This window comes from Adiantum capillus-veneris, chromosome 21 (assembly GCF_014529385.1).
Source record: "Adiantum capillus-veneris isolate H3 chromosome 21, ASM1452938v2, whole genome shotgun sequence".
NCBI classification, from domain to species: Eukaryota; Viridiplantae; Streptophyta; class Polypodiopsida; order Polypodiales; family Pteridaceae; genus Adiantum; species Adiantum capillus-veneris.
The window spans coordinates 69,662,893-69,725,475 of NC_140951.1; the positions used below are offsets into that span (position 1 = coordinate 69,662,893).

General features: G+C 43.8%; 1 protein-coding gene across 1 annotated transcript; it reads left to right on the plus strand.

Moving 5' to 3' along the window:
* Positions 1-28,324: 28,324 nt before the first annotated feature.
* LOC147431121 (maltase-glucoamylase, intestinal protein) lies at positions 28,325-60,099 on the plus strand. The gene is made up of 4 exons (XM_086493775.1): positions 28,325-28,454; positions 28,516-28,738; positions 59,680-59,723; positions 59,802-60,099. Exons 1-4 carry the CDS (start codon positions 28,446-28,448, stop codon positions 59,997-59,999), a joined length of 474 nt encoding a protein of 157 aa, XP_086349901.1. The 5' UTR covers positions 28,325-28,445; the 3' UTR covers positions 60,000-60,099.
* Positions 60,100-62,583: the final 2,484 nt, after the last annotated feature.

The following is a 62,583-nucleotide window of genomic DNA, read 5'->3' on the forward strand; positions in this document are numbered from 1 at the left end:
CCAGCTGACAATGTGATGCCAGATTCCCGAGATGAAGCAAGAAAGATTTTGCGAAACTTGGGGATGGATTACAATTCTATCCACGCTTGTCCTAATGACTGCATTCTTTTAAGAGGGGAATACATAGACATGGAGAAGTGTCCGAAATGTGATTCCGAAAGATATCGAGTAGATCTCCACGGGACAAAAATTCCACAAAAGGTTTTGCGACATTTCCCTCTGCTTCCTCGCATCAAGCATTTCTTCGAATGTAAGTCCATGGCCGCCCTAGCATCATGGCATGAGGAGAATAAATCTTCGGATGGTGTGCTACGAATTCCTGCAGATTGCGTAGCGTGGAAACATATAGATGGAACATGGTCGGATTTTACCAGGGAAGCTCAAAATTTGCGCTTAGGCCTGGCTATGGATGGCGTAAATCCATTTGGTCAAAGATCAACATCTTACAGTGTATGGCCCGTTGTCATCGTCAACTACAACATTCCCCTGTGGTTGACTACGAAGAAGGGGCACCTATGGCTAAGCTTGATTATGCCAGGTCGATATAAAGTGGGGAATATGGATATGTATCTTTGTTCACTATTGGAAGAGCTACAACAATTGTGGATTGGCATAGAGGTGGTGGATATGAGCCGACACACAGGACGACGAAATGCTTTGATCAGAGGCATTCTAATGTGGACCATGCATGACTATCCCGGGCTAACAGAATGCTCAGGTGATCTATTGACACTCCTCACTCAGAGGAGCTACAAAATGAAACAGAGGATATGTGTTTAAACGGAGAGCTCTATATAGATATAGGAAGTTATGCTGAGTTATGCGAGGATGAGAGAGAGATCTCTTAAAGCCACAAATATTGTATTTGAACAATTTTGCTCCGTGTTGTAAAAGCTCTGGCTCTCTAAGTACCTTCCATGGTGTATAACGCTCTTTTCTACTCGCGCTCACATCTTTTGATTGAAAATTCTGAGTTTTCGACTTGCCTCTTCTATCACTCGATTCATTGCGTCATTATGTCATTGTATTTAATGGTCTTTGCGTCATTGTCTACTCTATTCATTCAATATTGAGTTTAAATATTCGTGTGTTTAATGCAGGTATGGATGATGAGGAGTTTCTTTCTTCTTTGTCACCGCAGCAGAGACAGTGGTACGTGGAGCGTCATCGCTCCGGCGCATCATCGCGCGTTCCTACTCCATCCGCATCTCCCTCTCTTTCGGAGCATTCGGTGCGCTCCGAAGCTTCGGCGTCGACGAGACGAGCTTCACACTCGTCTAGACACCGGCGCTCTAGTGGTGGCGGTGGCGGTTGTTGTGGGGATTCCGCCACCGATGCCTCCACACCGCCTCGTGTTCGACGAGGCTCTTTACCCTCCCCTTCTTTGCCCGCCCCCACACCAGCCACAGCATCGCCATCTACGCCAGGTCTTGCACGGCTGACTGTTCCTAGAAGCTACACACCTCTACCTACTCCGCCAGGAGCCACCCCTCTCGACACTCCTCGCTTCGGGGCCCAGACGCTGGTGGAGACACCTGACGTCCGTACCCCCATCGACACGCCGCTAGAGACCCCTGCCGGGACACCCAGGTTCACGCGTCACTGGCCAGAGGGCTTGTCTTACTCCATCGACTTCAGCGGCGGCATCATCATGGATGATGACGGCAAGAAGGTGATCTCGCGCATGCGTGGTCTTTGCTCTCAGCTGTTTAGACACTACATACTAAACAAATGGAGTGAAGTACTAAGTGATTTAAAAAACAGAGTCATCAGCATACTTCATGATGAGTTTCCCGTTCCAACACGGGATCAGCGCTTCAATGAAGACCTGATGAAGATTCGAATGCACGAATACTGCAAACACAAGCGTTCCGAAGTGCAAAAAGCAATCAGGAATGGGTGGAACAGGCCAGATTGGCTGGCCAAAGAAGATTGGAAGAATGCGAAGAAAGCAGCGCGCGAGAATCCCGACAAGTGGAAGCAACAAAAGGATGCAGCGAGAGCGCGAGTAGAGGCAGGGAGCTCGCACCACTTGGGGAGCGGTGGATGGGCATCATTTGAGGCCGATTTTGTAAGTGTTTTCACATTGCTCTTTATGTTCGATAGTTTAGGGTTCATGAGTTTTTTAATTCTAACATAATGAAATCTTTGTATGTTTTGACAGTGGTCGATGACAGGACGTGATCCCACACCGTACGAGCGCGAGTACGCAGGCAGGAAGGGCTTAAACGCCCTGATGGACATTCTCAGTTCTCGCGGTGGCATGGTTAGTATTAGGGTTTACTCTTTTTTATTTTTTGTATTGTTTTATAGATGTCGTTATATGTTTATACTTACTGAAAGCTGTCTTATTGTCTTTTTTTGCAGAATCCGACAGATACGCCGCTTGGACGCGATGAGACGTCTGACTAGACGACGTCAGTTTAGCCGTAGCTAGATAGCATTAGTTTAGGGTTTCTCATAGCTTACGTCTTTTTGAACCATGTATATTATTACATTTGTCACCGCAGTTCCTTTTGCCAATCAATTCTTTATGCCTATGATGTTGTACAATTGTCATTATTACATTTGCCAATCAATTCATTTTGCCTATGATGTGTACAATTGTCAATTTTGCAAACAATGCGTCTTGTGGGTGACTATTTTGGGTGGGTCTATTATCTACCCTTGCACTTTTTTAAAAAAGTGAATCAAGTACAATATGGTTGATGGGTGGCAGGGCATTCAATGCCCTGCCACCAAAAAAAAATCTCTCGGGCGTCGCTATAACCGTCGCTATTTATGGCTCTGTAGCGTCGCTATGAGCGTCGCTATAGTCTTCAGTGTAAACGTCGCTATAACCGTCGCTATGAGCGTCGCTATATAGCGACTCTGATAGCGACGCATATAGCGACGCTCTCGTAGCGACGCTCGTAGCGACGGTTTTAGCGACGCCAGGGGTTATAAAAACCCAGTGTATTTCCGTCGCTAACAGCGTCACAAGAGCACACAACCTCTTGTAGTGATAAGATGGGAGTGGTTTGCTTTTATCATGTTCGCAGGGTTATGTGGTGGACAAAAATGACTACGCATATATATGATCCTGCATAAATAGTCAATATGGAAGTTCCATATCGTTTTTTGCATTCCATCAAAGAAGCTCACCAATGAGGATTCCATCAAAGAAGCTCACCAATGCAAGTTCCATATCGTGTAAGCACATTTACTTTCTCTTCCTTCGCTAATTTGGACTTCAGGTGAATCATAACATGTTTTTTCCATCAAAGAAGCTCACCAATGAGGATTTGATTGTGTTGGAATTAGGGTTGCAGAGAAACACACACAGCTCGGAGAAGACAAAGGAAGCTCAAGGCACACAATAGAGAGTGTGTTACTTTGTGTGCAATGGAAAGATAGATAGCCCTAGAGTGATGGGCGTATATACAATGCACGGGGGAAAAAACCTCCTAAAGAGGAAAAAAATACCTCGGCGGTCCTAGTGTGTTCACACACATCACTACCACATGTATATGGTAACAAATCCCCCTTAGAGTGATGCGGTGAACGAGAGCTGGCACATGAGTAAAGGGAAGTGCCATGCCCTGAGGACATGATCAGTCCACAAAGGGGAGTAAGCCCAAAGCTTTGCGGAAAGCTTCGAGCTTCTCACGAGACAATGCCTTTGTGAAAAGATCTGCAAGGTTGTCCTATGTTGGCACATAAGCGAAGCTGATCTCTCCTGCTGAGAGCCTCTCCCTGACATTTTGGTAATGCACCTCAATGTGCTTTGTGCGAGCATGAAAAACTGGGTTTCTCGCAACTGCCAATGCACTCTGACTGTCAGCGTAGATAGTGTTGGCAGTTTCCTGTCCAACACCCAAATCAGCCATAAAGCGTCTGAGCCATACACGCTCAACCATAGATCTACGAAGAATGCCCTGTACTCATCCTCACAACTCAAAGTGGCCATAGTAGGTTGCTTCTTGCTCAACCATGATATACATGAACTACCAAGCATGAAACAAAAACCACTTGTGGACACTCGCGTGTCTAAACAACCACCCAATATGAGTCCAAAGAGCATGTAAATTTGGCGGTAATGATCCCCCCTTGGGATAAAACAAGCCAAGATGTAAAGTGTCACTAAGGTAGCGAAAAATCCTCTTGACAACCTGTCAATGCTTAGACCTTGGCTATGCATAAATTCGCTGACCTGTGAGACTGCAAACTGAATATCTGGCCTGGTGTTGCATACATAAATGAGGCAGCTAACAACAATTTGGTAAAGAGTGACATCAGCAAGATCGCCAGCATCATGTAGACTCAACTTCAAACCTATTTCCATGGGAGTGGCAACAGGTTTGCAATCCTCAAGTCCAAACTTACATAGCAATGTCTCTATGTAACTTTTCTGACACAAGGCAATACCACCTCACACTGCTTAAACTGTATGCCCAAATAATGATGCAACAACCCTAAATCTTTCATCTTGAAAGTAGCATTCAAATCAGCCTTAAATTCAGCAATATGTCTCTCATTTGGTCCAGTGATTAGCAAATCATCTACATAAAGAACCACAATGAGAAGTACATCACCCTCACACTTTACATACAATGTGCTTTCTGTTGGACTGTTACGAAAGCCTTGTTTGACCAAAGTGTCAGCTTTCTCATACCAAGCACGAGGAGATTGCTTCAACCCATACAAAGCCTTGTTACATTTGCACACTTTTTCCTCTTGTCCTTTCTTGACAAAACCTCGAGGCTGCGTTACATAAACTTCCTCAAATATGTCACCATTCAAGAAAGCATTAACAATGTCTGATTGATGTACATCCCAACCAAAATGAGCTGCCAATGCACATAGAAAACACACAGTAGTCATACGACAAGTGGGAGCAAAGGTCTCTTCATAATCTATGCCTTTTTATTGTGCATAACCCTTTGCAACAAGTTGAGCCTTATGGCGATCGATCTCACCATCCGGCTTGCGTTTCAACTTGTAAACCCACTTTGTACGAATGGCCTTTTTGCCAGGAGGCAAATCACATAAAGTCCATGTGTCATTTTCTATAAGTGCATCATATTTTGATTGCATGGCAGCCATCCAATTTTTTGAATTTTGTGCTTCATCAAAAGACAGAGGCTCCTCAACATCATGTAAGCTAGACACAACCAAAGCATAACAATCTGATGCATAAGATGCATGGCGAGAGCCTGAACGAGTACAACTAGACAAAGGTGCATCCAATTTGCTGTCAGGCAAAGTGTGCACTAGCCATTTTGGCATACCTCTAGCTTGCTCATTTTCAACCCTTTCCTCATCAAGTACATCATGTACATCTGCATCAGTAATAGGCTGATCTGTAACATTTTCAAAACCCCCCATAGGTTGTACATTTGCCTCATTGGAACTTACATTCGTATTTGCACCACTGGAAAGAGGCAACAAAATGTCATAAATGTCCTGTGAGCTTACATTACTGTCTCTAGTACATGACAGCAAGGGCTAAATAGAATCTTCCACAAACACTACATCACGTGAAACCAGAATACGTTTTGTTTGCAGATGATACAACCTGCAACCTTTGCTTTCATCACTATAACCAACAAAAATTACATTTGACAGCCCTATCATCCAACTTTTTGCGCTGTGTTTGTGGCACCAAAGCATATGCCAAACAGCCAAAAACACACATGGGCTCAATAGAAGGCTTTCTATCATGCCATGCTTCATATGGAGTAATAGACTGCAAAGCTTATGTAGGACACCTGTTTAGTACATAAGTGGCACACATGATGGCCTCAAGCCAAAAAGAATGCGGCAAATCTTGACTTTTGACCATACATCGTGCCATTGTTGTAAGTGACCTGTTTTTCCTCTGAGCAACACCATTTGCCGTGGTGTATAAGGCAATGTACATTGGTGTTTTATCCCATGACTAGCCAAAAATGCATTGAATTCATGAGACATATACTCCCCCCTCGATCGGAACGGAGGGTGTCCATAGTACATTTCGAGACATTTTTAGCCATAGGCAAAAATTGTTTGAAGCACATAAAAACTTCAGATTTTGCTTTAAGCGCAAATACCCATGCATGCCTGGAGTAATCATCAATGAAAGTCACGAAGTAAAGGTAATTGCCCAAGGACGGAGTTTGCATGGGCCCACAAACATCACTACGCACAAGGTGCAACCTGCATGTGGCCCGAACTTAACCATCCTTTGGAAACTTAGAACGCTACATCTTACCCAAAATAGAGCCTTCACAAACATGTTTGATAGGTGCTTCAAGGGGTGGCAAAGAAGCAACCATATCAGATTTTTGCAAACGCAGCAAACAGGGAAAAATTCAGATGACTAAAACGTGCATGCCAAAGTTTTGCATCTGAAATAGCCCTCGAATCTGCAACTGCATTTGCAAAATTTTGTCCACACTTGTCATACAAAGTGAGCTTATACAGCCGGCGACACAAAAGCCCAGATGCAACAATTTCATCACCAAAACTGAGATCATGAACTGTACATTTGTCATCCACAAATTTGACTACAAGTCCAAGTCTAGCAAGTGTAGATATAGACAAAAGATTCTTCTTGATCCCAGGTACATAGAGTGCATCAACAAGTGTGAAAGAATTTCCATTAGCAACAGTAAGCACAATCTTTCCAACTTCCTGAACCGGATAAGAGGCATTGTTGGCACAAGTGACTGAATTCCCATGAGGGACAGACTCAAGAGAGGTGAACAATTCACAATGTGAGGTAATGTGCTTTGTAGCACCACTATCAAAATACCACACATGTGAATCTGCAGCAGCTGACATGCATGCATCATGAACAACAGGATTGTAAGTGCAATTTGCACTCAAAGCCTATTCTGCATCAAGATCAGCATTACATTCTCCTTTTACAGAAGACTCAACGTGGTGGCTGCATTTGTAGTGTAACCAGCATTTGCAGTGGAACCACCGTCTTTCTTCTTAGCCTCTTTGGCCTTCAACTTAGGACACTGCTTGATCAAGTGATCATTAGCTTTACAATAATGGCAAAGCATCTTCTTTTTGACCTTATCACCAGAATTGCGAGATGATGTGTTGCCAGCAGAAGCATTGGGAACAGAAGTTTTGCCACTCGCAGCAGAACCATAAGAAGTGGCTGCATTGCTGTTACAACCCTTTGTTTGAGAAGCAATAAAAGCCTGTTCAACTGCACACTGTCTAGTCCTACTTTTTCTAGAAAGTGACTCTTGCAACAGCAATGTGCATAATGCATCAAACTTGACAACTACTAGATTTCCTTGGGTCATAAGTCTCCAAGTACTAGCAAACGTCTGGTAAGAATCTGGTAAGACATCAAGAACAGTCTCCACAAGGGAACTGTCTGGAATGATTTCACCTGCAGAAATAAGTTGCTCATTGATATCCTTGACACTAGCAAGGAAAGTGTCCATATCATCTTCCTCATGCATAATCTTCGACTCCAGCTCTTTACGCAACAAAGCAATTTTAGCCTCATTGCGACTTGCATAAAGACCAGCCAAAATATCACAAGCCTGTTTTGCAGATTTTCCTGAACGGATGTGAGGAACAATGGTGCGCTTCACAGACAATGCAATCAATGCATGAGCCCGTTTCTCATTTACATCCTAACGAGCTTGTTCTATCGTAGGCAAAACAACTCTAATAGCAGCAAGACCTGCAACATCCTCAGAACCAGGACGTACATCAATGCCCTGCACAATATTCTAGATGCCCTTTGACACAAGAACGTGTTGCATCATATAAGCCCACATAGGGTAATTGTCCCCGTCCAACCTGTCCTCAACAACAAACATCTTGAAGACATCTGTGTTGTTGTCAGCCATGATAAATGTTGCACCTGATGTGAAAACTGCCTGAAAATAGGAGAAACTGGGCGGGAACAACACGTGCTATATAGCACAAACCGTAGAGGACTCTAAGGCACCTGTTATGTAGAAAATGACACTGACAAAAATTTTACACAAAATGACAAAATTGCCCGTGGAGACCTGCCTGTAGTGGAAACGGAGGCCGAAATGAGCCCGAATAAAAAATCAGAGCAGAGTAAGCTCTTCGAGCTTGCCCAAAATATTTGTTGACCTGCAAACGCTTGGCAAACCTCACTTTCAGTAAAGATGTGGAAAGTGAGTGAGATTGAGAGAAAGGTGGAAACACCAACAAATATAGAGAGATAGGGGTTTACATAGACATGGAGAGAAATAGTGATAGCCATGTGACATATAAAGATGGAGATAGATCACTATGCTACACTCAAATATGTGTTGTCTGGCTTCTCCTCCTTCCCCGCACATGCATTAGCACGAGGCACACCATCACACAATTGTCCTAGTTTATAATATTTTTGTGTTGTTGTTTCGCAATCCGCTATTTTATGGTTTTATTTACATGAATTTACAAACATATAGATGGATGATGTCTTTGTATGTTGTCCAAAGAGGGGCGGGGGCACTGCTAAGAATAGTTTAGTTGCTATCATACATACATACATACATATATATATATATATATATATATATATATATATATATATATATATATATATATATATAATTTCTATGTCATTGCCCTCAATAGATTTCATTCTAATTTTTTGCATATATGGAGCATATATGGCATGGGTTTCATGACCAAATGCTTCGTGGGAATCTCATCACACACATTTACAGGATCTAACTTGTTTTTTGACTTTAAATTGAGGGAAGGTAGAGTCACAACCTTGTCTTTCTTTTCAATCTCCTTAAAATGTATATCCTTCTCTATCACTCTCACTCTCTCTGCTCCCTACCACCCTCACTATCCACAATGGATGCTGACTCTCATGGCTCCAAGTGTCACTCATTAAGTCCACCTTTGAAGGTGCTGAGGTGATCGTGGAGGTTGAGGACACATCTTTCACTCGCCAAATATGAGGACTTAGGTGATGACCAGTACCTAATGCTAGCCAAAAAACATGCTCCAAATTACACAAACTTCTCCATCTTTATACTCCACCTTGTTGTTCGCCTTTGCCACTTCCTTTAAAATGTCTCCATCTTTATACTCCACCTTGTTGCTCACCATGGCACAATAGCCTCTTCCACCTTCCTTACTTTCCCTTCCCTATAGGTGATCCTTCACCACCACAAAAATCATGGCAGACGAGTTCGCCATGAGTGGCTTTTGTGGACATCAAGTTTCCAACCTTTACGATGCTCTCAAGTGAATATTTTGATGATCATGTGAATATTGTCCTTTGCAATGGGAGAGGGCTTAATCAAGAGGAATTCTTCGTGGTGATGTTTCTTTCTACCCTTGATAACCTCACGGACAAGTGGCATAGCTAGTATGAACACAATCATTTTAAGTATTGGATTAAATTCAAGGATGCATGTTTTGCAGCTTTTTGTCTAGGAAGCTATTGGGAAAAGGAATTGAACCATTTGCAATGCTTATGTCTAGTCCTAGGAGAGAAACCTTTACAAAGCTTAGGACTGGGGCCAAGACCTTGGTGGCTAAGTTTCTTTGCCACTAGGGAGTTCATATGAGATCAAAGATAAATGCGATGTACTATGTGTGGGGCTGATACGTGACCTGATGCTCGAGGATCGTGACACAATGGAGAGCCCAGACTATAGCTAGAAGAGGAAATAATGTAGGTCAAATCCATGGCTAAAAATGTGAGGGAAGCAAGTTTGGATGTGAGTAAAATCTGAGCACTTTAGTAGTGTGTGGCACTTAGACTCTTGAAGAGATATTTGTAGTTTCAAAGCCTCCAACTCTCTCTTTAAGGACAATATCGGATTTGATGCATCACTCATTACTAGAATAAGTACAGTGTTACCATGGAGGTCACCAACAGGCATTGTTTATGCAAGTAGGTGTGCCTATGAAGTCATGAGGAAATCATCTAGAGTTGCTCTATCTTTAGTAACTCTGTCAACTTCTATTGTGATGTCTTCAATAAGGCCTTCTCAACCTACTTTCTCAACAGGTCATATTTGACCTCTTAGGATGATAAAATCTCTCTCTCTCTCTCTCTCTCTCTCTCTCTCTCTCTCTCTCTCTCTCTCTCTCTCTCTCTCTCTCTCTCGTTGAGGGTTGTCTTACTATTGCACAACGAGGCTAATAAGGGAAAGACAATGAAAATACAAGTGGTTGGTGTTGGTAGGTGTGCTTAGTGAGTTCAAGGTTTTCACTTTTGAAAATGTGTATCATATCACGAGTTAACCAGAGAGCCTTATTTATAGTCACAAATGCATAGTTTTATATATACATTAGAGGGGATGGCGCCCACAATTCAAATATAACATGTATATTGGAGCATTACTATTGATCTCTTGAACGCATGTGATATAGGGAGCTCCAAATGAGTGTCTTCCATGGGTTAATGTGTAAGAGAAGAAGGGCGCTGCAATGTATTGGAAAAGTGCCTTCGAACCCAATGCTTGGTAACTTCCTAAACACCACCCTATCATTAGTAACCTTGAGCACTTCCTAAACTTCCTAAAGATATTATTATATCACGTGAGTTAACTAGAGAAGATTATCAATAGAAAAAAAATGTGTACTTTTATGTATACATTAAAGGGGGTGGGTCTGGGGAAGGATTGGTGAGTGCAAGAGAGGAAGGAGAGAACGGGGAAGGACAAGGAGCATCACATAATCTTGGGTGGATCTTGGAGAAGTAACACTTCTCCCTCCTTATTCTTTCCATATAATAATGCTAATGGGCAGGCACCCAACTGAAAGTGGCCACGAGCCACTGGCCTGGAACCTAACAATCTCCCACTTACATGGCCCAAGTGCCTAAAGAATGTAGGGGCTATTATGTACAACTATACAAAACGTGAAGCATGACCATAGCTTTACCCTACACCCATCATCTCTATGCAATGTGCGAACCGCTCTAAGGTGATACTTGACCTCTATGTGTTTTGACTTGGAGTGAAACACGGGATTCTTTGCTAACACAATCGCACTTTGACTGACGCAATGTAGCGCTGGAGTTTGGTGTAACCAAGGTCTCCCACTAGATGAGATAACCACACATCTTCTTTATTAGAACTGAAAACTGCAACATACTCTGCCTCAGTGGTGGAAGACAAAGTGCAATTTCGAAGACATGTTCTCCAAGAGACTCCCGCTCCAGGGAATAAGAAAACATAGCCAAATGTGGATCACCGAGTGTCCACACAACTCGTGTAATCCGAATCAATGTATCCAACTATAGATGCATCACTGTTCCCAAAGCGTAAGCAGTTCCTGACTGAACCCTTGATGTATCTCGAGATGTGCTTCACTGCTTCTCAATGCTTTCTACCTAGATATTCCATATACCTGCTGACCAGTCCCACTGCATATGCAATGTCTGGTCGTGTGCTAACCATGGCAAACATGAGACTACAAACTGCCAAAGAATACGACACCTTTACTATCTCTACCTTTTCAACATCCGATTTGGGACACAATCATGCTTGCTAAGTTTTTTATATGCAGTCATTGGGGTACTCAATGCTCTCCCCCCTTGCATATTAAAATGTTGCAAGACCTTGTGAATATACTTTTATTGTGAGAGTTCAAGTATACCACATTTATGATCCTTCTTGATACACATACCAAGAAATGATGTGCATCACCCAAATATTTCATAGCAAAATGCTTCCTTGAGAAGTGCAATCTCATCTTTTGAATTTCCGGCTATGAGCATATCATCCACGTACAAAATCAGAATGATGAGGGAACCATCGTTCAACCTCCTTGTGTACAAGCAGTGATCCTCTTGGCTCCGTACGTAACCCTATGATTGAATGTACTTATCAAACTTGATGTACCATTGCCTTGAGACTTGCTTTAATCCATACAAAGCTTTCTTGAGTCTACACACCAGTTTTGCCTGTGTTGGCTTCTCAGGCTTTATTGAAAAACCTTCTAGGCGTTTCATGTAGACATCCTCTTCAAGATCCCCATGAATAAATGTTGTCTTCACATCCATTTGGACCAATTCCATGTCTTCAATGGCTACTAGACCAAGCACAAGATGTAGTGTAGTCATGTTGACCACAGGAGAAAATATTTCATTGAAATATATGCCTTTCATTTGCTTGAACCCTTTAGCAACCAACCTAGCCTTATACTTAGGCTCGGGATCATCGGTGGTATACTTCTTCTTGTACACCCATTTGCATGGCAATGCCTTTTTACCCGCAAGTAACTCTGTCAATTCGCAAATTTCATTTGCTAAGATTGAGTTATACTCAAATTTCATAGCTTCTTTCCACTTCACGTTATCGTCCATTTGAATGGCCTCTTTGTAGCAAGTGGGCTCACCTCAGTCAGTGACTAGCAAGCAGTCCAATCCTGGCTCAAAATGCTCAGGTGCACGAGATGTACGAGTAGACCTCCAAAGTGCCTGTCTGCTAGATTCCTCTCTCTATGGAGCAACATGTGTGTGTGCTAGTGGAAGGTGAATCACTAGCATGCCCAACATTTTGTGTAACTGGTGGTGAGGTAACATCTTCAAACTGTACTTTGCGATACTCAATGTATTTCATTGGTTGTCTATGCATCTTAGACTCGTTGAATATCACCTGTGAGCTATAGCCTTTTTAGATTTTGGGTGCTAGAGATGATATACCATCTCTCCGTCCACACCATATCCAATGAAGATGCACTTGTGTGATTTGGGGTCCAACTTTTGTCTAAGCTCTTTTGGCACATGTGAGAATGCCTCACACCCAAACACACCTAATCTGTCATAATTGGGATGTTGTCCCATCCACATCTCCTGCGGAACATTTTACTTTAGTGGTGTACTAGGTGACTGATTGATGAAGTGGGCAGCCATCATAACAGCTTCTCCCCAAAATTCTTGAGGTAAGTTGGTCGTAGAAAACATAGAAATGACCCGTTCCTGAATGGTTCAATTCATCCTCTCAGCCACGCCATTCTAGCTGGGTGTGTAAGTCATGGTAAACTATCTTCTAATGCCTTGTTTACTGCAAAAATCCTTGAGCTCTGAGGAGATGTACTTACCTCCATTGTCACTTTACAAAGCTTTAAGCTTTCTACCCGATTGGTTCTCTACTAGGGCTAGGAGCTTCTGAAAGACACTAAAGACGTCGCTCTTCTGCTTCAAGAGATGAACCCACACCTTTCTAGTAAAGTTATCTATGAATGTCAGGAAGTATAATTCTCCCCCTAGAGACTTGACTGGCATAGGTTCTCGCAAGTCACTATGAATGAGATCTAGAGGACTTCCTGACTCCTTGTCTAAAGGCGCTGATGTTAACCTAGTTTTTTTGCCATAGACGAAATGCTCACATAAAGAGAAAATAGACTAATCTAACATAGGGATATAACCAAAATGCTTCAAGACTTTCAATCCCTTCTGACTCATATGACCTAGCCGGCTATGCCACAACTCTGTAGACGACAACTTGTCTACACAAATGGAATTCTCTTTCACAGAATACAAGAGACATAAAGTGAGCACAATGAGCCAACAGACTTCAAGCCTTTAAGCATGACCAGATTCCCCTTCTTGATGATCCAAGAACCATGAGAAAATATGGTAGTGTAACCCAAATCTTCCAGCTATCCCAACAGACATCAAACTCTTTTTCAATTTGGGTACATGTCTGACATTGTGTAGCCTAAACTCAATGCCATTACACATAGAAAACTTGTTGTTGCCCACACTGCATATATTAGCCTAGCTTCACTGTGCCATGCATGGCAGTGTAAGTAGAAAACCACTCCTTGTGAGGAGTCACGTGAAAGCTATCACTTGAGTCTACAATCCAATTCTGCGCATAAAGCATCCCATAAATCTTTGGCATTGGTCTTATCCATTGTGGTAAAGTAAATGGATTCACCAAGGTGTAGGTGAATGGTTGCAATGGAATGAGGGTTTTTTTAACAGGCCCACAATGTAACATGTATACTTGAGTATTATGAATGATTCCTAAACACACATGATATAGGGAGCTTTGGGGATGAGTGACTACCATGTGTTAGTGTGTAAGAGAAGAAGGGGCTGCAATGTATCGGACAAATGCCTTGGAACCCAATTCTTGGTAACTTCCTAAACACCACCCTATCAGTAGTAACCTTGACCAAACATACAAGAAACATCTTAGAATGGTATCTAGTAGAGATTTAATATCACATAGCATCATTATTTTTTGTTGACTCCTCTACCTTGGAATAGCTTTGGACAAAGGCCTTGGAACCCAATTCTTGGTAACTTCCTAAACACCACCCTATGATTAGTAACCTTGAACAAACACACAAGAAACATTTTAGAATGGTATCTAGTAGAGCTTTAATACCACATAGCATTATTATTTTTTGTTGAATCCTCTACCCTGGAATAACTTTGGAGCCCCCTTCATGAGCATCACCCTCTTATTAGTAGCATTGAACCAATTAATACACAAGACCTTGAAAGGATAGTGTTAAATATCATTGCTAAGTGTAGGGCATGTGCTCAAACATGCACCGACAAGTGTGAAAGAAAAAAAATAGAAACTCGACTCCCCACGGGGATTAAAATGCTTTCAACAAAGTACAAGCACTCTCTTAAGTGCTAGTCATGCATACAACCATACACATCCAAAATCCCATCGCAACTAAAATGCTTGTAAACATCTGTCACTATCAAAGATGTTCTCATATCTGCTATGTCAAAAGAACCTGTGTGGCTGTGCTTGTGTGTGTAAAGCTGGATCTATAAACGATCTCTAAGAAGCCATCAACGGCTATGCATAAGAAATTAGAGAAAATCAATCTCTTAAACCACAAAGGAAATACATCATGGCCAAATACAGATATGGTAGTTCAAAATTTCTCTCAAAAAAATGCATAGAACTACTACTAATGGCAAGTTGTAGCCTACCTCTCACTATCGACAAGCTCTCTCCCTATCTTGCTCTCTATGATGCCTGAGAGCTTGTCTAATGTCGAAGAAGATGATCCCAAGAAGAGGACATTGAATGTAAGCCGTGCAAGGCCAGCAATGGCAAGGATGCAATGGGATACCAATGCAAAAGGGCCGGATGTTGAAATCTGTTGTCGATGCGGTAACCCAAAGAAACAAGTTCATTGATGCCGAGAAGATACTAGGTGTGGATGTCAACTTTTTCCCACCAGGATGGAAGTGTGTTGCTGATGCTTGGAGATGCCGGAGAATAGACGATGTGCTCTCTCCCCCTTGTGGAAGAGGTCATGTGTGTGTGTGTGTGTGTGTGTGTGTGTGTGTGTGTTACCACACATTTTGCTTCTTTGAAACCGTGTGAGTGTTATTAAAAGCACACCTTTGCCTCTACTCTCTCTCTCTCTCTCTCTCTCTCTCTATCAAATATCCTTTCTCTTCTCCTTTATGTTATGTGTGTGTTATGAGAGAGACAAGGAAACTCTATCTTTCTCTCTCTCCTCTTCGTTTTTGTGTTGCGCTATTGACAGAAAAACTCATCAGCACTAATGTTTATTCGTCATAGCGTTTCTTGTATGCAGTGCTACTTGATTAAATTATTCAACTCTACCTCTTTGCGAGTGTTGCTATAAGACCTTCACAATGTTAATTTTTTAATTTGCAGAGCTCTACTATTTAAGGCCACCCAGTGCTTCCTCTTATTTTTGAAAACGCTGCTTTAAAGGTTTCCAAGCTTGTTATAAAAATAAATATATTTTATAGACTATTGAGCTCCCTAGCATATCAAAGCTTTGCAAGACCTTATGATCTTCATGATTTGTGTGCACATGAGATGAAGGTGATGATGCCAATGTGCCTCCCACTTGGGCTATAATATCAGTTGTGACGTGATGTGCCTCATGCTAGTGCAGGGAAGGGGGAGAAGCAGGAGAGCATAGATTTGGGTGGAGCATAATGAGGATAATTCACCTCACACTCCTTACTCTATTAACCAAGGTTAGACGGACTAGTAATGGGTTTCTGGTCAATGGATGATCTCACACTCCTTATTCTGTTAACCAAGATTAGAAGGATAAGTAATGGGTGGAGCACAATGAGGATAATGCACCTCACACAACTTATTCTATTAACCAAGGTTAGATGGATTAGAAATGGGTAGAGCACAATGAGGATAATGCATCTCACAGTCCATATTCTATTAACCAAGGTTAGATGGATTAGTAATGGGTGTATGGATTCAACAACACTAGTTGTTTGCAACGTTGTTGTCCCTATTTTCACTGTCTTCGGGGCAACTACATCATGCACTCATTCCTGGGAAGCAAAGTACTCCCTCCATACTCATACCCAACCCTCCAATGGGTGTATGGATTCAACAACACTAGTTGTTTGCAACGTTGTGGTCCCTATTTTCACTATCTTCCGGGCAACTACATCATGCACTCATGCCTGGGAAGCAAAGTACTCCCTCCATACTCATACCTCCAACGTGTCCAAAGTGTCTTCCCAATTTTGAATGGTATTGTAGGCAATGATGTTGTACTTATCAACCTCCTCCTCTATTGGATTTGTCTCACAATCAAGTGCATTGCTTCCTATAACGCTTGTGCGTGCCTCTAAGTTTTGCGGATAGCATCTTCATTGTTGCTTTTGCTTTCCACTTCATAGTAGTTCAACATATGATAGATGTCTTACACAATGGACCAAGCATGGGTATTGTTGATTGGGTCCGTAGATCAAGCGTAGCTTGAGGGTGCCCAACTCTCGCTATCCCACTACCTCGCCCATGAATTGAGGACTATAACCCAAGAGTGTGCCTTGTTTCTATCAAGGTTAAGCTTCTTCAACTTATATTCTTTCTCACTCTCCCTTTCTCTAACTCTCCCTTGCAAATTCACTCACTACAACTCTCTCTCTCTCTCTCTCTCTCTCTCTCTCTCTCTCTCTCTCTCTCTCAATGCACTATGTCTACTAACATGGGAACGACATTCTACAACTTGGAAATAGCGCTACTATGGCCTAGGAGTTCATGAAACCCATGATCAAAGATAATGGACTGTATGACCTAGGGGTGAAGGTAACTTACGATGCAACCATGATGCTCTGGTGTATTTTTGGCAACATGAGAAGAAAGACCCTCACACTATTCAAAGCCTATATCACAAGGGTCAATATTCCATCAACAGCTTGAAAAACTAGAACATCATTGACAAGAGCAACATGCAATAATTCTTTGTCGAGTAGCTTGTATGTAAATGTAGTTTTTGAAAGATTTTGTTTTGAGGTTTACTATTGTGTTGATTGTATGTAAATTTATTGACAATAATATAGATGGACACATCCATCTCCACTATTACCGGATGTGTTAGTACATCCATCTCTCCCCTTATGTTCTCCAAGGTGTGTTTTTTTTTTTGCATCATTAAAGGGTCTTTCTTCTTAGAGAAAAATTTAGTCTACTTCACCCGTTTTCCCCTCTTCCTTTCTTTACTATTCATTTTGAAATTAAGCAATTTTCTTGAAATCGAGGGGGGGGGGGGGGGGGGGGGGGGGGGGGGGGGGGGGGGGGGGGGGGGGGGGGGGAGAGAGAGAGAGAGAGAGAGAGAGAGAGAGAGAGAGAGAGAGAGAGAGAGAGAGAGAGATAGAGATAGGGTGGAGGAAGGCGATCACTTTTCGGGAACCTGCTTATCCGATTTGTAAAAAGAACTCACCGAGAAATGCTCGTAAATATAATTCCCTCTTTAATTTGAGTGGGCTCTTTTAATTTACTATCCTTAATCAAGGAGCAGGTGATGGGCATGCAATAGTTCTAACCACAAATGCTAGATTCTTGGACTACAAAGATCGATGACATTAGCCTAAGAATACGAAGTCCCTAAGAATGGACGGGACCTTATAAGATTACCAAGATGGACGAGAAAGTTTTATAGACAGACAAGCCTTGTGAGACTTCCAAAGAGCGTTCCACTAGGCATGCCACAAAAATGATAGAAGATGTAGTGCAAGAAATTGAAATGGTGCATTCTGCTCTCTATTAAGGTTGACGTGCTCTCAGTGCAATATGATAGATAAGTCAAGCAACTCGAGTGGTTATTGGACACTATAGACCACAAAGAAAGATAAATATCAATTGCAACCACAAGTAAGAATGAAAAGACCAAAATAGGACACCACACGCTTGAATATATTGAACGACCTCTAAAATCTACGAGGCACCAAGCCACAAGAGTTTGGCTGGTGGCACCTTTAGTCCAAGTAGTCCAAGACCCAAAACCAAGTTCACAAGTTCACAAGGGGTCAACATTGCATGGAGAGTGCGAGTGTGCCAGTGCATAAATAGGAAACTCTCAAACACCATGCTTACAACTCATATCAACATCAACATTGCAGCCCTCAGCATAGTTGTAGTCCCCCCTCCCCCCCCCCCCCCCCCCCCCCCCCCCCCCCCCCCCCCCCCCCCCCCCCCCATAAGATTACGAGGATGGATGAGAAAGTTTTATAGACAGACAAGCCTTGTGAGACTTCCAAAGAGCATTCACTAGGCATGCCACAAAAATGATAGAAGGTGTAGTGCAAGAAAGTGAAATGGTGCATTCTTCTCTCTATCAAGGTTGACGTGCTCCAAGTGCAATATGCCTAAGAAGACTCACATACAATGATAGAGAAGTCAAGCAACTTGAGTGGCTATCGGACACTATAGACCACAAAGGAAGATAAGTATCAACTGCAACCACAAGTGAGAATGAAAATACCAAAATAAGACACCACACGCTTGAATATATTGAGCAACCTCTAAAATCTACAAGGCAGCAAGCTACAAGAGTTTGGTTGGTGGCACCTTTAGTCCAAGTAGTCCAAGACCCAAAACCAAGTTTACAAGGGGTCAGCATTGCATGGAGAGTGGGATCGTGCGAGTGCATAAATAGGAAACTCTCAAACACCATGCTTACAAATCATATCAACATCAACATTTCAGCCCTCACCATAGATGTAGTCCCCCCTATTGCGCTCCACCCCTCTGCGGCCCCGTGCTGCCCTCATCGCCCCTTGTCGCCATCATTGCCTATGCTGCCCCTCCCTTGCATGCTACCCTCCCATTCACATGCCCTTTACCCGTACTATCCGCAGCACCGCCCCGCGGGTCTCCCCCACCCCCACCCCCCGCCTTATTTGTTTACGCTTCTCCCTCTTTGTTGTGTCTGCCTTCCATTTTACCTCTCGAACCTCCTTGAGAGGGAGCGCTCATAGTATAAAAAAACATAAGTCGGCACTACAACCCCCCTCAGCAGTAGGAGACACACATGGAGGCTCCTGTTCCACATTAGAGGGATTTTGAAAAATTCCCCTAGTACAACCCTATAGAGCCAAACATCCGACTTGCTCTCTTGTTAATGGAGCAAGCGAGCCTTGTAGTAGAGGTGGAGTGCCTTGAGGCCACCTCTGTCATCTGCAAGACTATTAGCACCCGACCCAGTAGAGGTGAGGAGCGTAACCTCCTTCAAGCTTGCCTTCTTGTGGAGGTGGAAAGATCATTGACATATAGCTTATCAGGAGTGGTTACTATCATATCAAGTTTGAGACTCCCAAGATGGCTTCCAAGGTTATTTTGATTAGCCCGCAAACCATTCATGAAGTTAGGGCTCATTTTCGACAGTGGCACCATGGTTTTGACCCAGCTACCGATGTTCTTTTCGAGGAAGCGGACTTGCCCATTTTGGTGTGCTTCCCTTGCTTGAGGAGAGAGTACCTCCGGCTATTATCGAGGATTGGCTGATTGGGACTGACTTGGAGACCCCTTGCATGGATGGTTTAGTTGTTGCCAAAACCAGACCTATATGTATGGCACACATTTTGGTTCGGAACACTCCCATGCTCCCCAAGGTAGTCCTTCTACCTAGGGTGAGTGGCAACTGGCTCATCTAGAGCGTGGAGTATTTGGGTCTCCCAAACTAGTGCTTTATATTCAGACAGATGGGCCATCTCAAGAAGGCCTATCCTTGCAGAAGACCTCAACCCGCGAGACATGCTCAGTCTCCCAATGCCAGACAAACACAACACCTAGAGACTCATGATGCATAGGCTGGCACTTCTTTAGAGATGGGTGGCCAACTCAACAAGGGCACATAAACCAAGGTGACTTTGCCTCCAGAGAGTCTCTCCCTGACATAATTATAATGAACCTCTATGTGATTTGTGCGACCATGGAACAAAGGGTTCCTTGTAGCTACCAATGTGGTTTGACTATTAGTGAAGATACTAGTGGTGAATAGTTGTCCAACACCCAAGTTAGTCATTTGAGCCAAATGCACTCAATTGCTGCCATGAAAGCTACCCTATACTTAGCTTCACATTTGGAAGTGACCATTGTAGCTGCTTCTTACCCAACCAAGATATGCATAGCTGCCAAGCATGAACAAAAAACCACAAGTGCGCACTCATGTGTCGTAGAAACCAACCCAATTTGACACCAAAAAAACATTTAAGTTTTGTGGCAATTATCATTCTCCCAAGAGAAGGGCAATTCGAAACCACTTAAAGATATAAAACAAAATCAAGTGAATTAGCAAGGTACTAAGCTTTAATTCATGATTACTTATTTGATTAATTAGTTTGAATTTAGCTAAGCTACACTCAAATTACCTCTCTCTACACTAATCCCTACTTACTCTAGCCTAATCACCTTGTAGTCAAGAGTAATTAGCCTAGTCATAATTTAAAAAGTGAGCATTATTAAATTAAAAATTAAACACATAAGAATGATTCTCATATTCATTTTATATATTACTCATCATTACAATGCTAATTAAGTAAGTAATTTATCTTTGATAACACAATCATAAACTTGATTAGTGTAAACTGAAAGAAATTGATCAGCATAAACTGAAAAATTTAACCAAATTAAAAATTTATCATTGAAAAAAATTGCATTCCTGATAACTCCCTTAGGAATGATTCATCATTAAATTTAAGTAATTAATTGCCACACATATAATTTTTGTTCAATTAATAGAATATAAAAAATTAAGTAGTGAGAATTAAGTGTGTTATATTTCTTTTTCACGTCATCGTCATGTTAAATAAGATGAATAAGTGGTCAATTAGCATAATTGGGCGTAATTTAAATTAATTATAGACAATTTAGGTAAACATAATGCTTAATTTGCTAACAATTACTCATGTTTACAACATTCCATCAATTCCTATTTACTAGGGTGCTTATGAGTATAAGGTCTGGACAAAATTTTCCTCTAAACGTTTTCTACAAATTAATCATATAGATTAGAAAATTGATCCCAAAAATACAAATAATTTAGATATAGTAGTTTTTTGTTAGAATGAATAGAAAAATTAGGTTTAGTCACAATTCATTATTTAAGTATTTATTCAAATAGTTTACCCTAACTTCTATAGATTTTTGCAAAGAAAAGTAGAATTTATAGATATAGATGTAAGACCTTATATTGAGAATCTCTAATCAAAGTATAATGTTATTGAAAACATTAAAGCTTAGTTAAACATTAATTCCATATATTTATGGTTCTGCTATGACTAAGTATTGAAAGTTTAAGCTTGCTAATTATATTATTCGAATGAAATAAACCTTTTCGATTCACCAAAAAGATTCCACACTCAAGGAGTTAACGATCATGAAGCCAAAACTAGTAAAAATCAAGGATATCAAGAAGAGCAAGTTCAAGAAGCAGAGGTTAGCTATGCAATTTAAGTTGCACATTCATTTTGCATACAAGACCTTAGATTAAAGGAGGAGGAAACTAAGCTAGAACCATTTTAAATGAAACACATACCTTCAACAATTAAATTTTAACCCCAAGAACTACAACATATAATTGACCAATAGGAAATAATGTTTTGGATAGACTGATTGCTTATGAAAGAATGTCTGCCAAACCTTTTGGTAAAGGTTCTTTTTAAGACCCTTGACTTACTGGGTGGCCAAGGCCTAGAGGTGTGGGACTATCGAGTGTAGAAAAGGTACCTTGTCAAACCAAAAGTGGTAACTTATTGCATTTTTATGCTAGGTGAAGTGCTCAAGCTGGTGTAGCGGTATTAGTCGATCTAGGAATGGTAGCCTTGAATGGTATTTGAATACAATGTGAAGTGCTCAAAATGGCCATACCCTATTGTTTTTGTAAGGCCAAGGGCAACCCAAGGGGTCACAGACCTAGGCCAAGGGTCTCGACGGCTTGGAATGCGGACTAAGGATCCAAATGAACAAAGACTAAGAGTCTTATGGTCTATTTATAGGGTGGTAGGGAGGAGGATCTTCCAAGCAATCTCCTGGGTTCTTAGATTAGTAGCAGAGCTAGGTTAATTTTGGGGGAAAGAGGGCGTGGTCATCTCTCACCACTAAAGCTTTGTCCATTCTCATGCAATGTTTGGGGGGATGAAGGCCGTTGTGTGTAGGAGGGCTTGCTAGGCGAGGAAAGAGAGGCCCTTGACGTGTGCAAGGTCGCTTAGGCCAAAGAGGGAGTCGGGCTCAACCTCTGACAAACAACATGAGCAATGACTTGTTGAGAACGCAAGGATGAGGGGTGAAAACCCATTGCAGTGGCAAGCCGTGCAAAGCAACACAATGACATCTCTCTCTCTCTCTCTCTCTCTCTCTCTCTCTCTCTCTCTCTCTCTCTCTCTCTCTCTCTCTCTCTCTCTCTCTCTCTCTCTCTCTCTCTCTCTCTCTCTCTACTGCGCAGCTCTCCATTGCTGGCCTTAACCAAAAGAAGGAGGGCCATTACACACTAGCCAAGAACAAATTTGGGGAAAAATTTACAGTACGGGAGGGTGCCCACGGCAACCTCCCCTTCCCATCCTCTTCTATCTTGCCTTGGCCAAGCAAAGCCAAGCTCACAGAGCCTAGGAATTCAACGCCATGGGCCAAGCGAGGTGAAGATGAACCACATTTTAGAGAAATTGCAGAAGTTCTAGAAATTTTGAATTGAGTTCTATACACACAAAGACCGTTTACTTATTGATTTTCAACATAATCAATAGGTGTGGCTACGAACTACTTGATACACAAGAGTTTCATCCCATGCAAACAAGTATGTGATGGAGAAAAATATTGCATCTTTGAATGTTAATGTTACTAAATTATCCAACTTAGTAGTGCAATATATGCAACAACAGGCCAAGGGCTCTTCTGATACACATATGCAGGAACAAGGCTCCAATCAGGGACAAGGTCCCACTCGAGATTCTCTGCACTCTCTCACCCAAAAGAGCTAGATGATTTGTTGAAAAATACAAATCCGCCAAATTTTAAGGGAGAGGAAAGAGAACTCAATAAAGATGTAATGAATATATTTCTTAGTAAGCGGGATAGGATTCACAATATGCGACCCACTCTTGATGCAGTCAAGGCACTGCAAACAGGTCTGACATTAGAAGGCAAGGCCTATAAATGGTATATGTCTCTCAAGGAGAAGGGCATCATACGTGTAGGAATATATCTCCCACTATTATCATTCTCAAGCTGGAGGGGTTAGATACTTTTCAGCAGGTGCATGGGTTTATCCACTGTTTGACACTAGAGCTTAAGAAGCATGTAAAGACTCAGGATCCCAAGACATTGGAGGAGGCAATAGTGCAAGCTCATATTCACGACAATCTTGATGAGAGACCACTACATAATAATCATGCACTTGCCACTACACATGCAAATGGATGCACACATCATGAGCACAATAAAAGAAAGTTTTTAGTAGCTGCATTGGAGGCCTCTAAAAAACACAAGGGATCTAGGGGTCCCCTCCCCACTAAAGAGTTTGAGAAGGCAAAAGAAGTAAAACTATGTTTTACATGTTTAGAAAGTGGGCATGGCAAAAAGGATTGTCCCAAGGGGAAATCTCCTGCCAAAGAAAAAGAGAAAGCAATGCACATGGTGCAGCTGTTGCTTCTTGAGTCCTCCTCTCATTTCTCCAATGTGGAGGTAACACACATCGAGGTGGTGCATGAATGTTGTATCATGGCTTCCATGTGGTAGCCAACCTTCGGTCCACATGAGCTCGTGCATATGCATGGGTCCATCCAAGGGCACAAGGTGCGGATCTTAGTGGATGATGGTGCTTTACACAATTTCATTTACTATACGTTAGTGAAATGGCTCAAGTTGCCTCAAGCTTCGAGTTCCCACTGTTACAAGGTAGCAATGATAGCCGCCGGCCATGATGCTGAGGTGTGGGACACTCAAGTAAGAGATGTACCACCATTGGAAATTCAAGGGTATCACACATCTTTGAATTTCCAGGTTATGAATATGGAGCGGGCGGATGTGGTACTAGGTAGAGAGTGGCTACATAGTCTAGGACCATCACTTAAGTGTAGCTATGAGCACAACAACTTAATGTTCGAATCCAATGGTGTGGATATGTTGCTGTTGGGAGAGAAGGATGTGCCTTCTTCACCACTCATTTGTACAACACAGCTTATGAATCTCACTTCTAATAATGAAATATAAGAAGTTTTCTTGTGTTACTCCGTGCGTCATTTTTTTTCTATTGTAGATTATGTTGTATTTGACAATTCCTCAACACAGCATACTTCGCTCTCTTCTAATCCACCCACGTCTACTTCTCTCTCTCTTTTGAACAAGCAAATGTTGCTAACAATTTAAGGAAATTATAAATGGAATGTAAAAATGTTTTTCCACATGATTTACCGCTAGGGTTGCTGTCGACATGGGCTATGCAGTATGGCATAGACGTGGTTACATGCAGTAAACCCGTCAATAAACCGCCCTACAGAATAAGCCATTTTGAGGCTACTGAGGTCGAACGTCATCTTGTTGACTATCTCAATAGAGGTTTTATACAACCAAGTTTCTCACCATGGGTTTCTCCAATGTTATTGGAGAAGAAAAAAAGATGGTAGCATGCGCATGTGCGTAGACTATCGGGACTAAATGCGGTAACTGTTAAGAACAACTACCCTTTACAAGAGTGGATGAGCTATTTGATAAGCTCACTTATGCCCGTATCTTTACAAAGATAGAATAATGATCAAGGTATCATCAAGTATGCATAAGACTTGTGGATATACCCAAGACTGCATTCCAAACATGGTTTGGACACTATGAATTTTTGGTTATGCCTTTTGGGTTGACCAATGCACCAACTACTTTCATGACACTTATGGATAGCATCTTGAGACCATATCTGAGCAAGTTTGTTATTGTTTTCCTCAACAACTTTCTCATGTATAGTGCTTCTGAAGAAGAGCATTCGCTACATCTCAAGCAATGAGTTGTTATGAGAACATAAATTATATGCCAAAGAATCCAAGTGTGATTTTCTCAAGGAGGAGATTCACTATTTAGGGCATGTTACTTCACCTGATGGGTTACACATGGATAGATCCAAAGTGGGTTCCATTCGGAGGTGGCCCTCTTTGAGAATTAAAAAGGAGCTTCAAATTTTCTTGGACTTTGCCAGTTTTTATCGAAGGTTCGTTAAAAACTATGCTTTCGATGTGACAGACCAACTGAAGGCCAAGGGCAAAACTTTTCAGTGAGGTCCAGCTCAACATCAAAGTTTTGATGCTCTCAAGGACGCACTAGATACAACTCCTATTATAGCTATTGTGAATCCTTTGAAGCCATTCATCTTAGAAATGGATGCCAGTAACCATGCTATTGGTGCAGTCCTTCTACAGGAGGGAAGGCTAATTGCATTTGAAAGCAAGTTTCTTGATTCAACCCAACATAATTATTGCTTATGAAAGAGAACTCTATGTAATTGTGTCAGGCTTGAAGACTTGGCGATATTATTTTAATGGGGAGCAGTTTGAAATTGTGTTTGACCATGAAAGCATAAAATGGTTTACACAACAATCATATTGAAGGGTCGAAAGGCCATGTGGACTGAGATTCTTCAGGAGTATGATGCTAAGTTCTCATATTGTAAAGGGCATGAGCCACTTTTATGGCCCATTACAAGACTAGTGTTAAATTAAAAGATCAAGATGCCAACATAGGCTACATGAAGATCTCCTTAGTGCCTACTGATACCCTACGTGTCTGTTTGAGTTTTCTTCACAAATGTCTTCCTCTACTTTAATGGCTAGAGAGATGGGGTATTTATATGAGTTTTGAGGTGGTTTGGGTACCTTTTTACCATAATCAAGTCAAAGAAAACCATTGTTGGATTAGAGATGGCTACTTTCAAAGACATTAGTCTATATGAAGAGGTCCACACTCTTCATCTTCACTAGGTATAAGTCAAGAGTAAAGGTGAGGTGAAATACCATGAATCGATAATGAGAATAAGTTGTTCATGAAGCTTAATGAAAAACTGTATAGAGTAAATTATCCATATTAAAGATAGTCAAATAGGGGACACTCTGCCGGATGCTATGAATTGTTCTTCAAAGCTTGGAATAGACCAATTGAGAGTTGAAGAGGTGGGAGACATGCAAAAGAAGCGTGAAGGCCTACTATGGAGATTTTGTCACTTGCATGACACTGTTTCAAGATGAAGTTTAATAGAATTGTGTGCCCAAAGAAAGATGATTCAACGATGGGGTTTGATCTCAAGATCCGCCAATGGCTATGATGGCGCTAGAGATGATTGAGAGAACCACTTTCTCTAGGAGGTCGTTCGCTTTCTCATGCAACACGTTAATTATAAACAGGGGTAGGGACATTCCTTAAAAAGGTACCTGTCCTGTAATTGGTCCCTTTATCCTAAGAGAGCCACCACTCAATCTAAGCGTGTTGAGGTCCATTGTTATGCATGTGGTGCTTGCTTATGGGCATGCTATAGTATATGGGAACCACCACATGCATCAAAAGAATGATACTCTCAAAATTTACAAGAAGGGGCTACTTGCCAATCTACAACACTCTAGATTCTTGGAACCCTTACTTGCTAGGTACCCCATGTAGAATATGGATTGTGGATCATCAAAGTAATAAGGACTTCACAACATAGATCAAGCTATTTGGCTAACAAATGAGATGGCTCAATTATGGATATCTTTTCTAAGCTATGTGTTAAACAACCCGTCAAAAAGAGAGGTACACATGCATTCCATGCTATGTGAGGCCTTGTGCAAGGCATTGAGGAATTCAAGCTACTACAAATGCAATATGACATACTTTGACTGTGTCCATTGATGAAGAAAGACATACTACGCTTGTTATCTGAAATGTTAAATATGGTCAAGGAATAAATTGGGATTTACATCCAAAGAGGGAAGTGTATTCTGCAAACTAGAAGCTCCATTGAGATATTATGGTGCTTGCTTAGGGGCAATCCTCTCTAAGAGTGGCATGCTATACTATATGTGAGCCACGCCTCACGTCTAAAGGTGCAAAGTAATATTTGTAGGTGATGACTCAAGCTCCATATATGCTCAAATATGGATACATTTTCTAGCCTATGTGTTAAACAACCCGTCAAAGAGAAAAGGTACACATGCATTCCATGCTCCTCTTTATGTGAAGCATGGAGAAATTCAAGCTACTACAAGTGCAATGTGAATGATTCCTGATGAAGAAAGACATACTACCCCCAAAGATCGAGAAAAGCAAAAGTCTATCCTAAGCAAGCAGTCTATTTCACCCATTGCCAAAACTAGAAGCTCCATTGAGATTTTGTGGTGCTTGCTTAGGGACAATGGTTTTGTAGGAGGGGCAGGCTATAGTATATGAGAGCCACTAGTTACATCTATAGGACAATAATCTAAGCATTTACAAGAAGGAGCTACTTAGTTTGCACACTCTAGATTCTTGGAAGGACTACTTGGTAGGTACTTAATTCATCATACAAATGGAAATTAGAGCACCATATATGTCATGGCTAATATTATTTGGGAAACAAATGATGTGGATAGATTTCTTATCAAGATTTTTAAATCATATTACTCACATTCTAAGCCAAAAAGATCGAGTAACAACTTATCTCTCTAGACAATCAAGTGCATTCAGATAGATGTCTCAATGCTCTTGTTTAGGAGGGTAGACACGATGCTAATGATCCACAATTTGTAGATGTAGATCATTTAAGGCTCACGTGTACTAAATTTAACATGGGTATCATTTCTAGGCAATGTGTGTTAACAACCTTGCAAAGAGAAAAGTGCAAACCAATGAAGGACCCTCCCACCAAGCAATCAGTGCTTCACCGGCATTGACCGTTAGAACCAGGGGTAGTCCGTCCCGATGACGACGATCAGCTGCCGGTGGATCTGCGATTCTAGTGGACAGGTGCGTGCACTATTGGCAGTGGGCCAAGCATGATTTTCGCCCTTTTTTGACGCCGCGGCAGTGCATGTGCGCACCCTAAGAGACGCACACACACAATCTATGCCAACTTTATGCGAGGCATGAAGAATTTCAAGCTACCACAAATGCATACTTTGACTTGCCACCCATGGCCAAAAACGAGAAGCTCCAATGAAGCCGAAGTGTATCTCAATGCTGACTTGCAGGCATGTTTATAAAAGGTGACGACTAAAAAAAGAGAATCTTGAGAATTGGAATCTGCCGACTCTTCGAATGATGCAAGTAAGCTTTGTCTGTGCGAGCGTTGCTGATTGGGAAGTCTCTAATTCGTGGATGCACACAGGTGGTGGAGGTGCAAGGGCCGGATGGAAAGGCTTATCGATTTGCAGCAGGTACAACTGCAGGATTTGCTGTTGATCGCATCAATGCAAGGCTCCACAACCCATCAGCACAAGTGCTCTTCTTAGAGGCCACACACCCTGGTGGGGAACCTGTGGAGTTCGGCCCTAATGCAGAACTCACCATCCTTGAGGATGGCTGGACTCTTCGTGGAGTATCACACCAAAGTATTCTTTCTCAAAGAGAGAGAGAGAGAGAGAGAGAGAGAGAGAGAGAGAGAGAGAGAGAGAGAGAGAGAGGGGGGGGGGGGGGGGGGGGGGGGGGGGGGGGGGGGTGTGTGTGGAACCCATCAGCACAAGTGCTCTTCTTAGAGGCTACACACCCTGGTGGGGAACCTGTGGAGTTCGGCCCTAATGCAGAACTCACCATCCTTTAGGATGGCTGGACTCTTCGTGGAGTATCACACCAAAGTATTCTTTCTCAGAGAGAGAGAGAGAGAGAGAGAGAGAGAGAGAGAGAGAGAGAGAGAGAGAGAGAGAGAGGGGGGGGGGGCTTAATGATAGTCTTTGTTTCACTGTTTGCATGCTACGTTCCAAGACATAGATGTCATTGGTCAGCATTTTGGTATGAAGAGAGAGATTTCTGCATGCACCCGATGACATCCACACCGTCTACACCCTCGATAACTTTAGTAGAGATGAGATTCCTCCTATCGTGTTGATGATACCATGTGAGGAGAATTTTTGCCTCTTGTATCTGATCAGGCTGAAAAACAAGAATTATCTTGTTGTCAGTTGGATGTCTGGTTTACCCCTCTGATGTAGTTTCATTTTGTAAGCTTTTTCTTGGGGGATATATGGATTTTATCTTTAGTTTGCCAAATATTAGGCGTGGCAATGATGCCATTTGGGTCGTGACTCATGCTTGACAGACTCACGAAAATGAAAAGTCTATATGAACCAAATGGACACTGAGACTGAGAAGCCTATGGGTTGGCAATTTTAGTTGTTGATCAACTTAGTAAGCTTTATGGATTGTCAGAGGGTATTGTATGTGATTGAGACATTGAGTTCATTGGATGATTTTGGTGAGCTCTATTTTCTCACTTTTGGACATCCTTTGATCACCTTGAGTTTGACAGACAAACGGAACGGATGAATCAGGTAGTAGAGGATATGCTGAGAGCATATGTCTCCCATCGACAACCTAATTGGAAAGGTTCCTTCCACAATAAGAGTTGCCTATAATCGCGATTTCTTGTACGCCATGCAAGAAATTCTTGAATTGGCCAAAGATAGTGTAAGGACAACTCTTGTTCGGGTTATCACTTATGCTAATCAAAAGAGGTCCCCATGGACTCTTGAAGCTGGACAAGGGCTTAAAAAGAAACGATATCCAACTATGTGAATAGGAGCATTATAAGCTTAAGTTCTTAACAAGATTTTGCCCCTTGCTTAATCACATAAAGAATAGGTTCAATTACCTTCAAGTTAGCTCTTCTCTCAGATGTCAGTCAACATCCAGTGTTTCACATCAATCGCCTCAAAGAAAAACTAGGTGAAGCTGATACTGTATTGATTATCGAACAATTTTTTTTTGGGAAGGTGTTCAGTTGAGCATGTTCCTTGAGTGTAAATAAAGCAATTTCAGATCAATGTACCCATCATGCGTTGTTGGAGACGGGAGTACCCAAGAGCAGATTGGAGCTGAAGCCTGAAACTGTTGCAAATAATCAAGATCTTGGTAAGCACTCGAGCGAGATAGAATTCAGATTGTGAATTGAAATCTTTATGAACCTCAGGTCAGGTAGAGTGCTAGGAAATCTAGGATCAGTGAGAGGTTCTGAGAGCCAAGCTTCTATGGAAGAGAGTGTCAATCATGGGGAAAACTTTTTAATATCTTTGAGGAGGTAGCAAACACCTACTGTGACACCATATTCAGATGTCACGCCATCTATAGCATTAGGACCATGAACCATGTATGGCATGCACGGAGAGGTGCATAGAGCACACTGTGTATGCAAAGCTCGAGGACGGAGTCCGCATGGGATTTAAGGAGTCCTAGATGGCCAGAGAGGTGTGTAACCCAACACATTGTAGGCTTGAGGGAGGCAATGTCATGTCATCTATAGCATCGGGACCATGGAGCACGTATGGCATGCACGGATAGGTGTGTAGAGCGTGCTATGTATGCAGAGCTCGGGTGTGGAGTTGTAAGGTGCAGCAGAATGAATGTTTGAACTTTGCTCAAGATGAGTGCTCCGAACTGTGCTCAAGGTTTCTTTTATTCTTATGGAAGGGAGAGCCTTCCGTTCTTAATGAGAGAGTGCAATGGACACAAACAAAGTGAATGGACACTGTGAATGGAAGTGCATGAGACTGAGAGATAGAGAAGAGAATACGACACCAGAGACGTTGTAAAACCCTCCTCCGAAGGCCCCCCTCTCTACGGCGAGAGCGGTCTACTTATGATTGCACAAATCTCTACAATGCTTGGACTTGCCGACGATGTCGACGACGATGAGGACGACGACGAGACGGGCTGAAATCTGGAAACTCTAAGGGGCTGAAATTTGCAAATCTTCTATCTGCTGAATTCTGACTCTATGTCGGTGATGATATCGATGACGATGGTACGATGACGACGCGCTGAAAACGCAGATGCTGAAATCTGCGTTTTCCGGGCTGAAACTGTAAACCTTGTGGGATCTGACCGTGCGGCGAGGATCTGTTGCGGGACGGTGAGATCTGCGAGGTTCGGGACTTGATCTGCGGTGTCTAAAGGCTGAAAATTGAAAACGCTGGTCCTATGGCTGATTCTGTCGCGATTATCTGCAAAAACGTTGAGGTTGTGCTGCAAACCAAAAACGCTAGGGCTGATCTTGGTCCTGCTGTCGTCGGTGGTTCTGCAAATGCAAAACGCTAGGCTGATCTGCTGTGTCGTGATGATGCCAGGGCTGATCTGCTGAGCACAAAACGCGAGCGCTGATTTGATGCAAAAACGCTAGGTCCTCAGATGGCTGAAAACGCTAGGGCTACTGCGGGTGTTGGTCTTGCTGAGAAGTTACCTGTTGAGCAAGGTACTCCTGCTGCCTCTTCTGCCAGAAAGTGCTAGCGCTAGGTTTTTATCTATACAAACTTAGCAAAATTGCCCTACCTACTTTCCAACAAAAGTCACTTAAAAATAATAAGTGAAAAATGTCAAAAATAGGGAAAATAGGTCAATGCACTGTAAAAATGCTACTGATGGGATTTGACTGGAATCTGATGGTAATGCTTATGATCATGCTGTGTGCAACTAGAGGATATGCATCTATACTAAGTGCCTGGGCATGCACGGTCTGCGAACAGACTCACAAAAGTGCTAGAACACTTCTAAATCTAGACCGACTTCTAAATCTAGACTGACTGGACTGACTGAACCCTTGTCGTGCTGTAGCTTGTCCACGGACACATAGGGTTGGATGTGTCACGTGACATCCCCTCCTTTTCAAAGTGAGGTAGTGGTACCGAGCTGTATGGCGTCGAGGGAGATCGCCAAAAACATCCGGAATCTTGGAAAGGACTCTTCGTTGGTCCACTCTGATGTGTGGGTTGTGCAGTACTTGAACTTCATAAAGGTCTGCAACGCTTGCTTCTTTGGGCCGCGCCGAAAACGACAGTCTTCTGTGGCTCCTTCAATGCTTCAACTTCGTCGAGAGTCATGCTTCTTTCTTCTTCAAGAATCTCCATGGCTGAAAATTCCTGAAACCATTTCCAACACAAAACCATGAACAAACCTATTCCATGTAAAGTGAGTGGAAAAAATCTTATCTTCCTAAAAGACTGTGCATGCAATGTAGATGAACAAAGAGACGAAGTGCCAAACCGTTCACCACACACACACAAACAATGAGATCGAATCTTTCTCTTCTGATCTAAAGTAATCAATTGTGGCAATTCAAAGCGGAAATGCCCATGCTTGGTGCTCATACTTTCATGTGCTCTTTCTACAACTGTGTCGTGCCAAGGAAGAGACATGGAATGTGACTTCCGTACATACATACTTTTCAGCTTTTCATGGACAATCCGCATACATTCGTGCTCATTCATGAGCAAAACGTGCTCAATGTACAATATGTCATGCCTAGGAAAAGGGATCACATAAAGACGCTGACGAAAATACAGGAAACGATCACAAATGAAACACTCGTACAATGCGGCGTACTAATCATGCGAACACATAATACTTCCTGTGAGGGTTCTTTGGACCTAGGCCCGAGAGCCAAGATCGGTTCTTCCTGAAGGTGTTCTTTGTTCCTAGGCTCGAGAGCCAAGATCGGTTCTTCTTGAGGGGGTTCTTTGGTCCTAAGCTCGAGAGCCAAGATCGGTTCTTCGTGATTGATCGAATCTGCAATGAGGTTAGCTTCACTAGAGAAAGTATCAACTAACACATCATCTTTGTAAACAATCACGTCATCTTCATGCAACTCATCATGCTTGTGAGAAATCACATCTTGATCATGCAAATCATCATGCTTGTGAGAAATCACATCTTGATCATGCAAATCATCATGCTCATCATTATCATCCAAATCATCATGCTTATCATCATGCAAATCCTGTGTATCATGCTTTGGAGAAGACGAGACCGAGAGAGTCTCCTTCTCCTGATTCTGTTCAAACTGCGCCGGCACAATTGAAAAGAGTCGCAAGAACTCTCTCATGTGTTGGTTGCTCTTCTCTTTTCTTGCTTTGTTCTCGCGATCAAATTCAGCTTGTCTTTCTTTGGCTTCCAATCGTGCTTCACGCCTTATGGCTACCATTCCTTCTTCGTATTCACGATCTATGGCTGCCCTTCGTTCTTCGTAGGCCTTTCTTTCTGCTTTTCTTTCTTAGTGTTCTAACTTCCTTGCTTCGCGTTCTAACTTGCTGTCCATAAACATCTTCTCCAACTCCTCCATAGGAGTTAGTGCATGTCATGTGACACATCCAACCCTATGTGTCCGTGGACAAGCTATACCATAACAGGGTTTCTGTCAGTCCAGTCAGTCTAGATTAGAAGTGATCTGGCACTTTTTGTGAGTCTATTCGTAGACCGTGCATGCCCAGTCACTTGGTATAGATGCATATCCTCTGGTTGCACATAGCATGATCATAAGCATTCCCATGAGAATCCATCGGAATCAGTCAGGGGAATTTTTCAGTGATTTTAGCCTATTTTCCCTATTTTTGACATTTTTCACTTATTAATTTAAGTGACTTCCCAACAAAAGTAGGTAGGGCAATTTGGGTAAGAAAATATATAAGCAAACCAAAGTTAGCACTAAATGGCAGAAGAGGTAGCAGGAGCTCCACGCTCAACAGGAACCTTCTCAGCAAGAACCATCAAGAACACCCTAGCCTTGGCGAATTTCCCTCTCACAGCCATTGGCGTTTTTCCATCCATCAGCCCTTGGCGTTTTATTGCAGTATCGCTAGCATTGCATTGGCGTTTTCAGCCGGTTCTGGACCGCCACATTCCCTTTGCATCTAGCGTTTCCTATTGCCAGCAGAACCATTAGATACACAACGTTTTCAGCATCAGATACACAGCGTTTTCAGTCCATACGCAGCAGACCAATCAGTGTTTTTCAGCCCCCAAAAACAGCAGCAAATCTGCGTTTTTTCAGCAGACCAAAACAGCCCCAGATTTTCAGCAGATAGCGTTTTTGGACAGCAGACAGAAGCTTGCAGATTTCAGCCATTAGGTCGACTTCGTCATTCCCGTCACCACCGTCGACATAGCCTAGAGTTGCATCAGTCCATGCATCATCATTATACCCATTTGTGCAATCATAAGTAGACCACTCTCGTCGGCGAGAGTGGGGCCTTCGGAGGAGGGTTTTACAACGTCTCTGGTGTCGTATCTCTCTTCTCTCTCTCTTTATCTCTCAGTCTCATACACTTGCACGCACAGTGTCCATTCACTTTGTTTGTGATCATACCATTCTCTCATTAAGAGCGGAAGGCTCTACCTTCCATAAGAACAAAAGGAACCTTGAGCACAGTTCGGAGCACTCATCTTGAGCAAAGCGCAAACATTCATTCCGCTGCACCTAACATTGGTATCGGAGCTTTGGAAGTGTTCTGTATCACTCAAGGAAAGAACCACAAGAATCACAAGATTTTTTTTTATTTTTATTTTTTGCTTGTTTCGGTCGCACGGACCCAAGTTCGCTTGGGCATGTCGATTCCTAATCGTGTTTTTGAAGAGTGACAAGAATCCCAGGAAAGAAGGGCTTGTCCAGCCTCCCCTTGTGTCTCTTTTCACTCATTGAGAGCGGACCGTGCACTTAGCGGCCGGCCAATCGACGTGAGGTGGGAAAAAGCAACCTTGGTGTGAGCGCAAGGCCGCCAAGGGGTGCGCCCGCGGAAAGAAGTAGAACTCGAGTAGAACACAGTTTGCAAGCGAAAGAAAACCTCAAGAACCTCAAGAGCCCCAAAAGCCTCAAGACCCTCAAGAACCCAAGTTCCTCGTGGACTTAAGAACCAAAGATCATAGTGCATGGTCGTCACCCGAAGCGGAATGGATACTTCGCATACAGGTGATGAGCATGAGAGAGGCGACGAAGAATTTTTGCCACTAGGAGATTTTTTCGACCCTCCCCCTTCGCCATCTACGCCACCAAGTGTACCATACCCTATGGAGGCAATGGTCAAGCAGATGATGGACATGATGGCCAAACAAGAAGAGACTCGCATGAACATGATGGCCCAACAACAAGAAGCTAATCGAAATGCGTTGGCACAACAAGAAGCAAATCGCCTTGCTTTAGAACGCGAGCACGACGAACGAAAAGAAAGAAAAGAACAAAGAAAGGAGGAAGCGGAAGCACGAAGCGCGGCCTTGGAGGTCGAGCGTGCAGCTCAAAGAGTTGCCTTGGAGGCCGAGCGTGAAGCTCAAAGAGTGGCCTTGGAGATCGAGCGTGAGGCTCAATGAGAACTACGCACTCAAGAATTGATTCGACAAGTACTTGCCTCGAAGTCCGAACCAGACAAAGATCCTGGGAGTTTATCCAGTGCGCAAGCCATGATGCGGATTCCAACAACCCAGTCACAGAGAAGTTTACTTTGATGGTAAGATGGATGCTACGGTTATTCATTCTTGGTTGCATCAATTTAATGCTTATTTTGCGACAACTAAGAAGACATGAAATAGCAAGGTTTTGACGGCAGCTATGCACCTTGCCGGTGATGCCATCAATTGGTATCACGTATGGCAAGAGGCATAGCTAGCCGCGCACCTAGATGAAGCCGACGAACTCATGCCCCTTTCCTTCAATTGGGCTGATTTTCTCGACAAGCTCAAGGCGCGGTTTATGCCACCTCAGTACCTCGCACGATTGAAGGACGATTGACGCGCTCTCAAGCAAAATGGTATGCTGGTTATGTCCTTTTCTAATTGTGTTTTGCAACTAGGTACCCAATTACGCAAGTTGGATGATGAACGCAAAGAGGCATTTCTTTACGGATTGGACGAGTATATCATGTATGATGTCGAGGTACTTGATCCAATCGATCTCAACAAGGCGGTAGCGATTGCTCTCGCACACGAGATGAAGCACAACAAGGGAAAGCCCAAGGAAAACAAGACTTCTCAAGGAATCTCGCAGACTTCTCAGAACCCTTTGAATGGTAAGAACGGTAAGAATGGTAACTCTTCTAACCAATCTTCCAACAGTCTCTCAGAAAAGAATTCTTTCAATGAATCTAAGGGTAAGTTTAACACAATTGCTAAACCTAAGCTTGCTCCGTATGAAGAGATAGCACAAGGAATAGTAGGAGGATACATCACGTCGGAAGAGCAAAGCACTTATCCTAAGGAAGGTCGTTGTTTTCATTGTCACATTAAGGGTCACATAAAAAGAACATGTCCTAAGCTTGAATCGAATGAATCTAAAGAATCCACATAACCCACTTCCTCTGTCCATGCAATTAATGATAACACGAGTGTGCCCCAAGTTTCTCATGACCCTCCCATTGATGATTCTCTCATTAAATGTTATGGTGATATGACGGGGCAGCGTTTTGTCATATTGTTTGACCCAGGTAGTATGCATGATGTGATCAGTCCCTCTCTTGTTGAGAGAACCCGCCTAGAAGTTAGTCAGAGAACTCCTATCGAGGTCTTTGGCTTTGTTCCCGGTATGGACGCTCTCATCACGGAGGAGTGCCTTGATGTGTTGTTTGCAATTCAAAAAGGTGCCTTCACTAGAAGATTTGTTGTCTCTCCTCTCTCAGGATGTGATATGATTTTGGGCATTCGATGGTTTCGTGATGGTAAACCCTCTCATTGATTGGAAGGCTAACACTTTCACTCTCAATGCCAAAAGTGATTCTCCCATTGTCATTCATGGAGAGGACATTGTTCATTCTCCATCTCTTATTGCTAATATGCAGGACAAGATTGAACGGATTCATGAGAAGGAGACTCTCTCAGTCTCTTTTTCTCCAAAGCATGACACACAGGATTTGCATGATTGTGAGCAGCATGATGATTTGATTGACAATGATCAGCATGATGATTTGGATGATAAAGACAAGCATGATGATTTGCATGATCAAGATGTGATTTCTCACAAGCATGATGAGTTGCATGAAGAAGATGTGATTGTTCACAAGGATGATGTGTTAGTTGATGCTTTTTCTAGCGAAGCTAACCTTGTTGGAGATTCGATCAATCACGAAGGATTGATCTTGACTCTCGAGCCTAGGTCCAAAGAACGCTCACAGGAAGTATTATGTGTTCGCATGATTAGTACGTACGCATTGTTCGAGTGTTTTATTCGTGATCGTTTCCTGTATTTTAGTCAGCATCTTTATGTGATCCCTTTTCCTAGGCATGACATTGTATGTTGAGCACGTTTTTCTCATGGATGAGCACGAATGTATGCGGATTTCTCATGAAAAACTGAAAAGTATGCATGTAAGGAAGTCACATTCCATGTCTCTTCCTTAGCATGATACATTCGTAGAACGAGCACATGAAAGTATGAGCACCCCAAGCATGGGCATTTCCGTTGTGAATTGCCAAAGTTGATTGCTCTAGATCAAAAGAGAAAGATTCGATCTCATTGTTTGCGTGTATGTGGTGAACGGTTTGGCATTCCGTCTATTGGTTCATTTACATTTGCATGCACAGTCTTTAACAAAGACAAGATTTTTTCCACTCACTTTACATGGAATGGGTATGTTCATGGTTTTGTGTTGGAAATGGTTTCAGGAATTTTCAGCCATGTAGATTCTTGAAGAAAAGCAAGAAGCAGGACTCTAGACGAAGTTGAAGCATCGAAGGAGCCACAGAAGACTTTGTGTCGCTTTCGGCGCGGCTCAAAGAAGCAAGTGTTGCAGATCTTTATGAAGTTCAAGTACCACACGACCCACACATCAAAGTGGGCCGGCGAAGAGTCCCTTCCAGGATTCCGGATGCTATTGGCGATCTCCCTCGACGCCATACAGTTCGGTACCAGTACCTCACTTTGAAAAGGAGGGGATGTCACGTGACACATCCAACCCTATGTGTCCATGGACAAGCTATACCATAACAGGGTTTCTGTCAGTTTAGTCAGTCTAGATTAGAAGTGATCTGACACTTTTTGTGAGTCTATTCGTAGACCGTGCATGCCTAGTCACTTGGTATAGATGCATATCCTCTGGTTGCACACAACATGATCATAAGCATTCCCATTAGAATCCATCGGAATCAGTCAGGGAAATTTTCGAGTGATTTTAGCATATTTTTCCTATTTTTGACATTTTTCACTTATTAATTTAAGTGACCTTCCAACAAAAGTAGGTAGGGCAATTTGGATAAGAAAATATATAAGCAAACCAAAGTTAGCACTAAATGGTAGAAGAGGCGGCAGGAGCTCCACGCTCAACAGGCACCTTCTCAGCAAGAACCATTAAGAACACCCTAGCCTTGGCGAATTTCCCTCTCACAGCCATTGGCGTTTTTCCATCCATCAGCCCCTGGCGTTTTGTTGCAGTATCGCCAGCATTGCATTGGCGTTTTCAGCCGGTTCTGGACCGCCACATTCCCTTTGCATCTAGCGTTTCCTATCGCCAGAAGAACCATCAGACACAAAGCGTTTTCAGCATCAGATACACAACGTTTTCAGCCCATACGCAGCAGACCAATCAGCGTTTTTCAGCCCCCAAAAACAGCAGCCAAATCTGCGTTTTTTCAGCAGACCAAAACAGCCCCAGATTTTCAGCAGATAGCGTTTTTGGACAGCAGACATAAGCTTGCAGATTTCAGCCATTAGGTCGACTTCGTCATTCCCGTCACCACCGTCGACATAGCCAAGAGTTGCATCAGTCCATGCATCATCATTGTACCCATTTGTGCAATCATAAGTAGACCACTCTCACCAACGAGAGTGGGGCCTTCCGAGGAGGGTTTTACAACATCTCTGGTGTCGTATCTCTCTTCTTTCTCTCTATCTCTCAGTCTCATACACTTGCACGCACAGTGTCCATTCACTTTGTTTGTGATCATACCATTCTCTCATTAAGAACGGAAGGCTCTACCTTCCATAAGAACAAAAGGAACCTTGAGCACAGTTCAGAGCACTCATCTTGAGCAAAGCGCAAACATTCATTCCGCTGTACCTAACAGTGCAATCCTTGGCTTAGATGGGGAAGATGGATGGTCGAAAAAACCTTTTGGTGGGGAAAATTCTTCTTCGCCTCTCTCATGCTCATCACCTCCATGCGAAGTATCCATTCCGCTTCGGGTGATGACCATCCACTGAAGTCTTGGGTTCTTAAGTTCACGAGGAACTTGGGTTCTTGTGGGTCTTGTGTTCTTGGGTTCTTGAGGGTCTTGAGGTTCTTCTTTCGCTTGCAATTTGTGTTAGAGAAGGATCTTCTCTTCACATGAGTTCTGCTCTTTTCCACGGGCGCACCCCTTGGCGGCCTTGCGCTCACACCAAGGTTACTTTTTCCCACCTCACGTCGATTGCCCGGCCGCTAAGTGCACGGTCCGCTCTCAATGAGTGAAAAGAAGCACAAGGGGAGGCCGGACAAGCCCTTCTTTCTTGGGTTTCCTGTCACTCTTCAAAAACACGAATAGGAATCGACACGCCCAAGAGGACTTGGGTTACGTGTGACCGCAACAAGCAAAAAAAAGTATGTGGTTCTTGTGATTCTTTCCTTGAGTGATACAGAACACTGCCAAAGCTCTGATATCAATGTAAGGTGCAGCGGAATGAATGTTTGAACTTTGCTCGAGATGAGTGCTCCGAACTGTTCTCAAGGTTCCTTTTATTCTTATGGAAGGGAGAGACTTCCGTTCTTAATGAGAGAGTGCAATGGACACAAACAAAGTGAATGGACACTGTGAATGGAAGTGCATGAGACTGAGAGATAGAGAAGAGAATACGACACCAGAGACGTTGTAAAACCCTCCTCCAAAGGCCCCACTCTCTATGGCAAGAGCGGTCTACTTATGATTGCACAAATCTCTTCAATGCTTGGACTTGTCGACGACAATGAGGACGATGACGAGACGGGCTGAAATCTGGAAACTGTAAGGGGCTGAAATCTGCAAATCTTCTATCTGCTGAATTTTGACTCTATGTCGGTGACGATGTCGATGACGACAGTACGACGACGACGCGCTGAAAACGCGGATGCTGAAATCTGCGTTTTCCGGGCTGAACTGTAAACCTTGCGGGATCTGACCGTGCGGCGAGGATCTGCTGCGGAAAGGTGAGATCTGCGAGGTTCAGGACTTGATCTGCGATGTCTAAAGGCTGAAAACTGAAAACGCTGGTCCTATGGCTGATTCTGTCGCGATAATCTGCAAAACGCTGAGGTTGTGCTGCAAACCAAAAATGCTAGGGTTGATCTTGGTCCTGCTGTCGCCGGTGGTTCTGCAAATGCAAAACGCTAGGCTGATTTGCTGTGTCGTGATGACGCCAGGGCTGATCTGCTGTGCACAAAACGCCAGGGCTGATCTGATGCAAAAACGCTAGTCCTCAGATGGCTGAAAACGTTAGGGCACTGCGGGTGTTGGTCTTGCTGAGAAGTTGCCTGTTGAGCAAGGTGCTCCTGCTGCCTCTTCTGCCAGAAAGTGCTAGTGCTAGGTTTTTATTTATACAAACTTATCAAAATTGCTCTACTTACTTTCCAACAAAAGTCACTTGAAAAAATAATAAGTGAAAAATGTCAAAAATAGGGAAAATAGGTCAATGCACTGTAAAAATGCTACTGATGGGATTTGATCGGAATCTGATGGTAATGCTTATGATCATGTTGTGTGCAACCAGAGGATATGCATCTATACTAAATGCCTGGGCATGCACGGTCTGCGAACAGACTCACAAAAGTGCTAGAACACTTCTAAATCTAGACTGACTGGACTGACTGAACCCTTGTCGTGTTGTAGCTTGTCCACGGACACATAGGGTTGGATGTGTCACGTGACAGGAGTCCACATGGAATTTGAGGAGGCCTAGACGGCCACAGAGGTTTGTAGCTAAACACAATGTAGGATTGGGTCATGTCTGTCCATGTGTGAATGGCTAGGTCGGGATTGTTTAAGCAAGGACTCCTATTGGATGGATAATTCTAGGTAGTGCTCCTATGCTAGAGAGCTCTTAGAGGGAGAGTCCTTCTTGGAGGTTTTTATGAGAGGCGTACAACGCCTATATAACATCTGGCATGGCTTCTCACTCTACTAATTGAGGAGCAAGCTCTCGCTTGATGCCATGGTGAGCACAAAATTGTACAAAAGCATTGGAGGTAAACTCTCCACCATTGTCCGCACGAATAATCTCTAACTCCTCGCTGGACTCCTCACAAGTCTACGCCAATTCTTGCAGATCTCAAAAGGGTCATCCTTGTGAGGAAGTATACCTAAGTAAAGCAGCGGAAATTATTCATCAGAAACATGAAGTATAGAGCTTGTAGCAATGATGCTCCACTGTGCTATCTAAACCTGTCAAGGGCTGGAATTGCAGGTTTTCGACCCAATTGCGGCAACATAACAGCGCCAAAACCTCAATAGGTCAAGAATACAAGTCTAGGATGGATGCCCTTGCATTTTAGAAGCTTTTCTGTGAGCTGTAAGTAAATTTCAGCGTGCTGTAATTTCCTGTTTTGGTCACTTGCAGGTGCCCAAATTTCTGTGTAACCACCCCAAGGCTTCCCTGCAGCTTCCTTAGTGTTATCTTCTTGTAGTTCAGGTGCAAAATCCTAAACCTACAAATAAATGCACCAAGCTGAAATTCCCTATTTTGGATTGTTTTGAGAGGAGCAATCACATCTATGAGTGCCTTAGGAGCACCCTCCATGCAATGGGACATTTGTTGCAAAATTGACTATTTTCTTATTTTTTGAGTAATTTCTATTGAATAAAATTAGGATATTTAAATATGTGTACTTGAACTGTTAAGTTAGGATCTATAGATCTACAAGAATTGATAAAAGGCATCGGGAACAAACATCTCTGATGTGTCATATGATGGGTGACATCAAGTATTTGAGGAAATCCGAACCGGTAAGAATTACACGTAAAGATGTAAGCATATGAATAAAGATGAGTTCTGAGAAGCTTTGACTAAACGCATGATGTTTTTTGCATGCATGAGGTTTCATCCTGGGATGTCTGGGAGTGTTGTGTAAGCATTAGTTTTTACTGCGTTTTTTAGTGTTGTGTAAGCATTAGTTTTCATCCTGGGATGCCTGGGAGTGTTGTGTAAGCATTAGTTTTTACTGCGTTTTTTAGCAGGTTACACTTATTTTGAGAAGTGACCGGCTGCCCACTTATAAAAAAACCAACTTAAAACATGGCGCCCCCAACCTGGCTAAATTTAGCAGAAGAGGCAACGATCTCTCTCTCTCTCTCTCTCTGTCTCTCTCAATCAGAATAAGAGCAAAGAAGAAAAGCACGCGCCTTGCATGTACGAGTTTTTAAGGACACCAACAATGACTGCCCGTCATTTTGTAAACGAAATGAGGATGAAAACTTGAGCGTAGTGCCCATGTTTTCAAACAAGCCTCTCCTAAACAAGCCCATCGTGCGAGGATCACGATCTGTAAGGTGGAGCGGAATGAATGTTGTACTTTCTCAAGATGAGTGTTCCATAATTTGCTCAAGGTTCCTTTTAGTTCTTATGGAAGGGAGAGCCTTCCGTTCTTAATGGAGAGTGCTATGATCACGAACAAAGTGAGTGGACACTGTGCATGCAAGTGTATGAAACTCAGAGATAGAGAGAAGAGAGATACGACACCAGAGATGTTGTAAAACCCTCTTCCGAAGGCCCCACTCTCGTTGGCGAGAGTGGTCTACGATTGATTGCACAAATGGGTACAATGATGATGCATAAAACTGATGCAGATCTAGGCTATGTCGACGACGACAACCGGGATGGCGATGACGACAATAGGGCTGAAAATGGCATGATTCTAACTGCTGTCCAAAAACGATAACTGCTGATTTCTGTTGTGAGTGAAATGCTGATTTTCGGGCTGTTTTGGGGCTGCTGAAAAACGCTGAAAATACCCTGATGAAAATGCTGATTTGCTGCTGTGTTTAGGGCTGAAAACGCTGCCTGACCTGATGTGACTCAAGGCTGAAAACGCAGCCTGATCTGATGCTGAAAACGCTGGATTCTGCAGCTTGATAGCGATGATGAAAACGCTGGATGCAAGGGGGGAGAACTGTGTGGTAAATGCTGAAAACGCCAAGGGCTGGCGATGATGCAACAAAAACGCTAAGGCTGAGGGATGGGAAAAACGCCAAGGCAAGGGGTTGCTTGGTGGTTCTTGCTGAGAAAGGGGAGGACCTGTCGCCAATGGCCTGCCGTTCTCCTGGCTCATCTGCCATTTAGTGCTAACTTTGGTTTGCTTATATATTTTCTTACCCAAATTGCCCTAACTACTTTTGTTGGAAAGTCACTTAAATTAATAAGTGAGAAATGTCAAAAATAGGTAAAATAGGCTAAATGCACTGGAAAAATCCTCTAACTGATTCTAATGGATTGTACCTTTCGACATCTCTTTTATGTTGTTCCCACGATGCAGGAAAATTGAGAATATCATCTAAAAAGATGAACACACATACACCGACCATATCGTCGAAACGACCTACCATGAGATGATTGAATGTACCCACGACACCTGTCAATCCAAAAGGCATAACAATATACTCCCATTGCCCTCGCTCGGTGCGAAAAGTGGTCTTGAAAATGTCGCCTTTGAATACCCGTACCTGATGGTATCCACTTTTGAGATCTACCTTGCTGAAAACCTTTGCCCCATTGAGCCTATCGAGGATATACTCAATGCGAGGCATTGGAAACTTGTTCTTGACGGTTTTGTTTAATGCCCTATAATCAACACACAAACGAGACGAACCATCCTTCTTGCGAACAAACAAAATAGAAGCAACAAAAGGACTTACACTAGGGCGTATGAATCCTCTAGCCACCAACTCCGTGAGTTGTCGCTCTAACTCTTCCTCTTGTGTCTTGTTCAATCGATAGGGAGCCTTACTGACAGGCTGTACCCCCTCCATAAGCTCGATGCGATGGTCCTCCAGTCGCTCGTATGGGAGACCAGGTGGAGGATCATCCTCCAAAAAGAGATGTTTAAACTTTGTAAACAACTCTGAATACTTAGCTGGAGCCTGAATGCTCTGGGAAACTGGGGCAGCATAGATGAATGCCGCTTGTGCTCCTCGTCGTAATTCACGCTTTACCTGCACATGAGAGATGATAGGCAAAGAATGCAAGCCCTCCTCAGCACGAATGATGAGGGGGGAATCAGTTTTGGCATGTTACGTGAGAGTGTTAGCCTCCCAATCAATGAGAGGGTCGAGTTCACGAAACCATCTTATGCCCTAAATTATATCACATCCTGAGAGAGGAGACACAAGAAATGTCCTACTGAAAGAAGCTTGTTGAGCGGAAAACATCACATCAAGGCACTCCTTCGTGATGAGAGAGTCCATACCAGGAGCGAAGCCAGAAACCTCGAGAGGAGATTCTTGACTAACCTCTAGGCGGGTTCTCTTAACAAGAGAGGGACTAATCACATCATGCATACTGTCTGGATCAAACAATACGATGAAACGCTGACCCTTTACATGACCATAACACTTCATGAGGGACTCATCAATGTGTGTGTCAGAGTCATGAGAAGATGCAGGTTGGTGTGTGATAGTGCTTGTGGTTGCTGTGGGTGCCTTTTGTTCTTTAGGTGGGACTGTCTTAGGACAAGCCTTCTTAATGTGATTCTTGACGTGACATTGAAACATCGACCTTCTTTAGCATAAATCACTTGTTCTTCAGCCATGCTGTATCCTCCTACAATTCCTTGTGCAACTTTTTCATCTGGGGTTAGCTTAGGTTTTGTAGGTGCTTTAGCTTTACCCTTAGATTCATTGTTAGAGTTCTTTTGCGAGGAATTAGAGGAAGAAGGACTAGAAGAATTACCATTCTTACCATTCTTACCGTTCTTACCATTCTGTGTGTTCTGAGAATTCTGAGGGGTTCCTTGAGAAGTCTTGTTGTGCTTCATCTCGTGTGCGAGAGCAATCGCTACCGCCTTGATGAGATCGATTGAATCAAGTACCTCGACATCATACTTGATATACTCGTCCAATCTGTAAAGAAAAGCCTCCTTGCGCTCCGAATCCGATTTGTGTAATTGAGTGCCGAGCTGCAAAACCTGATTAGAGAAAGACATAACCGGCATACCATTTTGCCTGAGAGAGCACCAATCGTCCTTCAATCGTGCGAGGTACTGAGGTGACATAAACCGCGCCTTGAGCTTGTCTTGGAAATCAGCCAAACTGAAGGACAGGGGCGTGAGTTCGTCGGCTTCCTCTAGGTGCGCGGCTAGCTGTGCCTCTTGCCATGCGTGGTACCAATTGATGGCATCACCGGCAAGGTATATAGCTGCCGTCAATACCTTGCTATTCCCTGTCTTCTTAGTTGTCGCAAAATAAGCATTAAATTGATGTAACCAAAAATGAATAACGGTAGCATCCATCTTACCATCATACTTACTGAAAGTCAACTTCTCTATGACTGGGTTGTTGGAATCCGCATCGTGATTTGCGCCACTTGAGGAACTCCCACGATCTTTGACTGGTTCGGACTTTGAGGCAAGTACTTGTCGAACCAACTCTTGAGTGCGTAGTTCTCTTTGAGCCTCACACTCGGCCTCCCAGACCGCGTGTCTTGCTGCCGCTTCTTCTTTCCTTAGGTCTTTTCTTTCTCTTCGTTCGTCGCGTTTGCGTTCCAAGGCAATGCGAGTCTCTTCTTGTTTGGCCATCATGTCTATTATCTGCTTGACCATTGCCTCCATAGGTTTGGTACACTTTGTGGCGTAGATGGCGGAGGGGGAGGGTCGGAAAAATCTCTTGGCGGGGAAAATTCTTCGACGCCTCTCTCATGCTCATCACCTGTATGCGAAGTATCCATTCCGCTTCGGGTGACGACCATGCACTATGATCTTTGGTTCCAAGTCCACGAGGAACTTGGGTTCTTGAGGGTCTTGAGGGTCTTGAGGTTTTCTTTCGCTTGCAAACCGTGTTTGAGAAGGATCTTCTCTTCACACGAGTTCTACTCCTTTCCGCGGGCGCACTCCTTGGCGGCCTTGCGCTCACACCAAGGTTGCTTTTTCCCACCTCACGTCGATTGGCCGGCCGATCAGTGCACGCTCCGCTCTCAATGAGTGAAAAGAGACACAAGGGGAGGCTTGTGGTTCTTTCCTTGAGTGATACAGAACACTGCCAAAGCTCTGATACCAATGTAAGGTGCAGCGGAATGAATGTTGTACTTTCTCAAGATGAGTGTTCCATAATTTGCTCAAGGTTCCTTTGAGTTCTTATGGAAGGGAGAGCCTTCTGTTCTTAATGGAGAGTGCTATGATCACGAACAAAGTGAGTGGACACTGCGTGCAAGTGTATGAGACTGAGAGATAGAGAGAAGAGAGATACGACACCAGAGACGTTGTAAAACCCTCTTCCGAAGGCCCCTCTCTCGTTGGCAAGAGTGGTCTACGATTGATTGCACAAACGGGTACAATGATGATGCATAAAACTGATGCAGATCTAAGCTATGTCGACGATGATAACTGGGATGGCGATGACGACAATAGGGCTGAAAATGGAATGATTCTAACTGCTGTCCAAAAACGTTAACTGCTGATTTCTGCTGCGAGTGAAATGCTGATTTTCGGGCTGCTGAAAAACGCTGAAAATACCCTGATGAAAACGCTGATTTGCGGCTGTGTTTAGGGCTGAAAACGCTGCTTGACCTGATGCGACTCAAGGCTGGACTCAAGGCTGAAAACGCAGCCTGATCTGATGCTGAAAACGCTGGATTCTGCAGCTTGATAGCGATGATGAAAACGCTGGATGCAAGGGGGAAGAACTGTGCGGTAAATGCTGAAAACGCCAAGGGTAAGGGCTGGCGATAATGCAACAAAAATGCTAGGGCTGAGGGATGGGAAAAACGCCAAGGCAAGGGGTTGCTTGGTGGTTCTTGCTGAGAGAGGGAAGGACCTGTCGCCAATGGCATGCTGTTCTGTTGGCTCATCTGCCAGTTAGTGCTAACTTTGGTTTGCTTATATATTTTCTTACCCAAATTGCCCTACCTACTTTTGTTGGAAAGTCACTTAAATTAATAAGTGCAAAATGTCAAAAATAGGTAAAATAGGTTAAATGCAATGGAAAAATCCCCTAACTGATTCTAATGGATTCTGATGAGAATGCTTATGATCATGCTGTGTGCAACCAGAGGATATGTATCTATACTAAGTGACAGGGCATGCACGGTCTTCGAATAGACTCACAAAAAGTGCCATATCACTTCTAATCTAGACTGATTGGACTGACGGAAACCTTGTTATGGTGTAGCTTGTCCACGGACACATAGGGTTGGATGTGTCACGTGACACGATCACTAACAATAGACTGTGGCATACCATGGTACTTAAACACATTGCAAATGAACAATCGTGCCATCTGATCAAATTTTATCTTCTTCCTGGCAAGAATAAAATGGGTCTGTTTGCTGAACTGCAAATAATGGTCTATATACCATCTCTCCTTGTCGGCGTTCTTGGAAGATCAAAGATAAAGTTCATAGCAATACTTTCCGATGGTTTATTTGGAATAGGCAATGGTTGCAATGACCCTGGTGCCTTTTGCCTGTCAAACTTATCACGATCACTAATAGATTGTGGGACACCATGGTACTTTAACACATTGTATATGAACAATCGTGCCAGCTGATGAGATTTTATCTTCTCCCTGACAGGAATAAAATGGGTCTATGTGCTGAATTGCAAATAATGGTCCATATACCATCATTCCCTGTCGGCATTCTCGGAAGATCAAAGATAAATCCATAGCAGTACTCTCCCATGGTTTATTTGGAATAGGCAATGGTTGCAATAACCCTGGTGCCTTTTGCTTGTCAAACTTGACCTTTTGGCAAATCACGCATGCTTGCACAAAGGCATCCAAATCTCTCCTCAAAGTGGGCCAATAAGAGAATGTCTCGACCGCTGTCGTTGTCGCATCTATACCATGATGCCTGCATACGGTGGGACATGACTTTCTACTATAACCTTATGTTGCAATGGCCTAGTGACACATTGTTTGCCATGCATCATCATAAAACCATCCTTGAGGAGATAGTGCTCATGCCTTTATCTTGCAACTGCTCAAAGATCCTTGCGAAATCTTCATTAGTAGCATATTATTCCTTCAAGTCATCAAGTTCATGATGATAAGGAATTGATAGAGCTAAAATTTGTGGCTTTCTTGACAACGCATCAGCCACAACATTCTTCTTGCCTTCCACATGTACAATCTGAAAGTGAAATATTGAGAGAATGTTTGCCCATCGCATACGCTTTTCAAATAACTTTGATTGTGTCAAGAAGTATCGCAAAGTCTAATGATCTTTTTGGACAACAAAATCAGTACCTAGCAAGTAGTGTTTCCAACTTCAAAGCGCATGAATCGCAGCCAGTAGCTCTTTCTCATAGATTTGCATAGTCTTTTCTAGGCCTTGCAAGATCCTGCATTCATAGGCTACTACTTGACCATCTTGCATTAATAAGGGATCTCCGGATTGGAACAAACAGCCTACAAGAGCAAAGTCTAGGAAAAAGAATTGTCTCTGTTGAATGAAAGTAAAGATGTTTCTATCTCTTCCCCGTCATACTCTCTTGACTGTAGTAACTCTGCTTCTCATACAATATCTAAACCCTTTTCTAAGGGGAGAACTCTCTCTCTCTCTCTCTCTCTCTCTCTCTCTCTCTCTCTCTCTCTCTCTCTCTCTCTCTCTCTCCCCCCCAATGCCTGCCTGCCACCGTGCTCGCCAGCCTCGCCGCCACCGTCCTCGCCAGCCCTGCCCCCCGCGTAGCCACTGCACCCCTTGTAGCTACCCACGCGCCACCCCTGTGGAGGCTTGCGCATTGCTGCTGCTCCCACCCGTTGTTGCTGTTTCTCCCCCTGCCCGCGCCACTGCTACTACTGCTATTGTAGCACCGGCTGTGGCTGACCTGCTGCGATTGCACATTGCCAAGGCTGTAGCACCTGCCGCTGCCTCACGTTGCAGCATTGCCAACTGCACCAGGCCCGCTGCCCCCAACCACACACACACACCTCATCCCCCCTCTCCACACACACACACACACACACACACACACACACACACATTCAGCCACATACATATCCACACAATCACAGCCACAATTATTCTCATTCTCAACAACGACGAAGGGAGTGAGCAAGGAAGAAATGGGGAAGGAGATGAGCAAACTCGACGACAAGATCAAGGAATACAAGAAATCATCGGATACCACTCTAAACACCATTGTCAACCAGATCTCCAAACTAGAGAAGGGGAAACTTATATCAAAGAGAGGGAAGCATGGAAGAAAGAGAAGGAGAGATGGCAGACGGAGGAGCAAGAGAAGGAAGAATGGCGGAAGAAACAAGAGGAATGGGCCAAAGAAAGAGAAGACATGAGGGAGAAAATCGAGCTCCTCAAAGCCTCGATTGCATCCCTCACCCCCGAAGAAGGTGAGATGCACACAGACACGAAGGAAGCCCTCAAAGAAGAACTCACCAAAGCTTTGACCGCTAGCATCGAGGACAAATTGGAAGCTACTAAAAATGGGTGGGTCGAAGTAGTCAAGAAGAACATCAAGAAGGAGGCAAGAGAGGAGGAAGTCCTCATTGTGCACACTACCCTTAAGGAAGAGAAGATGAGACAAGCCCGACGCCTCAACATTCCCGTCACGGGCATTTTAGAGAAAGAAGGCCTCACTGCCGAGCTTGATGGAAAGGCTTTATGCAAGAAACTTGGATACAAGGAAGAGGAATCACCCCCTTTCCTCAAAGCTTGGAGAGCGGGTAAAGATCTCACAAGGAAGAGGGCCCTCATCCTACACTTCTCCGTAGAAGCACGGTCTACTTTCCTTCGCAAGAGGGTGATCTTTAGAGGACTTGATGGACCACCTATCTACCTAGACGACGATCTCACACCAATGCAAGTGACACACCAACGTGCATGCATGCCTAGAGTACACCAAGCTCGCAAGGAGGGGAAGAGGGCTCCATACAGAGATGGCCGAGTCATCATTCATGGCAAGGCGATAGCATAGGGACTCGCGGCCTATGGGACACTCTACGAGGAGATACATACGGCAGTTTGGAACTGCAACGGCTCTCTATGGACACACCCAGGGAGACTGGAAGAGGTGATGCATGGTAGAGACATCATTCTACTCACAGAGACACGAGAGCTCAGAGAGAGGTCTACCTTGAGTACAGGACTATCAATGGGAGTCTACACACAGAAAGTGTGCATGGCACAATACCTCGAGAGGATCTGGCTGAGTAGCAGTCCTCTACTGCCGCTCACTTCATAGCAGGATACAGATAGCAAGATACAGATAGTAGCACGTTATCCAGAAGCACGATACATGTGGATACAGATTGAGCTATCTGAGGAGCATATCCTCTACATCGCCATATGCTACTTTGCACCTAGCGGCTCTAGGTTTGCACAGACAGATGGAGGAGAGATAGAGGAGGTCCACACACACGGAGGAGAGGAGGAGGATGATTCACACTCACCATATGCATGTCTCATGGAGGAGATCATGGAGTACTCTAGACTGGGTGAAGTATTCCTCACGGGGGATTTCAACGCCAAGACATAGAGTAGACTGTGATATTTACGACTTCGACGACCCAGAGCTACTCTCCACCATGGAGGACACAGGGGCAGAGAGGATCTCTATAGATACCACCACACCCACACCATATGGGAGACACCTAAAGCCAATGGAGATAGTACAGTTGATTACATCATCGGCTTCAGAGAGGCAGCCCATTTGCTCACATCTCTCACCATCCCACCACTACCTATTGGGGCTGACCACGCATATCTCGCCCTATCTCTCATTGGCTCACCCATCTCACATACACCACCTACATCCACACCACACACCACCATACACTTCACACATGAGCTAGCCAGAGTTTACTCATCACATGTATATGAGGGGATCTACACCCTCGATCTAGACACACCACTCTCTACACTCACTAGCCAGCTCTCCGCAGCTTACACACCTCAACCCTCAGCTGCTTTCCACACACTACCATAGTGGCCGACCCCCACCCTTTGGGACGATACCCCAGAACCAATGGTACGACGGGGAGTGCAGAGATCTATACAGACAGCTATGGGCTTGACGAGCCTTAGAAGAGATCACCGAGAGCGAGGTCAGGCGACAGATGAAGGCCATCACACGCCGTAAACGGCGGGCCTTCGAGGAGGTGTAGGAGCTTGAGTTATACCACCTTCTCATGAGTACAGACTGCGCCACAGCATGGAGGATTCTCAAAGAGGCACGCCCCACCACCCCCTTGGAGGACCCCCAGATCTGGCATGATTATGCCGAGCGCTTATACCAGATACCAGGGCAACCAGTGATCCCAGCACCATCTGATCCTTGACCTACCACCACTACCACCTTGACTTTCTTCACATCTAGCATGGTAGAGAGGGCCATCATACACCTTCAGCATGGCCGCTCAGCAGATCACACTGGACTACAGAGTGAGCACCTGATATATGCAGCAAACACTCTCTCCCTTGATAGCACGTCTCTTCAACCGCGCTCTGGTTGAGGGACTACTAGAGGAGTGGACTATGCACACCATTGTGCCTATCCACAAATCTGGTGACACCCTGGACCTAGGGAACTACAGGACTATCATGATTGGTCACACATTGGCCAAATTGTATGGGGCAATTCTTGAGGCAGAGCTTAGCACACATGCAAAGGCATCAGGGATACGCGCACCAAGACAGGCAGGCTTTCGACGCACTTTCTCGACTATCGACCACATCTTCGTGCTTTGCTGCCTGATCGATGGAGCAAAAGCACGGAAGAGGAGACTCTACTGTTGCTTTGTGGATTTCCGCAAGGCTTTTGACACTATCCCTAGAGAGAGACTCTTTCAGCGCCTTCAGGAGCTACAGATACCATCCGAGATGATATGGGCCATTCATTCTTTGTATGCACAGGTCTTGGTAGAGTGCGATGCCCAGGTGAACTATCGATTCCATTGCTAGCACCATTGGGGTGAAGCAAGGATGCCCCCTCTCCCTTACTCTATTTGGTCTCTACATCGACGAGATATCAGATTACATTCTACAAGCAGGCGGAGCGGGTTCAGACTTAGCAGGTATACTAGTCCATATTATGCTCTATGCTAATGATATCATTCTAGTTTTTGAGACACTGGAGCCTGGAGGGACTACACAGCCACCTACGAGCCTTGGATGATTTCTGCACATCGAGGGCTCACAGTGAATCTTGGCAAGACCAAGGTCATGATCTTCCACACCTCTAGGACAATTCGGAGCAGAGCAGTGCTCACTGCAGCAGGCGGGTAGGTCGATGTGGTTGATTCATATGTATACATGGGGGTGACTTTCACTGGCACCACTGGCGGATTTTCCATGGCCCAAGCAGCACGAGACCGGCTTACACGAGGATATGCAGCGCTGGCCACCTTGGAGCGCAGATGCCATCAGGCCCACTTCCAAGAGCCCCTCACCAAGGGGTGGCTTTTTGACACTCTAGTCACACCTGCCATGATGTATGAAGCCGCAGTATGGGCACCATGGCTATCAGCATCTCTATGGTCACAGATAGAGCGCCCACAGATCATCATGATCTCTCATTTGCTCCACAGCAAACCCCAGTACCACACGAAATCATCAGAGCAAAGCTAGCTGCACCACCGATGCTAGTAGAGGCCCTCTTTCAGACAATTTGTTTCATCCAGCGCATGCGAGAGCTCCCGCCAGACAGACTTACCCACAGAGCTTTTGAGACATCGATACAGCTGCAAGGAGGGGGACACGAGGGCATGGTACTCACAAGTCATAGAGTGGTTTACATCCCATGGCTTGGACATCACGGATCTGCCTCCTTTTCAGTATGATCTTGACTCCCCTCACATACGCCTCTCACACACCGAGAGGAATCGAGTTCTCCGACAGGATCTCTGGCAGCTTTACATCAAGGAGACCCAGAGGAGTCTCTTCCCACGAAGAGACAGTACTACAGAGACCACTTCCTGACCATTCTAGCAGATGGGTTCATCCAGAGTCCGAGATACATGGATGTCTACATGCCACATAGAGCACGGGTCGCCATTGGATAGCTCAGAGTATCATCACACCAGCTAGAGATTGAGGCAGGGAGAGTTGCACATGTTCCTAGAGCAGAGAGGATATGCAGACTTTGCACAACAGAGGTTGAGAGCGAGGAGCATTATGTATGCAGATGTAGAGCATATGAGGAGATTAGAGGCAGATATCCGACCTTGTTTGCAGATCAGCCCACTCTGCATCAGATTTTTGAGTCCAGAGACCAGCGGCAGTTCGGCCGCTTCCTCATAGAGGCACAGCAGCATTAGGACTCCCTCCTCCAGGCGGCATTAGGTGTGAGAGATGAGCGCCAGACATAGCTCACAGACTTTTTTCAGAGGCCCACAGTAGCACCATCACCTCCGACCATCCAGACAAGAGTGACTCTACAGTAGGCTGAGGAGGTCCAAGCTTGCAGACGCCCACATACCCATGGACGTAGGGTACCTCGCCTACATTCGAGAGAGATTTAGGAGATTGAGGAGCACTACTATAGATCTTTGGAGGAGCGATGCATTCGAGCTTTTGCAGATCTAGTGAAACCGGCCTGTAGGGCGGTAGGCGTTGGCTTTCACCCGAAAATCTTTACTTAAACACACACACAGAGCACTTTGCAAAGGAGACTTGTAACGAGAATTAACACTTCATCACACACACGGCTCGGAAGCTAGAATGCTCCGAGCAGACGCCGACAACCCGTAGGCCCCAAAATTGGGGCCCCTTTCGGTATTTCTTTATTCTTTAGGAGGGTAAATTACAAGGTAAGGTCCTGGGAATCCTTCACGTGTATCCACCTAGATACCATTTGATTTGGCCAAATTTCGGCAGCATAACAGCCCCAAAACTTGCGAAACCAATTCCCCTGCTGGAACTCGCTTGCACTGTCGTATACCCTCTGATTCCTGTCCAAAAACAGTAAATTCAGCACGCTGTATTTACTGGTTTTTGCCCTGTTTTCAGCCCCAAACAGTCCCCTAACTGTCCTTTGCCAGTGGGGCACGATTCCCAATGATCCTGGCGTCCGTATGGCTGAAAAAAACAGTCAAATTACAGCGCATACACAGCGCTGATTTTGCACCTGTACGGTGAGGTTATGACCCTCACCAGTGCCTGCTTTGGAGCAGCAGTTAGCTACCCCTGTTCCTGCTCAAGGAGGCTCTTGCCTCAGCACAAAAGCATGAACCCACACAACTGTACATCAGTCAAATGAGTAGCCCTCTTGTGGGGCATCACATAACTGCACGTAGGGGAGAAAGAGAGCAGTATGTAGCGTGCGGGGCATCACTCCCGTCACCATACTGTGCATAGAGGGCAAGGTAAGCATTCCATAGCTTCTGTACCTGTTGCAATCCGCCTGTGGCTGAAAATGGCGCCCCCTTTGATGATATGCAGCTCGTTTTTTGCCTCCCAGAGTGGCAGAATCGCTCACAAGCTGACACGTCGCCCAGTTTCCGAGTTTGGGCTTTCCCTGCTAAAAATATCTCAACTGGTGCGTCAGTTGACTTCGCGGCAGAGTTGTAAAGTGTTCCCCTAGTCATACCGAAGGTAATGACGCAAACACATTTCGTGGCCCAAAATAGCAGTTCCCTAAATTTTAGGAGATGCTTCCGTTGGGCTCCCACTGGTCTTCTGACCATCTATCCTCATTGGGACCGCATCCAAAAATGCAATGTGGCCCAACTGTCGGATACTTTTGGTTGGTAGTCCCACCTTGACTTTACGCCTTAATTGAGTTCACTTCCTAGTAACCACCAACTTGCTAAGTGCGACGGGGGGGACCTATATGATCTTGCTCTGAGCCTAGACATCCTCTTACCATACGAATTCCAGTGCCGACCCCTTCCCGTCTGCGGGTGAATCTACCGTTCACATTGGCCATACAATGTCCGACCGTTTGCTACTTCAAAAAGAGGGTCTTAAACAAATAAAATAAACCCCATTGGAAAGAAACCAACAACCAAGGTTAGCAATTGCCACATCTCTGTGACATGGTTAATAACTGCCACGTCCTCGTGACATCTAGCCGCCATCTTACGTGGATTGTTCACACCCTAAAGGCCATGCATTATGTATTACATCCTGACTATGGGACTGGATGGAGCTAGAGATAGGATAGCATCTCATGTTTGTGTTTACCCCAGCATATAGGTTTGCATCTTTCCCCAGTTTTGGAGCTCCTCCCCCCACCCCTTGTATCACTTACCTCCTCCCCTAGTCATTACATAGGATAGCTTACTTTTACTTTTGTACCTTCTATCCTTTATGGATACACAGAGGACACCGACCTCATGTACTTTGATTTGTCTCATAGGCCGACTTCGGCCTTTTATAGACGTTAAAAAATCTTTCTTTCTTTCTTTCTCTCTCTCCACATCTCTACCTCTCTCTCTCTCTCTCATTCCCTCTCTTGAGGGAAATAAAAGGAACCATCATTCAAGCTAAGAAGCAACCATTAAGGCAAGGAAAAGAAGATTTGTGGAAGTGTAAAACCTAGATCTTGTCACCATTTTGATCTATTGTGGAGAGAAAGGACATGAAGCTCGATTGCCCTGTTTGACAACAACGGTAGGAACAAGCAGCTTTGAGGAAAGAACAAATGAAGAAGGAACCCGCTGCAGCAAGCTCAAATTCTATTCCTGATGTACAAGGGAATACGGAAACAGAGAAAGGGAAGCGTCAGCTTCTAAAGGGCTGGGAATCTCTAAATAACGAGCAAATATTGATCGTCTATAATCCAGGATCAACAGACAATTTTATCTCACTTGATACTGCAGAACGCTTGAGCCTCACACCTGCTCAAATTCTATTCTTGATGTACAAGGGAATGGAAACAGAGAAAAGGAAACATCGGCTTCTATAGGGCTGGGGATCTCTGAATAACCGGCAAGTATTGATCCTCTATGTTCTAGGATCAACGGACAATTTCATCTCTGCAGTGGCTTATGAGAGTAGACGGCTCAAGGATGCAGAATTGCATGCCTCGATCTACGAGAAGGAACTTATTGTTGTGATTCATGCCTTGTCTACTTGGAAGCATTACCTTCTAGGAGCGGAAAGTGAATGTAGTTGTTGGATGCAATGTGTTCTCTCTTCTTCTCAATCCTCATGTGTGAAATTAACAGTTAATTTTATTAGTACCGCCCTCACTGTGTACTGGCCGGTTAAAGGTGCCAAGTACTTTTGGACCATAGCTTTTGGGGTTGTTCTTTTGGGCATCCCTTGTATAGTTTATAAGTGCTGAGAGGGCCAATCTTCAGAGAGCTTCTGGACACAGAGTTTTGGAGAGAGCTGGACCCTAAGGGAATTGTACCTTTGCGAAGCAATAATAAAGAAATATCAAAAGGGGCACCAGTCTTTGGGGCCAGTGCATAAGGAGACGGATCTCTCTCTCTCTCTCTCTCTCTCTCTCTCTCTCTCTCGCGCGCGCGCGTCAAGTTTGGTTATCTGCAGATTATGTTCGTGTATTGCTATTGATTTCTCGCTTGGAGTGTCCAAGCCTGTAATAACAAAAGCAACCTCGAGTTGTCTGAGGAAAGAAAGAAAGCCTTGGAGTTATCCGTCTGTCCAATGTAACTGTCAAACTTAACATCATTATCACCGGATTTGAAAACTTACATTTTGCGATGATGCTTGTGGCTGCCCTTTTTGAACTTGGGCTCCTCTTTAGGGTTATGCAAAGAAGTAGTAGGTGCTTTCGTCTTAGAAGAGGGTTTAGAGACTTTACGAGAAGTAGTAGTATAGTCAAGAGAATAAGATGCAGAAGAGATAGAGATATCTTTATTGTCATGAGAGAGAGAGAGAGAGAGAGAGAGAGAGAGAGAGAGAGAGAGAGAGAGAGAGAGAGAGAGAGAGAGAGAGAGAGAGAGAGCGTTCTTTTTCTTGGCGTTTGCTCTTGGTAGCCCAGTTGTTCTGATTTAGAGATTATTCGTGCACTTCATCACCCGTTTCCTCGTTTTCCTCTTGCCGATTGTTACCACCGATAGTGTTTTCCTAACACCCATCGGCGTCCTTCTCTTGGGGTCTCTTGAGACTGTTCAAAGCCTTTTGGACATCTGGCAGAGTAAGGAGTTGTTGCAACTCTACAAGTTGAGCTCGTACTTGCTGGGGCTCTTCTTCGGCGGTTCTCCCTTGACTCGTCGTGACTCTTCCCGTATCTTCTCGGAATTGTTGTCCTTTGTAGCGACCTTGCTTTGATACCACTATCACAAACGGGAGCGCACACGAACAATTAATAGGCTGAGAATAAATAGAATCTGAGAGAGAGAGAGAGAGAGAGAGAGAGAGAGAGAGAGAGAGAGAGAGAGAAGGGAGAAGATCGACACAGTATTGGGGACCAGAAGATGGGCTGGTCCCCCCCTTGAAGAGAATCTTTAGTAATGGGGAGAATCTTTTACAAGCACAAGAACCAGAGTAAATCCCTCCGTTCTAGATCTTAGACTCGATGGTAGTTTCCTTCCCGTTCGGGCACTTGAGAGACCAGCTCTCTACTCAGTAACCTTCCAATTTGGTCTCAAATCACGGGAGCTCTGCAAACCATCTCGGATTCCGATTCTGCAATCCCCCGAGCTTAAGCCGAAGCCTCCTTGCTTTGTTCTCAAAGATGGAGTACTTGCAAAACACGAACGCAGTAGCAAACACTTGTAGAACTCAGATACAAATCGTCACTCTTTTGGTCCCGGCACAGAAAGCAACATCTGATCGCAAACTCGTCGCATGAACTCGCGGTGCTGTCGGGGTAGAATCTCCCAGGCTTCTTCTCACAGCAGGGGCACCTTGATTCTGGTGAGGTAGGATCATCATCTGAGGGCGCCACTAGATGCTTTTATAGGCACTAGAGGCCAGCAAGAATAGGAGGAGGCGCCTTGCTTTTTTTTTTTTTTTGGTGGGGGGGGAGGGGGGTGGGTGAAATAAGGGAAATTGCTGTGCTCAGAATAGGGAAGAGGGTGTGTGATTCATGCCAGATTTGGCCATCGGATGGGGCTTATTTTTTACCTATTTAGGGCAGGTGGCTGCCCACTTATTAAGTGGGCGGCCAGCCACCTTTTAAAAGGGTCTGAACGTGTTTAAAAACTAAATAAAAACTTATGAGCTTACACAACCACACCCAAGGCATCCCTGGATGCAATCTCATGCACAGTTGCGATGCAAACATAGACTCTTTTACGGGGAAAGCATTTGCTTTTCAGGAAAGCACTCAAAAAGCAAACTACTTTCAGAAAGCATCTGCATTTCTTCAAAGCTTCTCAAAACCCATCTTCATTCAAGTGTTTGTATCTTACGTGTAACTCTTACTTAGTTTGGATCTCCTCCTCAGACCAATGGAATATTCCCTAACCGATGCTCCTATCACCCATCCTGTGATGCATCGGGAATATTCATTTACCCGGTCTCTCCCATTGAACTTACGAAACAACTCCTTTGGGATGCTTCACATTATATCACGCATCAGAGATGCCCGTTCCTGATGGCTTTCTTAATCTTGTAGATCTACAGTTCACAACTTCACGGTTCTCAAGTGCACAAATTTAAATAGCCCTATTTTCCTTAAATAGAAATTACTCAGAAAATAAGAAAATAGTCAATTTAGCAACAGTTGTACCATGTGAAGATCAGTAATAAAGAACTAATGGAAAGGGCGCCTGGTTAGGGGCCAGTATATATGGGAGTGGAACTCTGCCTCTGCTTCTTGTCTCAAGTGTGAAGTCTCTTTCACTTCAAGTGTTAAAGTTGTTTCTGGTAGTTCTTTTCAATTGGCACGTGGTGCCCTCTGTGGTTACACCTATTTTCTGTTTTTTTCTTCTGCGTTGGAAGATTTCTCCATCATGCACACTTCTTTGCCCCATTGGCCTCTCCATCTTAGGCGAATCAACTCCTAGGATTGTTGCAATTGGTGAGCTGTGGTCTCTTTTGCTTAGCTGGTTTTCTTCAAGAGATTTTTTTGTGGTCTTGGTTTCTCTTGTGGGTTGGGGTGACAATCTCTTCGCCAAGTCTGCTTGTAGCTTCGTCCGTTCTGGCATGCTTCTTTTGTCTCACCCACTTCTCTTTCCTGGTCAAGCTTCTCCCCTGTAGGAACCACCTTTAGCAAGTGGACTGCACTCTTATGTGACTTCCTCATGGGACCATCGAGGCTCAAGAGCTTTGGTTTCATAGATTGCTGATGCTGGACCCTGGTTGACCCTTGGCCTGGGTGCAGTTCTCAGTATTTATACTTATCCTGCTCTTCTGTTTGGAACATCACATGGTGATTTTTTAGTATCATTAATTCAGCTTTAATTCCCTTGAGAGAGAGAGAGCAGAGAGTAGAGGACTCTTGTATTTCATTGTTTATATCTTAGTGGTGACAGTGATACCTTTGAATTCAAGTTAGGTTCTTTGGTTTGCAGTTTTTCCCAATTTGTTCTGATTAAGCTTCTCTTTTGGCTTGTTTTTCATTAGTTGCAGGTGGTTTAAGGTCTGAAACGCTTGTAGCTGAAAATTTGGTAATGCTCAATATCTGGCTTGTTTTCAAGGGAGTACTTGTTTACTTCTTGTTTGCTTACTTCTGTATGTGAATATAGGATCCTGGTCTTTTCTATCCTGGTGGCAAGCTACCTAGAGGGCGCAATGCAGAGTTCACGTTTGAGTATATGGGCAAAGTTTTTCTTTGCTTTTTATTTATGCTGGTTCTAGGTTTTATGCTGAAGAGCTTTTTAGAACAGCTTCCTATGCTTTTAAAATCAGAGAAGCATGTACATACTGACAATCATGAATTGTGATTATTGTTAATGGTAAGTACAAGGCACATTGCCAGAAGAATCAACCATCAGAAAATGGATCTTTTTCTTACTGAAGAATCTTCAGATGAATTTTAATGTTTCACTTCGTTGTCCAGTTTGATTGCCGACAACATTAAAACAGATATAGCGTCTGTTTAATGAATTTCAAGCTTGGCCAACTGCGTTTAGACAATGCAGTTGAGCAAGTGGAAGGTGCATCTACTGGACGTTCATGTTCTTGAAGTTTTGGCCTACATAGTAAACCATGGAATTCTTGGGAGCAATTGTGGACAGTTGGATAAAGCTCGTCGACTATTGCCACATGGCAAGCTAATGATGTTAAAACTTTTTTCTTCCTTTTTTTGTAAGAGGAGCATTAACTAAGCATTTTCTTATGTATATGTAGACCATGTGAAACATAGTTGACACTTGTTTTCCTATTTCTATAAAGCGGGACATTTAGTAGTGGGTCACACACAGCTCTTTCTTATCCTTCTATGTAGGCCATTGTGATTTTGCACCTTGTTCTTGCTGTATCCAGACATGTCCATTAGCTTTCCAAAATTGTGAGGGCGATCCACTATCAGTGCACTATTGCTGTTCTTGAATGTTGCATATGTCTTCCCATTTCACAGTCCGAAGTTTAGAGTTCCCTTCAACCACGGCTTGACTCTTACCCCCCTGTAAGAAAACATGGAGCTCTTTATATCATGCATTTCGGGAATGTGGTGCCGTGCCACCCTTCCCAAGATTTCTAGGCAGGAATCCAACATTATTAGATATAGGGACCAAGAGTCAGTTTGGTATGCCTCCGAGGGAATTCGGTCTCAATGGAGTTGATGCTTTTGGCCCAAGGATGCCTGGCTTTATGGGAGGGGTGTATTGTACTGTATGGAAGAGTAAAAGTAGTGGTGCAACTGTGTTGTGTATGAAACAAACGTGTGTCTAAATCACAGGTCAAAAGGATCTATAGAGAATCATGTTGTAGTAGTTTTCCACCACCAAAGAGGCTAAAAATGCCTTTATTAGATGAATGAGAAACGAATTACTTTTCCAAAATTTGAAAGGTATTCCTTAATGGGTGTAAAAAATAAAAAAACTTGCATCAATCATTATTGGGGTGTTTCCCGCTGTGGGCAAATCCTTTTCTTGCTGTCGATCGGCTTTGGCACCCTTTGCCTCATCTGCGAGAAACATTGTCCTTGTGTGCACCCTCTGCCATTGGGAGATTGCCATCGTTGCAGCCTGGCCCTCGTTGCTAGGAATGGTCCAAGGCCTTCATCTGCACCCACCTTGGTCCCATGTATTGTTGCCCAGAAACTGTTGGCCCCGCAGTGCCCAATTACATCATCTGTTTGCCCTTGCTCTGGACCTGCCCGTGCCACTGTCGGTCCTTGCTACTTGCCTTTGTGCCCTTCTTTGTGGCACCGCCTCTGGTGGATGCGCCTTGCTGCCCACGCCACTGCTGCCACTTGTTTGCTTGGAGCCATTGCCTGCTTCTCAAAGCTTGTGCACGGCCACCTGGTTCTCCCTTGTTGCTCATAGACCATAGCCGCTATTATCATCATCAAGTACCCTGCACTTCCCGAGGCCCCATATTATTTTGCCCCTACTGTTCACCTTCATATTCAATTTTACGATTTCCTCAGGTTTTTATCTTCAAAATGGCTGAAGGAATCTCAATTATATTCTACAAAAAATTTCTTCTTTCTGAAGTTGGGGGAGCCTGCTAGCAAGCTGAGCTCAAAATAAAGTCTCATGCCACCTCATGAAGTCTAAAGGTGTCAACTCATCAATGCAAAGCAGGCTCAATTGAACCATGGCAATCAAGAAACCAACGAAAAAACAAAGATGAAATCTTGAGGGCTTTTGGTGCATTAAGGAAAATTGGGTAAATCGATGAGGTCGCAGGTAAAGTATTTGATGAATTAGAGGTTCATGAGTTAAGAACTGTCACAAAACATACTATTATCATGGTCTTAATGTGCATTTTTTCATAAAAGGGATTTGCACAGTTTTTTGCCAAATTTTATACCTATTGCAACCTTAACTTGGTGCTGTATAGTGAATGTTGTCGAGCCGGATTTTTTATTTTTCTCTCACATTGAAACCTTCATGAGTTGATGGTAGGTACTTTTTCAAGAATAATGGAGTCTTGAGCAGCAAGTCTATCCTTGTTGCACACAACAACAAATCTATTGCACATAATTCTAGCAAGCCCTTTTAACCATGGATTAACATTTCTCATTGCATCTAGCAGGTTCATCTAATTTTGATGGCTTAAGGTTATTTGTTATGAGCGTGTCACTACTACTTTTGAGCATTCCATGGGTTTTTCCATTTCCCATATCCTTTTTTAATGCAATTGTTTCACTTTCATCTCCCCTCAGTCCAGCTTTTGGAATACTATGCCAATGATTTCTTTCTAATTATCTACAATACATTTGCCTTGTAGTGCTTGCTTTACCTAGCTTTTTACTTCCATATTAGCTTTTTTAGAACTAGTGCATTCTTCCCCGCTTGTTATAAAACATAAGACACCTATATTATGTACTTTGGGAATGTAGTATGATGAACCTTGTAT

Excerpts from the sequence above, each read along its gene's own strand:
- LOC147431121 (XM_086493775.1), top strand. Across the intron at positions 28,739-59,679 it reads TCGTGGAGTATCACACCAAA|TTGCAGGTGGTTTAAGGTCT; the intron begins GTATTCTTTCTC and ends GTTTTTCATTAG. Across the intron at positions 59,724-59,801 it reads CGCTTGTAGCTGAAAATTTG|GATCCTGGTCTTTTCTATCC; the intron begins GTAATGCTCAAT and ends ATGTGAATATAG.